This window comes from Thermobia domestica, chromosome 10 (assembly GCF_964235325.1).
Source record: "Thermobia domestica chromosome 10, izTheDome1.hap1.1, whole genome shotgun sequence".
Classification (NCBI taxonomy): Eukaryota; Metazoa; Arthropoda; class Insecta; order Zygentoma; family Lepismatidae; genus Thermobia; species Thermobia domestica.
The window spans coordinates 112907567-112979655 of NC_137463.1; the positions used below are offsets into that span (position 1 = coordinate 112907567).

The window sequence follows — 72089 nt, forward strand, 5'->3', positions numbered from 1 at the left end:
GTGATTTAAAAAAAATACACTTACACGTTTCGATAGATGGTCCAGCTTTTCCGCACTATTAGAATTCGATTTGAAAGAAATCTTTTTTTCGACCCACCCTACTATAAACTGGCACTTATTCATTCTCTGTAGTATCAGTGGCTTGTAAACAAATCCTCTTATACACTTCAGGTAAGTGCCTCCATCCGATCACATCTATAACGGTCAAAGCAGAGAACAAATTCACACTATGAGTGCAGAAGCCGCCATTTCAACCACCAATCAGAAGAATCCAATCATACATACATAAGTATATGTATTCCATACACTCCATTCCACCATCATATTCACCTGAAGATAACGACGTCAGTTCTCGAAACGTCTCAAGATATAACAGTATTTACCTGGCTGCTAGCCCGAGAAGACCTGTTCACAATACGTCGCCAGGAAAGCTTCAATAGATACTTTAAATTCACACTAGTTTACCTATAAGTTTTTCCCATTTTACAAGCAGGTAGTTCATGATCTTACCGCCACGCTATGGTACATAGCAGAAACACATGTATTTGGGGTACGGTTTTGGTAAAACTGTGATGAATTAAATAAACTTTGATTATGATACAGCATTGCCAAGAAAATCTGTACGAGGTTGATATCATATTATACTAAACATTACTAAAAGGTAACGTACTTGGTTTAAAATACGTCAATATAAACCCGGGTACAGGCATTTAGTGATAATATAGAGAGCGGCAAATTAATATATAAAAATAATAGGAAGATTGAAAAAGTAGGTTTCTTAGGAATTACACCCTGTAAACTTGAGAACTATCTAGAATAACTGGAGACTGAAAAACATCAAAGGAAACTACCAAATATACAACATTAATAAAGAAGAAAGCAAAGTGGTTGTGTAATTAAGTAGGAAGTAGATATATATAAGATGAAAGAATAGAATACTTAATCCTAGACTGTTAATATATAATTAACCTAAGGAAGATATGGGTGTAGAAAGAATTTATGAAAGAAGATGAGAAAAAACGAAACGAAGCGTATCTTTCCGAACCGAAGTTAATTGGAAAGATATAAACATAAGGTAACTAATGAAAAGAAGATAACTGATTTGATTTTAGTGAAGATTTAAAGCGGATAATGACTGTTACATCTATACAATTCAATAATGTCAACATACATTGATAATATTTTCCGAGAGAGATATGTGAAATATTTTGATCCGTAATTCTTGGATTTAATTATATACACAAAGAATTGTGTGCTTTTCATTAAAAAATGTAAAGAGAAATACCACTAACATTGTGTGAATAAAAGTCTGCTAAATAAACTAGACCAAAACTATCCATTGTTACCTGTTCTAATTATTTTTTACATTGTTGCTTATATTGACTGTGGAGAGTAACAAATCATCCAAAACTGTTTCAATTGTGTTAACATATACGCATTCATTTTTCTTAACTACGTTTCGTATCAATAGCGTTTACAACATTTTAGTCTTGAGATAATCCATTATAGTCCTACTTCTTGAACCAACAATAAAATGACATAATTCCATTACTCTTTAACGTCAAACCTTATTTACGATTTAGATACTCTACGCAATTGTCTTCACTCATGTTAAATCTGCCAGTCAACAAGATACGTATTAGACATGGGTTTAATGGTATTCGAAAGCAAGATAAAAATTGACATCAGTATGTGATTTTATTCATTCAGACATTCTATCGAAGATAATATCCTTGCACCATAAAATGCGAAATACACTCAACGGAGGATTAAGTGAGATATAAAATCAATATTAGATGCACAAAAACAATACATATTAATAAATTAAAATACTACTCGGAAGTTGAGTGACTGAAGAAAACGTGTCTCTATGTTAATAACACTGTTCATTGGCCTTTGTCCTGCAGCGCGTATCACTACAGCATTAAAGCATTTACATTGTAGTAAGTACATTGTGTGACGTTAGGTTTTAAACCTCGAAGACACGTATTTGTTTGTAATTCTGTGAGTAGTAAAAATATCGTTCGTGCCTTCAACATAACAATTAAATGTCATCTTCTTATGATTTTGTTTTAATTATGTTACGAGTAAACTAACGATGATTCCGTAAAATTTGCAGGAAGAGTTACGAGTTCGACGAAACAAAATAGAAATACGAGCAATATAAGCATTTCTATTGTATGTTCTCTACTGGGAAGAAAGAGGTGAGAAAATTTATTTTTTTTAAGTGGAACTTTCATTTCTAAATGTATTACACATTTCTATTAGAATTTGATACAGCATTTTATTACCAATAGACACGAAAAATTACTTACACATGTAATGTGCTTTATACTTTACAGGATTTCGTGAAGGGGGGAGGAGGTCCGTGACATGAAATACTGTGGTCATCACACCAGGGGCTCGATAATTCTAACTAATTTTACTGAAATATATGTTGTTTCGTTTAGCCAGGATTTAGTAACGCGGGGGGGGGGGGGGGGAGTGGAGAGCGTGAGATGAAATTCTGAAGGCCGAGGAGCTCTATCAATCTAAACTACTTTGCTGTCAACATATATTGGTTTGTGAGGATATGTTGGTAAATATTTTAATAAACTATGAAGAAATCTCGACTAAAATTTAAAAAAAAAAAGTATTGAAAAAGATTATACATTATTTACATCCTTCCTCTGTTTATTCAAATATAACAATTTTCTTTTGATTATGACCTCAACTATTATAAAAAGTACATATTCACTAATAGAAAAAGTACATACTCAATAATGTCTTGTAAAATATTTTGCAATATGTGCGTTCCTTTTTCTGTTGAATCAAATGTTAACAGAACTTTCTTTTTTATATATTTTATATATTTATATATATTTATTTATATATTTATGTATTTTTATATATACAGCCTATATTTTTGTTTTTATTATTCCGTCGACTACTGTCTGTTTCAAATGACAGGTTAAAGGAGCAGTAGAAAATTGTTTTTGAAATAACATGTTTGATATTGTAAGGATGCGATGACGAAAAATTATGATAAAAAATGTCTACTGTTACTCAACGGCACTATGCTTTCGGAAGCTTGAAATCTCCCTGACTAGTAGCAGAAATTCTGAGAATTCCGCAACTTTTGTAGAAACTTCAAATTCCCTGACTCTTTCAGGATATATCGCTCACCTCGCTACCATGATTGCAAGTAATACAAATTTCCTCATGAGAAAGAGTAACCAAAAGCTTCCTGTAGCTTATTTTTAACGTTGACCCTTCTTTTTCTCATTTCATTTTGTTTCATCCTTCCCTAATTTTTTCATTTCTGGTCTCGAAAGGAGGGGTCCGGGGGGTTTCCCCCTTACCTACGAGCCTGCTCGTGGGCTCAAATCGCATTTTCAATTTTTACACTTCTATCCCGAATAACAGCTTTCCGGAACATTAAAAAAGAACACTTTAATTATTAACTGCCGACAAATTCTACTTCATTCAAACCACCATAAATATTGCACAATTCTACATATAACGAAGTCGTCTTTGGACAAAATGATATTATTTATTTCCTCTGAGAGTAAATATGTAAACATCATTTTCAGCTCACCACCATTTTTAAAGCATTTTACATAAAAATACTGCCTAAAATTTGCTAGTGTTAAATTAAATTGATTAACGTATGAATCATTACCTTCTCTCTATATATATTTTTTCCATATAACAAATGAATAATGTACTATTTGTGAAGGATTTTAGATTTTGAATATGCAATATCTAACATTCCTTACCTAAAAATGTTGTAAATAAGTTTGGGAGTTTATTATTATTTGTATAATTTTCTGTAACTAACAGTAAGGCTAAATGTTTTTTTTTTTTTTTTTTTTTTTTTTTTTAAGAAGCTCTTTTGGATATTTTAAATTTCTGTAACTAATATCAAAATCGTATTTTGTTTATATTTTCTTAATCAAATATTTCTCATTGTTGTTATTTATATACGGGGTGTTTGAAAATATTGATTTATTCATTTATCTTAGAGAGATGATCTTGGTGTCATTTTGTAGCAAAATACATCAAGTTGTTTTACCTTACACGTAAAGGGGCTCAATGTGGATTTCATTAATGATGCGGTACACATACCATCTGAAGTCGATTTCTTGCCAAACCCACAGCAGCATTTCAGGTGTGACTTGCTCAGTGTCTTTCAATTCTTACAACACTTGCAATTTGTATGGTTTGAAATGCAACCGTTTTTACAACACACAAACTGTAAGGTGCGGGATGCCCAGCTGTCGAGAAGCACGCCGCTTGATTTTGTAGGACTGTTCACAAAGCTTTGTCTCACTTGTTATACAACGTTTTCAGACGTACGGGGACGATCTGAAGATTTGTTGTGTCTTATCGAAAATCCAGTTTCAACAAAACACTTACGCCACTGATAGTAGGCCTGGTGGGAGGATCCTTTCTATACTTTGTACGAAAATTACGTTACACAGTTTTCGCAGACTTAGATTCTTCAAACCCAAGCACGCAGCTAGCACGCTCGGGACCGGAAATGGCAGCCATGTTTTCTGCAACTACCTCTAGTGCTAGTGGTGGCTTGTTTCTGAACTAGTGTACCACGTGAGTAAAAACGTGATGTAGTTTGCTACGAAATGACACCAAAACCATGTCTGTAAGAATAAATCAATATGAGTTTTCAAACTTGAAAAATCCTTTTTGATACATCTTATTTCCACTGAAGATTTCCATATGGCATATAATGATTCATTACCTATGTATTCAATAGTTAGTTTCTAGAAGAATTTGAAATACTGATAACGTAGTAAATAAAACGGTTTGTTTATGAACTTGATAAGCGTTAGAATAATATTTTTGTGGACCAGGCTTTGATGTATTTATTTGTTTTAATATTGATTCGAAATCTACAATTATTGTGATGGATTCTGTAAAACACGTCTTTGATTAACAAAATGCAAGTATTATCCATCATTCGTTTGGAAATATTGTTTTCCAGCAGAGTATAACCCAATATATTATTCATGTTCAATGACCTAACTAAGAGCCGGGCAAAAGGGGATTGTGCCCCAGGCGCCGGATTGAGGGGACACAAATATTAATTTTCACTATAAGGCAAGATACATGAGGTATAGGCGGGCTTTGACATCCCAAATGATAAAACGGGTGTCAGTGACCCCCAAAGTGTACTTAGATTGGAAAATAATATTACATTTAACCATAATGTCCAAATTCTAAGATAATAAAAGAGAATATTAAAAATGTTCATTATTCCATTTCTAAAAATCGTCGATTGTTACTGCTCGTTACTGGTATTCACGTGTTCTTGTCGGTTTCATGCACATTTCTTAGAGCATTTCTCTTGTCGACTTGTCGGTTTAGTTCTTACCATTAGGGTTGCGCTCGAGTCAAGACATGTCTCGAATCTCGACTCGACTCGACTATAATTCGAGTCAAGATTGGAGTGGATACACACTTTGTAAAATTCGAGACGATTCAAGACAAACGTATTTCTCGACACGAATTTTCGAGTCGAAACAGCTCGTAAAAACCTCGACTCGACTCGAATGTCTCCAAAATATTTCTATACTTTTTAATATTATTTTGAAGAAAGTACTCATTCAGAAACACTCGGCACGAGAATTTCGGAAACTGCAGTACTTGTCAGATGTTCGAGGAGTGCTGTGGTGAGTGTCTTCAACAAGTAGTGAAATCAAGGGGAAACGACGTCCAAACGTCGAGGTATTGGGCGCCCCCCACCTCATTACATATGTCGGACGTTGTAGGCTGAGCTAGTGATGGATAAGTTCCCAGGAAGAGAATTTTGGGAATGTTGCCGGGAAGATTCCCAAAAATGGGAATTTTCCGGGAATTTATGTACAATCACGAAGAAAATTGAATTCCATTACTATTTTATGATTTCAAAGTTAAATTCGTATTTTTATCACAGTATATTATTACTGTTGTCTCCAAAGGATTCTTTAAAATGTATATTTTGTTATGCATCCACAAGAATTTTTAGTTTGAACCCGGATTTGAACCCGTTTTTCTTGCATTTAAGTTAAACATGTTACCAACTGAGCTACAGCAGCCCCAACGTATCCTTATAGTTCCGGTATATTTTATTCTATCACAGCACAGCCCTTTAAGACAGTGTTCATTAAAACATTTTAACCAAAAACAAATCAATCAAACATTGAAACTTCCCTGAAAACATATAAGCTAACACGTTCCGAAATTCATATGTACCCTACAGGCCGCTAGCCAGCCCAAAAATGTAGGAGGGGTCCGGTAGAAGTTAGGCCAACCATATTATAGTTCATTTGCAAGCATATCGTGAAAATTTCTGGGGGGCAGTAAAAATTTAAGGACCGGCCCCCATAGACTCCTATGGATACGGGCATGTGCACCCACGTAAATTTTGGAAAGTTGATTAATAGTACTTCATCTCTATTTCTGCATAATTTCTACATTACTTTGCAAACAGGTTCCATTTAATCAATTGTAAATTAGTACTTTGCTACTTTTAGTGCAAATGGAAATCGAACTTTAAATATCATATTATTAATTATATAAAGTACAGTCAACGAATTTTAATTTTGTCAACCTCCAAATTATTTAAAACCTAGAAGTAAATCATAATAAATGAAAATAAAGTAATTAGTCATATGGTTCGTATAATTTGGAAGATAAAATAAATAAATAAATGGAAATAAATTCCTTCCCGGGAATTTATATGCCAAGGAAAAACCCGGGAATATTCCCATTTTTTAAAATTTTCCTTCCCACCGGGAATATTCCCACTTCCCATCACTAGACTGAGCAGACTGGTAAAACAGGACAGGCAGCGAACTGCGGCGGAACTAACATCAGAGTTTAATGCTGGGTCAAGTACAAGTGAGTCTGAACTAGTGTTGTAAAATTTCCGGAAATTTTAAACCTATTGGTAAAAAAGCGTATTTTTTCGATTTCTTTCCGGAAAAGTGGAAACATTGAAAAAAATTTAAATGTTTGTGTTAGGTTAATTTTACTAGTAAAGATATCCTTTTTTTCAAATGTGTGAAAAATTTAAGTTCAAAAATTTCAATATTGCGAACATTAAAAAATAGCACTCAAAAATAAAACTATTCCAATTATTATCTGTATTAAAATACTATTTTTACGTGCATATGTTTGACCCCACAGAAAATTTTATATGTTTGTCTCCAGTCCTTTCGACAATGAGATATTGAACCCACAAGTGCTACAAACGTGCCGTTTTCATTAGTCGATTCCAAATTTTGTGTAAATTGTCCAATTCTAAAGAATATTTTATTTTTAAAAAAAACATGGCCATTAGTTCTTTATTAAATTTTAGAGGTACACTGGAAGTACTGCAATTTTTGAAAAAGTAAAGTTTCATACTCTACGAGTTATATATTCCAACATCACATAGTTGTATATACGGGTTGTATATCTCCCAGGTGTTTGTTTCATGGCCAAATGATAAGAAAATGAAGGATAACCATTTCTCCAATCTAAGATGAATCTTCATTGTTTGGAGAGTTTTTTTAAATGAACTCCGTATATAACTGACATAATTAATTGTGTGTGTAATTTATTTACTTATTACATAATGCATGCATGCAGAAAGAAAGCACTAGTCATATATGAATTAGAAATTCCAACCACAAGTAGGCTCAAATCTTGCAAACTGTGAAAAAAATAGTCAAAAAAATTTCCCCTTTATGATACCCCTTGCCGAATTTTATGAAGGCGTTCTTCACTTGTATCTGTAAAGGAACATGTACAGGTATGAGGAATGACAAGGAGATTCATGCTCATATGTGAATGATACGCTGTGTAGAGACGCAGGTTCAGCTAGTTGAAAATTAATAGTCTGCACTTATTTCTGTTATGTCCTTTATTCGTGGATGTGCATTAATTACGGAAGTTACAGTTACAGTTACATACAGTTACATGCATTAATAACAATTACATACAAGTCTACCAACATGAAGTGTTCTGTTGGAACAAATAGGTCTCTTGAATAAAACTGAGTTCTCAATATACTCTTTGGTCGGGTGAAGTTTTGTTAATTTTAACAAAATTACTTCTTAAGAGAAAGAGCAGTAGGTGAATGTCACTAATACTCATGCACTAAAACATATAATTACTATTATTTAATATCGTAATATCCTATGTGCTGTTGTAAACAAACAATTACACGCATTAGCGTTTACAAACACCACCACGTGGTTCGGCAAGAGGATCTCCCACCAGATGGATCTACAGTCACATGCAGACGACGGCTTCTGCCCCCTCCCACGGAGCAGAAAAAAACATCGGAGCAGCAGCACCACCGCGACCCAAAGGACCATATACATTTGATGGACGAAGACAGCTTGATACCAGTTTTCTGGTGACCCTCCTCTAGTCTGCTTCGGGACTTTAGGAGTAACCTAAACCCAGGGCCTCTAGTCTGCTACGGGGCTACGCTTATCCTTTCTCCTGACTTAGTCTGCTTCGGGGCTCTGTTGGGAATCCTAACCTCAGCCGCTTAGCCTGCTTCGGTGCTCTATTGGCCTTCTAACCTACCCACTGCTTGCTTCAGAGCTTTGGGCACCTAATTCCACTCCTCTTAGCCTGCTTCGGGGCTCTGTTGGTTATCCTGTCTGCGACCTTACGGTCAAAGACCACCTATAGCTAACCTTTGATATTAGAGAGATTCATTTGTACAGTATTTTGTGGAAATAATTTTATAGTGGAAGCTTTTATAATAAAATTGATAGTGGGAGATCGATTCCGGACGCTCTTTTTATTAAATGCTCTACCCACAAATCCTATATGAGACAAAGTTTTACATGGTAGAGGCTTTGACCGGCTCAGTATCGATCTGAATACTCCCCTACCGGAAAGTATTTTTATTAACTTGAAAGTGAACTATTTTTTTAAGGTATGTGATTTTCTTAAGTGTACAATTAGTGAATCAAACTTGGAAGGGAGAAGATATATATAGCAGTAATCCGTTCACCTGTGAGTGTCGTGGTGTGAAAGTGATGCGGTAAAATGGGGGACCTGACAGACTTCCAAAGAAACATGATCCCGTCTGACTGGATCTTCAGTGGCAACAGTGGCGTACACTGTGTCCAATGTCACGAGGGCATATACAATTCATGGGCAAACGACGTCTGCAAACCACAACAGTGGTCGAAAAACAATCCTGCCAGATAGGGACTGGACGGCATTAAAATGGATTGTAGCCGCTAAAAAGAAGACCACTGCAATGTAAATCACGTCTGAACTCAATTCCGGCCTACAGAACCCGGTTTCATTGAAAACAGTGCGACGGGAACTTCATAAAATGAAAATCCATGGCAGGGCCGCAGGACCCCTGGTCACAGCAGTAAATGCGAAGAGGCGTATCTATTGCTGCACGCACCACAAGGCATGGACTCATGAGCAGTGAAAACGCGTAACGTGGTCCGAAGAATCGACCTTCACCTTGTTTCCAACAACAAGTCCTGTTTACGTATGGAGAACACCGTCGCAGGCCTATGATACAGACTGTCTGCTCCCAATTGTAAAGCATGGGGGTAGTTCTGTTACAGTATGAGCAGTGATATCGTGGTTTTCCGCAAGTTCCATCATAGCCCTGCATGGAATGATGAATGCTAAGGCGTATGAGACATTTTGGGGGATCAGGTTCTACCCACGGCCCAAATATTGTTCCCTGATGGCATCTACTAAGATGATTTGGCACCTTGTCACGTTGCAAAAACGATGAAAACATGGTTTGAGGAGCCTGACCAGGAGCTATCACACCTCCCCTGGGTCCCGCAATCACCAGATCTGAACATAATTGAGCCAGTCCGGTCTGAGTTAGAAAGGCGTGTTCGTTCTCATTATCCTGCACCAGCATTCCGTAAGGAACTGGAGCATGTTTTGGAGCAACAATGGTACAAAATTCCACACACCACGATTCAGGAACTTTATACGTCCATTCCAAGTCGGATCCAAGCTATTTTGGACTCAAAAGGAGGTCCCACACCATACTAGGTATGATTTTCACACTTTTCCAAACGTTTTAGATTTTTTGTTCATTCCATATATATTATTCTATTGGCACAACATGAATATTGCTCTGACTGAAATCTGGGTAACTATCCTTTAGCTAGAAGATCTACTTAGACATTTAACATATCTTCTCTAAATTTCAATTCATTAGTTAATCTAGATCAAGTTTAATGGTTGTTAAATATGTACACCAACTTATGTTTTTTAAACTCAGGTATTCTGTGAGATATACTTCTTTACTTGCTCATTTTCTTGTTTTTTATTTTCTGAGTTGTTATAACCAATTGAAATGGAGATTGATCAGTTAGTGAAGTTTTCTGACGATGCTTGTTCAAGTAGGTTCCATATACTCTTTTGAAATTGTTGTCCAGTTTCGATTCGTTCTTCTTCTTTACCTTCTTCGCCTTCGAACTTTTGTCCCGAACTCCAAAATTTTCAATCCAGCGACGCCGTTCGAAAGTTCAATCAGCACGTGAGAAATTCAATACGTTATGATACATACGTGCTCGTGTTATATTACAGTTCAAGCTCATGGAATTAAATCGCCCAGCAATCATCATATCGTAACATGATGAAAAAAATATTGAAGGAGATGTGGTAGGTACCTACTCTTCATTTGGTACCGTATTACGAATATGTCTCGGCGCAGCCAGCTCCCCTGCATTTTGCTGAAGTGGTATAACTTACGATTGAACTAGAAAACTCATAGTCTTCCATATTGTATATTTGGATCTTTCATATTAACTTTATTTTTTATTACTGAAATAATATTTGATTGGTATACAGTACGGAACGATAAAACAGAGCTTAAGTCTGCTTACGTCCTTTCTCCCTCCAAATTGTTAACAGCTTGTTTCCCTTTTCAAATGATGTGCGCACACATTAGTTACTTTCCGTCTAATTTTAACATTTATTTGTAGCAATAACACCTTTGAATGAACACAAATAACGATCAAAATTCGTATTTGGTGAAAGAAGCTTTGGATATTCTGTTACACTCCATCTTGTTAAAAACTAGTGTGTAGATACATTTACTATCTACAATAGAAGAATGCTTTTATTATTGAACAAATGAGAAACAATCTTGTGGCTTTAAAAGAACACCAGGGTTTTAAATGGAACTGTTAGAACAAGATGCAAGGCCCTAGCTATACTGAAATACTATTTGACATGGGTCAGAGAAGTCAAACAATGTTAGGTCTGTTCAAACGAAAGATGAATGACTCCCTAGATAGTATTGGCATTGCGAAGTACACCCACCATTATAAGGAAAATCAGGAACTTACTTGGAAGAAAGAAATAGCAAATTTCGATCTAGAAAGCCAGCATTAACCTCAAGGTGTGACGAATTCATGCATTAATGTCTAAAAACTTTCCTTTGCCTATGTTCGTTGAGAACAATATATCGTCCATTTAAAATAACGTATCATTATTCATCGTGTAAAAGGGATGTGCAGGTGTTAACATCAACAGTAGAAATTAATAAAATATAATACTTGTGTATCGCATTTTATAGAAATAATTCTCACGTAAAAAAGTGAATGGTTTTTCAATGCTAAATTATAGTGTCGTTACTTTAACAATATTATAATAATTTTAATTATATGACTAATATTACGTCAATATGTGTACAGGATTTATTCCCAAAAAAAAAACTTTGTACTGGGCCAAAGCAAAATCACGATATAAGGGAGCTAGCTGCACTAAGGCTCTGTTTGCGAAATGAAATGCTGAGGATAAGAATAATATTTAATCATACTTTAATTTATCTTAGCAACGGGAAAAGTGGACAGTTACCTAACTCCAAAGGAGAGACAAATTTCTCCGGGACCTATGTCTAGCGAAAATGCTGTACATCGATATGTTAGTTTGATCGGCAGTCCATTCTATTACACATTTTATAATTAGAAATGTATTTTCCTATTTGCTTTACTATATTCATAATTTATCATACGAAATGTAATAATTATTATATCATTATAATTTAAGCTTTTTCTATACGCCGCAATATCGTAAAAGTGTGTAGTATTTTTGTTAAATAAAATGATAATGCAATGACAATGTTTAGGATTTTAACGTATGCCATTATAACTTCCTTCTTGAAATTTATCTCAGGCAATCAAGCTTACACAGATATACTATCAATTCCATAATAGTAGATCACAACAGTTATTCATGTAAGAATATTAAACACAAAAATTAATTGGAATTGAAATTACTAAAAACATTTAAAAGTTTGGAAACTTGATAAAATTTCGCGGGACAATGTTATTCATAACATATATCAAATGTCTGAACTGAGTCGTTGGTTGTGAAGCAATTTGAAGACATATCTGAGTATGCGGAAAGTGATAGGGTATATTTTCTTGGTTATATTGTTCGATTTATGAATAAAGTGCATTCCACAGTAAACTGCATCATCAATGGGTTTCCACAGAAATGGGTCAACCAAGAAGTGTCCTCGAACAGCCAACAGGCGTGAAAAAAGACGATAAAATACAGTACTTATAGACCCAGATAGGATAGATCTGGTAGAATCTGCAAAGAATACTTCGCATCTTAGTCATATAGACTGTATAATCTCATATGCACAGGTATTTAACATTTTAAGCGTAAATAAAGAACAAAAGAGAAGAAAGGCTTTGAAATACATAAAATATGCAACTTCTCTTAGCTACATTTGTATATGTGATTCCCAGTAGCACGTTTGATAACCTGACTTCATAAGGTACGTATTATTATCGTGCTGTCTACTGGTATAGGGTGCTTCATATCTCTAAACGTAATTATTATTATTATTATTATTATTATTATTATTATTATTATTATTATTAGTAGTAGTAGTAGTAGTAGTAGTAGTAGTAGTAGTAGTAGTAGTAGTAGTAGTAGTAGTAGTAGTAGTATAGTATTAAGTGACTGTGGGTTTTCTCGGGGTTTATCCGATTCCCCAAACTTTTGTCATTTCACAATTTCATCATACCCCTTATCATCAGTGCATAATCGTGGGATGTAAAAGTAGAAATTTAAACTCGTTTCATTAATTCAAGGTGGAGTCGAACCCAGGACTTCTTGATACCTCATAATGCAACGAGTAATACCTCTCGTCCAGTGAACACTATGTAAATGCATCCAAAAACAACGTGTATTTAATTTATTTTGTTACCTCGTAATGAAGGAAACTCCACTTTGAAGTACTGCATGTGACTATGGTATCTGTACAAGCTATATTCCCGGCGGGAGCTCATGTTGTTCGGATTCCACGTTAATCAGTAGGTCCACGTCTAATATAACCTCGCTGCTGAAAAGGGACGTTAAACTCAAAATCAACTCAACTTGACTGTACAAGTTATAGGATAATTATTGGTCGAATTTTGTATCTTTGTTACAGCACTCATTACGTTATGGTTTTACGTCCTTTCACAGTACTGTGACTACTATATGTAAAACAGCACCTAGAGTTTACCACTGGCTCCTATCAACTTGCTGACCTAGGAATCGAATCAGGGACCTCTTGATGAAGTGACGACAAGTGATTTGATTCATTCGTTACGTACTTTCTGAATATACGTGTGAATGCTCCAGGAGAATCATGTTGATTACCGAAATGATTAGGTGTAGATCTCTCTGGTGTAAGTAAGAATCACCACGGAAATCTAAACTGAAAGCATTAAATTGCCACCCTCCTGTTCTACTGCAATCAGGCTGAATTATCTCCAACTTGCCTCTAGTCACGATATGGACTTCCCGAACAGCGTTTTCTGTGAAGGATTCGTTCTTGACTAATTTGAACCCACTTTCACGTTCCAGTATGTCTGCAGAATCCCTTGTGCACGTATTGCACATTACTGAAATATAAGTTTTTGGCCAGCTAACCTGTAACTTCCCGAAAGCAGTTGTGAACTGCCAGCTCCACGATTCTCGTGTTCGAAATATTACGTTTTGGAACTTTTTCTACATGTCCTTGTGAACTTTCTGTGTTATTTTAAAGTGCGGAACTACGTTTATAGTTTACAGATTCAGTTCATAACACGTTTTGTTTATTTTTATATCCATCTGTTTATCTCTCTCTTTACCCTAACCTGCAAATACAATATGAGTTCTTGAAATGACTGTATAATGGGAATGGAGGGACATAAATGAATTCCTGCGGTATGCTAGATTTCCGAAATTATTGGTCGCGGAACATTAAACTTTTAGATTAAAATATTTTTCTTCCATCCCAGACAGTAAGACAAAGTTTTGCGAATGCATATCGCAAGGCTAGTTTGAATGATTTTCTCCAAGTATGCATTCACGAAATTTCATATATCCCAACTTATGTAGACCACGATCCGGTGAATGTGAAAAAGTTGTTGTTCATATTCTTATAATTTATTCTGAAAGTATCCTCTGTAGCGGGCTAGAATTAACGACATATATATTATTGCGTAGGCTGGCAGTGATTAACAATAACAAACACCTCAGGATACTTGGATGGATACTTGGATGCATCCACTGCCATGCTGAATGAAAACTGTAGGATACGATAGCATGGAGCTCGTCGGAGAGCACTGCGCTTTTCCCACTCAGCACATCTGTGAATGCATTTATGTCCCAATTACAATCCTGAGGCGTATTTGGTTGGTAGTCACTGGTATTCAACAGAATGGCACTCGTAGTGCCAGTCTAGTCCATAGAAGACGACATCGACCAGCACAGAATTCCACACCTGTTTCAGGATTCCAGCGCCAAGCTAACACTGTGAACGAAGCTGAAAGGTCTGTTACGTCGGCCATTCCAATAAGTGGTGACCATCGCGTGCTGCGGTTGCATTGTGTGGTTCAGTATACACTCGTCGTAGCTTACAACACTCTTATATCTACTGTTTCCATATGTGTATCAAAGTTGCAGTAGCATGCCGAGTACATACTTCTATCAATTTCGAACATCAGGTGAAAAACAAACGAACATTTAGTGAAACTCTCTTTTTTATTTATGATTCATATAACAAAAATCCTTTACTCATCTTTCGCCTAGGGTCGAAAGGGAATATTTATGGAAAATTTCAAGTGGTTACGTTTAACACTTCAAAAAATCTGGTGAACGATGGGAAAGGATTGTACGCCGCTTACTATTCGACTTTCACAACACGACGTCTTCCCCCCCCAAAAAAACTACTTCTTGGGACGCTGAAGTCATATCTAAAAGTCATTTTTAGATCTCTCTATCTGCTGTCCCTATGAAATTTAATATTGAAAAAGTAAGTGTTAGATTTCTATCGCTTCTGATTTTAATGCAAAGGCTATGGTGTAAATTAAAACTATTCTTAGAGCAGTTACAGAAACACTTTATTTTTACAACTTCCGGTGTGTGTGTGTGTGTGTGTGTGTGTGTGTGTGTGTGTAGAAGGTTTGATGGGAAGATAAGATTGAAATTATTTTTGAAACCCTTAATAAATTTTAAAATAAACTCTCTATTTCTTACAATTTCTGCTCTGATACCTGTCCACGGACAGACAGACGGACATAGATGTTCAATAATAATTCCGATACTTATACACAACATACTTCGGATATTTAAAAATATAATACAGTAAAATGATTTCTTACATTTAGTTGATTATTAAAGATTAGCCATGATGCTATTGGTTATCTTGGGAATTAGGGAAAATATTGTCGTACTATATTTAGTAATGTAAAGCATCATATAATCTTCATTGTTATGGAAAAATTACCTTCACATGCTAATTACTTGCTTAAATCTGCGTGTGTTACGTTCCTTAATAACAAAACATCCTTACTTATAATCAAGAAATGTTTTGTTTCATGCTTTTTTAATTTGCTACAGTATAAGAACAGAGACAGCTCTTAACAGAAGTAATATCGATAGAGAAATAACTACAATAATAGGGAAGGAAGCTTACTAAATGTTTAATTCTTTTATATAAATTTATGAAGCTTTCTTTTCTAAGTTTGTCTACCTAAAACTTCCAGATACCTGCGTAGTCTAGTTTGACTAGATACTTATGTAGCTTATCTCAAGATCCGAGACTAAAAGAGAATAAGGAAACTTTTTAATTTATCCACGTTGTTTTCTGCTTATCATTGTATTCAAAGTTGCTGGTTTAGATTTAGATTAAAGATGAACTTCAATTACTTTGATTGTTGCTTGAAGTTAACAAATTAAAAATTTCTGAATATCTTCAGTTCACTGTAATTTTTTATAGTTTGACCATAAGAATTTATTTTTATTTTTACTCGTAATTGTATCTAAAATTGCTGCTTATGCAGAAAGGTAAACATACAATATTTAAGGTTATACAGTATATTAATATCAAAATCTGTACATAACCTATCAATTAATGTTACTAACTGGATATAATGTTAATAAGTTGTTATTCTTGAACAATAATGAAGTACTAATTAATATGACATGAAATACGCACTTACCAATATATTTTCAGGTGCGCATAGTATAAATTGGAATATGTATGACCTTCACATAATCTCTGTATTCATATTGGCGTTTTTGGAAGGTATTTTCGCTGAAGCATGTAAGTAACTGAAACATTTAATATATTATATAGATAAATCGATAAACTACTATTCCAGATATAAAACGGAATTTTTAACGTATAAACGTTTAATGCATCTAAGATATATAAAATCTAAAATACAGATCTAACAGTAACATGAAAGCAAAAAAAAATCTATACCCTATTATCACAATAAACCTTGTTGAAAGTGTTTTTAAAAAATTCAACTATCTTTTATTAATAAAAAGAAGTAGTTAAATTAACAGCTTGATTAACGTTTGTACGGATCCTGTGGTATCAAGACACAAAAATGTGAGTACGTGAGATATTCGGGTAACCTAAAAGTAGTTTCCGCAATTCAGGTTAGTCTACATACTAAAGATAACCCTCGGGTAGGATGACTAGTTGCCATGAAGAGTGGTGTCGTAGTTCAGAATTTAACGATCAATTTGTTAACTGTTAGGCGTCAGTTAACCACACAGACTCAGTTCAAACCGTCTCTTCTACCGAATTAGAATAAATCAATTTGAAAATACAAATTATTGTTAAAAGTAGGGAAAACCATTTAGAAAATATTGTCCCGATGTAGTAACCTCCTCATATTCTAATTTTGCCTTCCCAGACAAAACTTTCTGGAAGAAAGCCTTCACAGATAGAATTATTCTAAGGCACATGCTCCTCTCATTATCGTCAACCGGAGGTTGCCTGGGGTTACATACCCCTGCAATAGATACGAAGCCTTTCAAGATTACAGTTTGATCATATATAACCAGGTCTGTTCAGGTGTGGTTTGAGGAGTATCAAGATGAATTTCAATACATTGTCTGAACTGTTCAATCCTCGGAGTTGAGACTAGCATTGGAGCTAATTATCAATATGATTTAAAGAAGATTATTACTCTATCTTCTTTGAGTCTTCCATCACTTATGTAACAACAGATGTTGAGTCACTTATATTGGGTCGAATTTGGGTGCGTCATTTACCTAGGAAATGCCGTGTTTCTACCACCGGTAGTGTCTGATCTTCAGTCCATATCTACTGGCAATTGCTCCGAATCGGAATTTCCATTACTGGAGACTGCCTGCAGCCGGATCATAGGTATTGAATCTAACTTATCGTTACAGGGCTTCCACAGACTCGAAACAGTGTAAACACGGACTCAATGATAAGACAGGAACCACTTCAGTAGTCCAAAAGAACGATAGTTCATTGGGTTGATATCTGAAGTCTTGACAGGGATGTTAGAAATTGTTGAAATTGCAGTTTCCTGTTCCATACGGCAATTCCAGCAGTTTTTGTCATATCTAGATGCCTTGTCTTGGTGCAGTTTAACCAGGTTCACATATTGTCCGTACAAGCTGAGATTTAATGCTGGCTCATTTCAGTCGAGACATGAGTTTGATAGTTCGCAGCATTGATTTCGGCATTTCGCCCATGTTTCGGAGATGCAGTTTGTTCCTGTAGGAGAAATCGGCATCAATCATTAACACTTTTGGGAAACACTGTGTAAACTGGCGCCTTGGTGTCAACACGTTGGTATGTAATGGTAAGAGCATTACCACAGTCTATAAGTAAATCCACATGTCATCAAGGGTAACAACAAACATCCATGATGATCGTGAGGTGATGTTCATACAGCATCCTTCAGTTCCTCAGCTACATTACAAGGTTTCAGGGCGTGCACACTACTCTTGCAATAATCGTAAGGCATAAATAAGTGGGAGTGAAACGGTAGATTGTCGTATGGCCATCACGGACTATTTTCAGAGGTTACTGTACGCCGAACCATACGAAATAGCGGCGAAGTGCTATTTACGGGACGCTGCGTGCGTTGGTGGGATGGGCACAGGACTCTGTGTCAAATATTTCCATATAATATGATTCACGTTGACACAACATATATAAAAAATTACACACTTGAGGCACTTCTGGAGTCTTGAGGCCACTGACTTCGTGAACGTGCGGCGGAAAGGATCCCTTCTCAGAATCTGTTCAGTTTCGGTGGCATCAGACTATGCTCGACCACATTGCTGTCCTGTGTAACTCACGAGAGATTATTGCTTGCCTCGTGACATCTCACAATGATAGGTTCCACATGCGTGGTAGAGTTGCACACTGACTTCGGCTCAATATAAAGGAATCAACCTTACGAATTGCTGCACTTCGTGAAAAAATTATTTACATTTATCTATGAAAGATACGCAAGATATGCATCTTAATTTCGAGACGAGTATAAACTGTCAAACAATCTAAAGGAAGATGAATATCGTATTAATCAAGGTCTAGCATTTTATCAAGATGTTTTTATTAGTTTGTTAACTATTTTTATACTAATGTTTATTATTTTACCATTTTAGGATCTTATCTCTTTTTAGCTACATTGAACAAGGCTTTTATTTCCTAATCTTTCTATTACTATTTACGCTTACACAGCTCTGTTTTAGATTTGGTAGCTATTTAATAAATGTCAAAATTTGATAATTAGTATGTATTGTGGCAGAAACAAAGTGCCTTACTGGTAATGTTCCTATAGTACTAGTGTGGGCGTACTAGCATTCAAGGTAGAAGTAATTGGTATAAAGCTGACTTTACTCTCATTTGATGCAGAATCCATTCAAGAGTGACACATTAAAAGCCTAACGCTATCCAAGTTGAGATAATGTATACAGAGTGGTCCAAAATTGCTGAAATTACTTCTAAAGTGCATAAAATGATATGTAGAATATTTTTATGTAGACAAAAAGTGACTCATATAAGGACTTTAAATTCCTTCCAAGTGAAAGACTGCACAGTTTTACACAAGTACATGTTCTCTTCGTTCCTGTAAAGTCGCGTTCATGCGCATATACTGGGGAACACCAAAAAACGACATTGTTCTTAGAATGAAAGGAAGCAACGAGGAGTCAAAATTCTATTCAAACGGGCAACGCGGAAAGCTTTTAACTTCACTATCTCAAAGTGGAAATTAACGATATTGCCTAATAACAGTCATTAATGACTCGAATGCTGCTATTTCCTCATTATCATATCTAATTTATTGAAGCTAATGGCGTGCTTTCAAAGAGGGTTTTGCAAGTTGAACCTTCACAGAAGTTACAAATGTATTTATGTCTTTTTAAGCTATGGCATGAATTGACGTCTGTCATATGAAATACCTACCTGCCGAAAATATTCTGAAGTTAGCTCACAAGTAGACATATGCCTCATATGTTACAGTCCGGATACCAACAAAAGTGGTGGGTTTCGGGAGGTGAGACTTAAGAAACTTTTAATATTTAGTGAAAGTCGGAATGATCATGGTACTCGGGATAGAATTATTGCTATCCAGGAACTTAATGGTGTTGCAAAATTACACAAATACTGTCGCCGTGACTACACCAACAGTCGAAAAATTAAAGAATGTGATGAAGTTGTACAAACACCGTTCCCTAGAAAGAAACCCACCGATCTGTATCTGAGTTCAGCTGAAAGATCAATTGTTTATTACAGGGATGTAAATGAGCAACAAAATTTTATTAGACCAAGAAAAAAAGCTACTATCCTATATCACACAATAGAAAGCATTTATGTACCTTTAAAATAAATAATAGTGATATTAAAAACTCGCCCGTACCGATGAACCACTCGCTCCGGGCGAGTGCGCGAGTAGTTATTTGCATCGCTAGTTTATTATGTTGTTGAAGATTGACTTTCATTACCTAGAGCGTCAAACATTTCACATAACTGAAGCTACAAGTTAAAGGCAGTATCCTTTCCACCTGCAGCAACCGAAATGACACGTGGAGGGTGGAAGTTGCGGAGAGGCTTCATATTTGTGTTGATCTTGTTGGAGCTAAAGCTGTTTATCACAAGGATTGTCATGATCGATTTCATCTGTCAAACAACGTCCTGTGTAAACGTCTACAGAAAGTAGGAAAACAAGCAATCCAATGGAGCATACACCTGGACGGAAAGTGAATAAAGAAAGACTAAGTATCTATTTTGGTACAGCAACTAATTTTTCTTCAATGAAAGAGGCGTCCCTTGGTCGTCATGCGATCATCTATGCCTGCAGACCGTGCTCTACCATTTCCCCAACAGTGCTTGGTTTCGGAGAGCAAATGAATCATGCATGTGGAACTCGCTGACTGATAGAGGCTCGGATAGTCAGTGTCTTACATCGAAGTTATGCATAACAAACAGTCGGTAGTAGTTTTTGTTAGTGGCGACAACATCTTGAAAGTGTTCTATCGTGAAGATTTCCTTCACTGGGCCGCAAACAACATTGATAATTACATCAACACCATCGTCTGTGAGCTTACCCCTACGCCCATATCATTGTTCAGAGAAGGGTTCATGCAGTAACCAGACAAAGAAACCCTACCACAGTGATTACAAAGAATGTTACACGGTGTCCTCATCCAAAAGGTAGGGCTAAGTTCGTTCTGGACGGTGGAGTGGTACTTCATCAAGTTCGTTGAACGAAGAAAAATTCAGGGATACGAGCGGATGATATTGTCAATCAATGCCGCTTATTTGTATTGTCGATGTCAGAAAGAAGAGTTTCTAATGTATTTGATGGATATTATGCTCCAAGTACAAAGTATTGAACATGAAAGACGTAAATGCTATAGCGATGTAACGGATGTGATTTCTAACTCCTCCACAAACATACGCATCAACCAGGAAATACTTTATCCAATACCACAAACAAACACAAATTTATCACTCTTCTTTCTCAGGCACATACATGAGACGGTCATGATATTGCCAGTCTACTGAAGATGCCGACTACCTAATTGTCCAAACGGCTCTGAAACATACTACCTCGGGTAATTTTGGTATTGTTATTGTAGTTGTTGATGACACAAATATAATTATTCTGCTAGTATACCACTTCAGACCTAAAATGTGTGTTATCTTTGTTTTAAAAAAGTGAAACCAATAGAAGTGTGCGCACACATGTGATTGTCCATAAAAATATGTAGTAATATAACATTGGCTATGTCTTCACATCTACTGACGATTCATGGCATTATTGGATATGGTACCGTATCTGCGCCTTTTGGTATTGGAAAACCTAATACATTACACAAATTCCGATGTTCACAGAATGCAAGAGAGTCAAGTAGCTCACTCCTGACTTGTCCCAAATCCTTGTAGATGTCTCAGGAATCGGCATACCATTACTGTCGATTCTTTGTGGTGGAGATCCTGAAACATCTTTAAACAAAATTGAGTACTTGAGTTTCATGAGAGCTATCGCTGAATGAAATACCTTAATTATGTCGTAAAGACTGCCTCCTGCGGAGAATGCTGCGTATTTATATATTTTACGAACATATCTGCAAATAGTACGTTCGAAAACACTTACCTGCAACGCTCTTGATCCAGCTAAGTGGGACTGGATGCTTGACAATAACACTTATATCCCAATTCAAACTGATGTGGCACCAGCGAAAGAGGCTGTCCTGATGGTAATCCGCTTCAAACCCAAATCTTAAGCCACTAAATCATGCAGCACAAATATCTGCTCATGTCGGAAACATAGACTGAAATGCGTATCATCATGCGTTCACTGTCAGAGTGGATCATGTTACAATAGTGATATTATCGATTTGTCTAACAATGACAATGAAGATCTTGACAGCGAAATGTATATTACGTTCAGTAAGTAATAAGATTTATTTGAAATGAACGTTTTACTCAATTTCAGTTGCGATTCAGACACCCTACTTATTTATAAAGGGTCTAATATTACTTTATTGTTACTTACTTTCACTGTATCTGTTTTAATTCGTACGGTAGTAGCTGTCAGGCATACTTATACACAGAGAACCGAGCATTTGTTCATACTACACAGTATTTCAAAAACGATAGAATACTTTACCGGAATTATAATATTTAGAATCGTTCTATATCTTCAGCAGAATATGTTTTGCAATATCCTTGCTTGTATTATGAGAAGGAGGAACAATATTTTGTACCAGCCTGTATATGTCCATAGGCCTGTGCCCTCATTTCGACATTTCAGAATATGGTAATTCTAGACTGACCTATATGTAGTTGTTCCGATTGATAGAAATAAATTTATGGAGTACATGAAATAATTTAATTTGTGTAATTACACCTTTTAGTGTTTCAAAAAGAGTTAATACACAACTTAAGTTGCCTAAATCAAAGAGATCACTTCTTGTGATACCCTGTGTATGAGAAATATTTTATTTGAAAGTTTTTGAATAGATCCTTAAGAATATGCTAATCATTAAGAATAGCTAAAGGAAGTCAATTTTTACCTGTGCAAAGGATAGTATACTGAGCCGGTAAACAATACGCTAGTCGATTGTAATAGGAGGTAATATGATTGTAATAGGATTGTAATGGAAGGGATTGTAAGAGGTGATTCTTCTCATCAAAATAAGTGAAAAAGTTCCTATGAACCTGTGGGGAGAAGTGCATAGTTTCAGAGCTAGGGCTGTACAAAATCGCGTGAAAGTCAAATTTCAAGAGACCCTATTTCGAATTCGAGAAACCCTGGGGTCCTTATCAATGTAAAGAAAGTCACTCATACAAATCCAAAAATGCACGTTTCATTAAGGTTCAATGGGTATGTAGAGTATCCCCTGTAGGGTGAAATTCCTACACATGCCATCAAGCGAATTTTGAGATATGCTCTGAATTAATGATTGGTCCAAAGTGGGCAGCAGTTAAGCCTTAACAACAATCTACATCCAGTGCTTCGGAGGGAAGTCGGAAGTGTTACGAACCGGCAGCTCCATTTTTGTGTGTGTGTGTGCGGAATAACGTATGATCCGATGTATTTCACCACGATATATTTCAGGGTTTCTTTACTTATAACTGTGAATAAAAAAACATCGCAGCATGCTTTTCTCCTAGTACGAGTGAGCATGCTCTTGACGATCTTTAACACTTGTGACATCGCGCCATAGGATTCCTTCTTCAGTGCTGTCAAGGCTTATCGTTTGCCTACTTATGAACCAATCATAATGTCAGAGCATATCTCAAAATTCGGTTGATTTCATGACTGGGAATTTTACCCTGCAGGGAATACTCTGCACACCAATTCAACCTTAATGAAATATGCATTTGTGGTTTGTGTATGGTTAGCTTCCTTTACGCTGATAAGGAGGATCACTCCACGATTTCTCGAATTCGAAATAGGTCTCTTGAACTTTGGCTTTTTTGCGATTTTGGATAGTCTTAGCTCTCAAACTATGCCCTTTCTCCACAGGTCCATAAGAAAGCTTTTTGACTTATTTTGATGGGAGGAATAACGTCTTACAGTTTGTCGGCATAGTTCATTAACACCCATATATATATATATATATATATATATATATATATATATATATATGGTGTAACAAAAAGGTACGGCAAATTTTCAGAGGTGGATTCCTCATGGGTAGGAAAACAAACAAAAAAGTTCATATGACCATATGTCATGACATGAAATGTATCATTACAGTGTTACAGCCATTGAGTCGTCTGATGGTGTAAAATAGTCACATTCTGGTCGCTCCTTAATGTGACTCAATTTATACCTCAATTGCGCCATGGCATTCTCCATGAATTGTGGTAAGAATTGGTGGTTGATTGTTTTCAACAATGATCATTTACTTAGTTACAAACAAAGATACATTTTTCTTTTAGATTAACGTTACACGATGAAGCACGAGGCTAAGGGAGTCGGTGTTGATGAGATTAAAGATAAAGGTGGAATAAAGATAATGGAGATAAACGGTAGAACTCCGAGAAAAACAATGCACACGATGTTTGCCTACTACAAAGCCCATTTAACATGATCTGTGATTGAACCAAGACCCTATGCATCTGAGATGAGTGTTCTACAACTGACTCACCTCAGATTATGTTTCACTGAAAAACATTTATATTGGTTCTACCAAACATTTGATTATTGAATATGTGAATAGATGATTTCTTCAACATACGATATATTTCATGGTATATTCACCTTCTTAATGTATAGTGCAATATCAGTAATTTACAATGGCAGCAATTTGCTTGCATATTTTATTTCATTTCAGGGTATTCCGTAAATATTGACCAGATAATCCTTTATTATTATTTTACTTTTCAGCCGAAAGAGTGAAGAGGCAAATAGATCCTATGTGCGACTTTACCAACATAAACGTACTGTGGAAAGAAGACTGCAATTTGTGCAAGTGCGTTTTTGCGGGAATTAAGATGTGCATTGCAATAGAATGCCCAGTACCACAGGTGGAAGAAGGTGACAACTATTTTCTGTGCTTACAATAATTTAGGTCTGAACAAATTAAAGTTCTCGTTATACCGTACAGATTATCAAAATTAATTATCGTGACAAATTAGAAACGTGAACAACACTCATATAAAGAAGATAAATTTCTGTCTTCTGTCTAATATATAAAATTCCAAAGTTTCCTGCAATATGTCTGGAAGTTGTAAAATAACACATTGAATTATGTAATATTAATACGTGGAAAAAGTGTCAATTGAATATTTAGGCTGAACAATTCGTCACGATCAATCTTTTATTGATTATAAATATAACGTATGATTACTTCGAATCAGACATTCAAAGCAAGTTTACCTTGATTTTGCTATTCCAACCCATGGCACTTTTGTGGTAGGGATATCTTTAAATCAGAACCCCTTTATAAGAGATTTGCTTCACTCCTTCCATCTGTATTAACTAGAGATGATTCCATACCGGGACCAAGCACCCGGGGAAAACCTATATATCGTCTGAAAGCTCTTGCTATGAGAAATACGAAACCGTTTTCAAATCACGGGCAAACTCGCTACCTGACCCCATAAAGGGTCAGTTTGTTAGTGTTAGTGACCCTATGTATGGAATATTCGACAAAGTAAAAATGCATGTTACGATACGTCACGCGGAATCGTCTGAGTCCATCGTGTTCCTTTTTGGCTCATTGCCGAAACGTGATTCAAGAAAGAGTTTGATAATATCACTTTTCATCCCGACGTACCCATTTGGGCAGTGTTGCCAAAGAATTGTACATATAACGTGACAGATGGTTTGTGTAAGAGCAGATGTATATCCATGAAACGTGGCAGAAACATCATTCGTTACTAGAGAAAATATATTGTGGATGTATTTCTCTCCCAAGAACCCCAGTTTGTCAGTGTTGCCAACCAAGTGTAAAAATAAGTGGTAAAACAGGTTCAGTATGCTGAAATGTTTGTTCACCATACTTGGCAGAAACATTACATGGCACTATAGCAAAAGGACTTTGAGTGTGACCGCCCCGCAACCATTGTCAGTGTTGCGAATAAGTGTTAACATCACAATGTTGAAAGTTGCGTGCTTACCATTGAACGAATGTATAACAAATGTGATGGAGCAGCAGTGGACAATGGAAAACAATGTGAATGTACCAGTCTCCCAAGCACCCCAGTGTGGGAGTGTTGCCAACCAAATCGGACATTCAAGATTTTTGCATGAAGTCTATCTCATTGGCGGACGTAACTGAAAACATGTGCTTGTGGGTTCTCAATAACATACTACAAACATAGTATGGGCCACAGTTTAATTATTTCCGACAATGCCGTAGACTTCATACGAAAATCTTGAATGTTCGCATTGGTTGGGAATACTGGAACATTGGGGTGATTGGGAGACGGGAGCACTCACACTGTTTTCCACTGTACATTGCTGCATCTGTCACCTTTGTTATATATTCGTTCAATGGCACGCAAGCCATTTTCAACATTCTGACGCTTGTTGGCAACACTGTCAATCTAGAGTGGTTGGGAGACGGTCACGCTCAACAACTTTTTGCTATAGTGTCGTGTGATGTTTCTGCCAAGCATGGTGAACAAACGTTTCATCTCTCGAAACCTGTTTAACAACTACTCATTTTACACTTAGTTGGCAACACTGACAAACCGATGTCGTTGGGAGAGGAATACGTCCATAATATATTTTTCTAGTGACGAATTATGCTTATGAAGCGTTCCATGTATATACGTCCAGTGGTACTGAAACCATCACCCACATTGTATTTACAATTCGTTGGCAACACTGACCAAATGGGTACGTCGGGGTTTCAAAGTGATATTATCAAACTCTTTCCCGAATCACCTTCTAGCAATGAGTCAAAAATTAACATGACGGGCTCAGGTGCTTACGCATGATGCATCGTAACATTCATTTTTACTTTTGTCGAATATACATAGAGTCAGAAACACCAACAAACTGACCCCTTATAGGGTCAAGTTGGGGGTTTGCCCGTGATTTGATAACGGTTTCGTACTTATCATGGCAAGAGCTTTCAGACGATATATAGGTTTTCCCCAGGCACTTGGTCCCGGAATGGAATCGTCCCTAGTAAGTTCCTAAGAACCACAGGAGCCAGATCTATGCCATTTCTGTTGGATATATTCTTAATGAGTAATTAGAGAGTAATATGCACCTTAAGTTGAACGATTATGTGGTCCATTCAGAGCACAAGGAATTGAAGGACAAATAACAAATTTGTGAGAACAAGAGACATAAAGTTTCTATGCTTATTTAAATGCAAGCAAAAGGGAAAACTGCCTTTTAATAATACGAACTATTTATATCTGGGTGTGAATCTTTTAAGCACTAAAAGTAGCTCCAGCTAGAAAACTTAATTTACACACACACACACACACACACATATATATATATATATATATATATATATATATATATATATATATATATATATATATATATATATATATATATTCAATACATCCAAAATTGTCAAAAATGCATTTAAATCTTTTTCGCACTGATCGCTTCGAATGTGCATGAACAGTGTACCGTGATGTATCACACTCTTCCAATACTCGACCATGTCATACCTTGGTTAATTAAAATTACATATGTACTGTAAGATGTTTATGTGAAAGTGTTTAATATGAAAAATAATATTTACTATACTACAATAACAATAGAAACTCACAAGTGGGTGAAACTATTTTCGCGATTGAAAACCGAGGCAGAAATTAGTATCGGCAAGACACCGAGAGAAGAATCTTCAAACTGGGATTATTCCGGCAACAACGGAACTTATGGATACTGATACACCAAATAGTTAATAATCATGCATGATATTTCATTCAATTCATGCTGTGCTTATATATTTTGTTATTTGTAAGATAAGAAAAAAATACACAGGGACAGTCGTATTGCTGCTTTTGTGCAAACGTTATGCAACTATTCCATTGATACAGGTAACTAAAAGGAGGAAAGAAAAAAATGTGATGGATGTTGCAGACATTTTAAGTATTATATTATTGTCAATAAACATAGCATAAATATGTACAGTATTTAACCGAAATACTTTTATTACTTGAGATTTAAGTGAATAATTTTATCTTCAAATAACAGATAACATTAGATAAAATACTTTAGTATTTAACTGAATGCCTAATAAGATCCCACAACTGGTCCTTAATCAAAAATTAGTGATTGCAAAGGTGGACATAACATGTATTATAAACAGCTCGATATAATGCACGGGTTGTAGAAGCCCTGTTCCAGGATGGCAAATATTCAGGGACAGCAGATTTACAGGAATATTTTCAATTGCATAGATTAGAATGATGAAGATGAGGTTGATGCCTTCGGCAAAAATAAAGCGGAAGATACACTCATCAGCAGTTGCCTCAAATGGGCGAGCAATCAAACCAATCATATATTATCTAACTAAAACTGAAAGTTGGGGCCGGGGTGGCTCATTGGTAGAGGGTTCACCTCTAGTGTTTGGGGTCCTGGGTTCAAACCCTCGTCCCGCCAAGTGAACTTTGTGGTGAACGAACACAGTGTGCGTGGGGTTTCTCGGGGTTCTCCCGTTTCCTCCCACTTTCCTCATTCCACCATTTCATTCATCTCTCATCATCAATGTCTCCTTTAGCCTAACCGGCATAACCATGGGACGTAAAACTCAAAATTTCATTTCATTTTAAAACTGAAAGTTACATCGGTGATACCGTTCCAAAACGGACGAACTACGTTTCTGGTGAAACTGAAATAGAGTTAAGTTGAGTTTCAGTTTAACATATCTTTCAGCAGCGAAGCTATATGAGACGTGAAGCTACTGATTAACGTGAAATCCAAACCATATAAGCTTCCGCCGGGAATCGAACCCGGATCTCTCACGAAATTGAGACAGAATGGCATTTGTGTTGACAATTGAAACTTTTGTTATAGAAGAATGCACTCTTCATAATCTTCCCCACCTCTTGGCTATAGACTTCATTCATTCTGTCGTGATAAAACTCCCAGTACATAACAGAAATATCACTATTTCAATTTCGTAAAACTGTAGTTAGGTTGTTTTCCCATAGGATACTATTTTGTTCATTGTTTATATTTGATATTTTTTACTGTCACTTAAATATTGATAATTCACTTAACTATACCAAATTTAATTTACAAACATTTATTGATAATGAAGAGGGGGCAACTTTTAACGGCCCAGGCTACAGAGAAACTTTTGAATACAACCCTGGCAACATTTGTTACAATAATTTTATGCATGCTGTTATTATAATAGTAAGTATTTTATAAATAATATTAGTCTATGAAATCCTAATAAGATGGCTGAATACTTTTCTCCTTCATTTATTTAATATTAACTTCTATATACGGATGCTTGATTAAGTCTTCGAACACCTTTGGGAAAGAAGATGAAGTTGCCGACCGAAATTTGTCATTTTTCGCTGTCATATCTACCAAACCAAAGATTACCATAACAGATTTCTGAGGGGAAATCTGGAACATATTAATTGTATGGATTTTGGATATGTTCGACAAAATATTTAAGACCATGATGTTCTCCAATGTTATCAGACCGATAAATTATATTTGTATTTCTCAAAACATGTACGAAAGAATAATTACTAGGGTGGAGCGTTTTGCACTTTTGTTGGAAATCCGATGACGGAAAAGGTGCCTTTAGTGGCACCGACCTTACTGATTTTTAAAACCTTTTTGGAGAACCCCTTACCCTGCCCCAACGGACTTAAAGCTTTTTAAGTGTTTGGTTAGACAACACGCACAACACCAATGACAGAGAAGCTACTTGTGGTCACTTTTAGAGGTCCCTGATGTCTATAATACAATCATTTTATTAAACGAAACTTGTAGCAATGCTAGTAAATAATTTTAAAATGTTTATGAGTCCAAGTACAGCCATATAAGCACAGTTGTCGGATTTAATCTCCAGTTTTTGTTTGGAATCCCACGTTAACGATGATTATAGGTATAACGCTACACAACTTCGTGGTTGCTTACTTTGGACACGCTCTTCGAAAGTCATCGCAACGTCCGCCTCCGTCCAGAAGATTCGCGCATCTCCCGCTCGCCTCGTTAACTCCAGAACCTACGCCGACGTTTCTAGAATATTCTCGCTCGAAGTTCGGTGGTGGTATAAATATTGCGTACTACGGCCAACCAATCCAACAGGCCAGTTTATTATAGCTTGAGCTTTAACGGTTTTACTTCGCTACTGTTTCTGTTAAGACAGAGAGTTTGTACATTGAACCTAAAGTTACAGTCTTCTTAGTGCGATATGATTTAGAGACATTTTGTATACTTTGGTTTCCAAGTTCGGAAGCAATGGAAAACAAGACGAAGAAAAAGCCTCATAGGAGAGCAACGCGGGAAAGTAAGACACGAAGCTTATTTGGAAGAGTGAAGTGCAGTTATCCACGTACGCCGACGTTACGCGACATTATCATCGGTTTCGAAGTGGTTTAAGTGGTGACGAAGGTGTAACTAAATTACCAGTGACTGACATTTGTAAACTAGTTGGACAAAGAGTTGTACATATTTGGTGTAAAGCAAGCATTCCTGAGGTTTCAGAAAAGAGAGTCTTTGACATGCTGAAAGCATTTTATAATAAGTGTCGCACCAAGGAAAACCATTTCAGTTGACAAGGACAAGAAGCAACACTTCGTGCAGGTTTTGTTGCACACGCAGAAAAGTCTCTTTTTGATATTGCGTCTTGCAAATGTAAAACGGCCAAAGATTGCAACTGTGAGAGGACACGCAAGATTTCAAAACGAGAATTCAAGTTTCTTTTGCACCAGAGAACATCACGAAAAAATAGCTTTGGTAGCATTGACGTCCGAACTTCCAAATCTCTGGCAAAGATGCTTTCCCGTAAAGTGAGCTAATTTAAGGGACAGACAACCAAGAAAGACACTGAAAGTGTTGAAGCAAGCCAATCAACTGGAGGGATTAGCCATAGGCACAGGTCAAAGATGCTGGTGTCGTCAGGGGAATCCACCGAAGCTGTTCAATCGGAAAGCACGTCGGGATCTTACTTCGAAGCGCGACCAAGAAGGAAACATAGCCTAAAGCGCATCTGTCTCCAAAATACAGCGGAGGCAGCGTTTAGAACTGGAGCTTTAGACAGACAGGTTGCTTTGATCGCTTCTGCCGTACTTCAGGACGGGAGACACATAATGCCAAAGGACAAAAGTCTTGTTGTTGACATATCTAAGGTACGAAGAGGAAAAGATAAACTGGGTGAGAAGATCCATAAAGAAAAGGCAAAATCTAGGCCGGGCGATTACAAGTATCTACTTCGACGGAATAAATGATGCAACTCTTGTGCAAGAAAAAATTAACGGCAAATTACGAAGACGAGAAGTTACAGAAAAGCATATCACAGTTCTATCGGAGCCCTGTTCAGAATACTTGGGTCATGCCACACCTAACTCAGGCACTGGCAAGGATATTGCTGACTCTATATTGGAGCTTTTAGAGAAGAACCAGTACGACGTGTCAAGTCTTGAGGCAGTCGGCAGCGATGGTGAAGCCACGAACACAGGATGGGATACCGGCGTGATAAGTCAGATACAAAGATCCCTAGGAAAGGAACTGCAGCATCTCATTTCCCTTCCTCAAACCTACGAGTTGCCATTTCGACAGCTGGTTACCGAATTGGATGGTTTACTAACCGGACCGAACGCTTTTACCGGCCCCATTGGAAAGAAATTAAAGGATTATGAACGTTCACCGATCGTCGCCTTACACCCATTCCCATTGAATGGGTTTGTGAAATGGAAAAACCAGAGGGTTTAAGTAGCGACCAGAATTATCTCTTTGAGATTTGTAAGGCTGTTACTACAGGAATGTGTACTACCGATCTAGCAAACAGAAAACAAGGACCATTATCACATTCACGATGGCCTGTAGGATTCTTCGCCACTACATCAGTACTTATAAATCTAGTTCAAGTTTCTGTCTACTTTGGCAGGACATTGTTAAAGTATACGCTCCCGTCTGGTTTTCAATACGGCGAAATCCTTCGTGCGAAATGGGCGCCATGGATCTGCTTAGCATACTTAAGCTATCACGTTTTCTGCCAGAAAATCTACAACACATAGTTCATTCTGTTCTACAAACAAACGGATACAACGCTCATCATGAAAACCTGCTGATAGCGATGACAGCAGATGAAAATCCTTATATTCGAGCGTTAGGCTGGAGAAGGATAAAAAAGTTCCATAGCCAGAAGAATCCTAGATCAAGCCACCCACGTGACTTCATTGTTCCGAAATTAAACTTTACAGCTGAAAATTACTACGACATGATTAATTGGCCTTAATGTCTAACAGAGACGCCAATCACACGAAGCTTAACGGATCAACAGCTTGAAGGAAGCATCCGAACTTCAGCTAATCTAACAACAAAATTCCCTTGCCACAGTCAAGCTGTGAAACGCACAGTGAAGCTGGTGTCAGAGGCAGCGTCGAAAAAGTGCGGCCAGAACGCCAGAAATATCTACGTTAGAGCCAAACTGAAATCTAGAACAAGAATGCCCCGCTTCGAGACCAAGAAGAACTACGTGACCTAAGGTCAAATTTCAACGCATGCCTACTCGGTGGGTGGAACTCGATATGCAACCACATCCCGTGGTGAGTTGTGTATCATTTTGCGTGCAGAGCAAAATAAGCGAAGAGTTGCACAAAGAAAATCGTGATATATCAAGGGCTATGTCTATAATCATCGTTAACGTGGCATTCCAAACAAAAACTGGACATTAATTAATACAACTGAGCTAATATGGTTGTACTTTGACTCATAAACATTTTAAAATTATTTACTGTCATTGCTACAAGTTTCTTTTAATAAAGTAATTGTATTATAGCCATCAGGTAACTCTAAAAGCGACCAGAAGTAGCTTTTCTGTCACTGGTGTTGTGGATGTTGCCTAACCAAACACTTAAAAAACTTTAATTCCGTTGGGGCAGGGAAAGGGGTTGTCCAAAAAAAAATAAAAAGAATTCAGTAAGGACGGTGCCACTAATGGCACCTTTTCCGCATTAGCCGTCATCGAATTTCCAACAAAAGTGCAAAACACTCTACCCTAATTATTACCAATCGAAACGACAATTATACTAAGCTAAACAAATATATTTGGATGGCATGATCAATTATTATATAATTTTTCTAACTCTAATAGTTGTGGCGTTCTCGTTCATCGGCAGTACTCTCCTATTGTATCTAAAAGTTTCGTCACATTCTTTTTTTTTTTTTTTTTTTTCGTGAGTTCATACGACTGAACATGGGTTTAATGACAATGGAAAAAGGTCAAACAATCTTTTGTTAAAGTTGAATATAGCTAAAATCACTTCAAACTAAGTATTTTAAAATGATTAATCAACAAACACTTTTTTTTTCAAATATTGACATGAAACAAGTACAAAGAATGATTCAATAAACTAATCTTAGAAAGAATGAAGAAAAAGATTACCTTGAAGAAATTGCCAACTTATCTAACTTACAGAAATATGTTGAGGTGTGAATTTAAAAAAAATTCTTTCAGCTTTGTCCTTTAACCAAATGCAACCTCAATAGCCAAATAAATGACAATGGACGCAGTTAAATAGTACCAGAACTTCAACAAGAAGAGAATAATAAAAATTCTACGAAATGACGTAGAGTGAATAGAAATCCGTCCCAATACACAAATCTAGGTTAGAAACATAACTTGATATCTCTGTGATTCTAATTTGTTCACTGTGTCAAAACACATGTTTCAAGTACAGATAATAATAATAATAATAATAATAATAATAATAATAATAATAATAATAATAATAATAATAATAATAATAATAATAATAATAATAATAATAATAATAATAAATGGAATGCGTGGTGAGTTATTAATGTCTTTACAATCTTAAACTTTTCTGTTCACTTGCAATATGTAATAATTCAGCGCTCATCCAATGGCACAAATCCCGGGGGTGAGGTGACATGTCCCGTCCAATCTTGGAACTGGAGAAACTGTTCCCCCTAATAATTAAATAATTTTTAGGATAAAAAAAAATTCGTTGACTGTACTTTATGTAACAAATCATATGATTTATTAGTTCCATTTCCATTTGCACTAAAAAGTTGCAAAGTACTAATTTAGAAATGATGGAAAGGAACTAGTTTGTAAAGTAATGTAGGAATTACGTAGAAATAGAGATGAAGTACTATTAATACACCCCAAAGCACCGTTAGTAATAGACGTCGGTCAGTCTCCTGTGTCTGACTCGAATTTCTGAATAGGTACTCGGACTTGTCTTACATGTGAATTAACGCATGAAATTTCGAGAAATAGGTGGGAAGAAAGGTCGTGAGTGGCAATGTTACTTGCTAAATTATGAAGATAAATCAGTATCTTGCAAATTTTGTGAACATAAATATGTATGCGCAAATGTTGATAAATTGGTGTGACATGTATCTTAAGGCAGTTACCCAGTCTAATTTGTTTATTACATTTAAAAATTAAAATGTTTATACTATCAGTGGTAGAGTTAAGTTTAGAAAATACACTTACATATATATTTAAACTGTTTAGTGGTGTAAAAATATGTGGACTTACTATACCATTTTTCCACTACTTACTTTTTAAGAACATATTGTAAGTAAATATACATTTATGCGTACTATTTAAATATAATAAAATATTAAATAAGTAAGATAGTACCGTTCAGAATATACATTTTAAACAATCCTCTAGAGACTACTGTAATAATACAATATAAAAAAAACTAATTTAACTTCGAAATCATTATATAGTAATAGAATGTAATTTTCTTTGTGATTGTACATAAATTCCCTGAAAAATTCCAATTTTGGGAATCTTCCCAGGAATATTCCCTGGGAATATTCCCGAAAAATATCTTCATGGGGATTTATATATCTCTAGTCAATGGGTTTTCTCTGGGTGCTCCCGTTTCCTCCCACAATATAATTCTATCGATTCTTCCATCGTCAGTCAGTTGACTAAATCATCCGTCTCTCTTAGTCTAAAGGGTATAATTCTGGGATTTTTCACTGAGAAATTTCATTTTTCCTAGTTTTAAAGTACTTTGTTTTCAGTACTAACCGCCATGATAAAATAACCAAAAAGCTTTAAAAGGAAGCGAGAAGCAGTTTTCTGATATGAACTCAGTATTTCATAGTCAACGGGATTCTCAATGGAAGGAGGCAATTTAACCACTCACAAACAAACTTAAACACCATCGAATGTTTCCGTAATGGTGTCTGTGGCTTGCCAACATTTGTAGGACCTACAAAGCTCGTATGCACAAGATGGCGACCGCAGCACTAGAGGCTGAATTGCAAAACGATATCTATTTAAAACACTCCTCGTATATATGATACCCCAGTTCAAAGAGGAAGTACTACATCTGAAATGTTCGGTTCCAATAGATGAATAAACCTGGAGATGAATCTTGCTCTTCAAGTGCAAGAACGTTTCCAAAAGCATTTTTAAAGGATATTTCACGATTATTATTACAATAGACACCTTGTTAACCGACGACAATGGAATAAGACCCTGGCCGGATAACGAAAAGTCAGTTACAATAAAAATAATTATTTCTGAGCTCCTACATTATATAACATCCGTAAAATGGTTAAAAGGCTTGCAAAATTATAGTTCAATATATTTGTTATGAAAATCATAAGTATTGATCACACGCTACTTCAGTCAACATCAATTGAACTAAATACTCTAAGTTATCTAATATAAATAAAATAAAGAGTTTTTTTGTCTGTCTGTGTGTCTATGTGCAGCCTAGGGACCAGACGAGTGGACCGAGAGTTACCAAATTCAGGTCACGGTACGTTGGTCCAGGCTCCAGACGGAAACGAAGTTTCTTTTTTTAATTTCGAACCAGGGGTTTCGGGGGGGAGCGTTTACCGGGACATGTAAAAGTAGTAGAAAATGATCGATATTAGTGTCCAATTCATAGTTTTCACGGTCGGTGATATCAAGGGTGAAACTCCCATCGCTTTAACTTCCAAATTTACCCCATTCGGCTGGGGGCCGGGGGTCACTGGGGGGATACTGAGACATGCAAAAATAATCCAAAATTACCGATAGTGTCAAATCCACAGTATTCGTTGTCGCTGAGATCGATGGTGACACTTCCATTCGATGACTTTCAAATTCAAGTACCATTGTATGCGGGCCAGGATTCACCTGCAAGGGAGGGGTAAGAATTTGCCGAGACATGTAAGAATAATCTAAAATGATTGATACTAATGTCAAATCCGTATTTTTCGCGGTCGCTGAGTTGAAAGGTGGTACTCCTACTGGTGCTGAATTCCAAATACCGCCCCCATACGGAGAATGGGTGTTTCAGCTATTATTGAATAAAGTGCAGTAGACTATCGCATAAACCATAAACTTATTTACTGTGTATGTGTATTGATTAAAGGGAAATATATACACACACACACACACATACAAACAAACACGATTAAGCCTCCAATACTGAATGAAGTGTATATATTATATTTTATGAACAGACTTACTAAATAAAGGAAATCACATTTAGGCTTAAAATTACAAACAATCTACTTACAAAAGTGGTGTTTTATGGAGCTGTATATTGTTGTGAAGCACCAACATAACTGATAACAAATATTACCTATTTCTCGGAAAATGGGCGGTTAAGCTAACGGACCGTTAAAGAGAAGCCAGTTAAGAGTAAGTCTATTGTATGTAGAAATCAACATTGAAAATAGGTTTACAGTCACGAAAGCAAGTATTTTTCAGCTGACAAAATTTCTTTTTCTAATAAAGCATGAATAAATAAACCTATTAGAGTACCGTACCGAGTTTGGTAAGTTATCAAATGATAACTTTTCTAAGGAGAACAACAAAAAGATCCGAATTCATTCATTTGTTCCCGAGTTATTGGCAAAAGAAAATTTGTCAACTGTCAATTACTTTCTTTTAATTGTGTATAAGTTTTTACTCGTTCCGATTTCACTATACGAATAAAAGAGCAGATGAAACGTATTATTGGAATCCTGGATCTGTATCAGAAAAATATGTTTGTCATTTGGCTCTATGAAAAACAACTTTGAAATTAGTTGAATAGACGAATAAAATATTATTAAAGATATAAACATATTGAACATCAATGCCTTTTCACTATAATGTAACGAAAACATCAAATTTTCGAGTATCGAATTCTAATATTGCTCAAAAGTTGCGTACTCGCGTGCTAATGAATGAAAAAATAACGAAAAAATCACATTTTGGATATTTAGTACACGCAAACTGTCTTAGCAAAAAAATATTTAACTTTAAGGAAGGAATATAAACATTACTTTTTTCATTTCTACGGTATGGCTTCTAAGTATCTTATTTTAGTTGTGTGAGGTCATGTTTGTTATTAATTCGTTGATGTGAGTAAGTTTAAATAGTTTATTTTCATAATAATTCGCAGCTCTTCGCCTATTTCTCAACGTTTTGTTTCTCATGAAATGGCGTAGAACTGACCACCAATTCGAGTTCCGCCCACACCCTACCCAATTGCCCTACCAATTAGTGACAAGTTTGACACATCTTTCAACTTCCTGAGTATGGCATGGAAAATTTAGGAAGGCAAATTCTGAGCAGATTTTTCATGCATAGGTGATAACATAGTTTCTGTTGTCAAGCTTTCCAGCACTGGAGGGAAGACACGTTGCATTTTCTCCAATATATCAGCTTACAGTAATCCGTGGCATCAAAACTTATTCAGCGTGCCATAAAAGTTCTAACCGATTTCCCGTTCGAATCTGATTTCTTGCCTCTAGCACTCTCTTGTAACCCCACTCTCGTACGTGTTGTCCCTCATCCACAGTCATAGCTAACAATATGTTCTTTGGATCACTGAAGAACGCATTTCTCACAGGATCGATGGTTCTTTTAATATTGTTTCGCAAATGTCTAATTGTTTGAACTACCTTCAAAATATGTTTAGGTCCATATTTCACTAACTGATATATCTTTATGTCGTACCAGACAGGAGCATATGTCTTTATAATGTCGTTTACAAACACTTTAAGTTTGTTTGTAGCATTTGTTCGAGAGACGTACAAACAAAAGACCCGGTATATGCATGTCAGTATCGGAAGTGACCGAGAAATCCAGGATCTCTTATAGCCACATCTGGAGCATATTGTCCTGTCTGAATTGCTCTGTTAGAACTTTTATGGTACCTTCAATAAATGTTGATGCCATGGACTACAGTGAGCTGATAGATTAGAGAAAATGTAAGTTATCGTCATCTCCAGTGCTCGAAAGCTTGGCAACAGATACTATGTTATCACTTATGCATGACTAATCTGCCTACTTACGCACGACTTCTTAAATTTTCCATGCCATATTCTGGAAGTTGAAAGATGTTTCAAACTTGCCAAGGAATTTGCAGGAAAAGTGTGCGGACAAGAAAACTGAGATGGCTATATTAGAACAACTTTGCTCTCAAGATTCACAATGTCAACATTTGATAATAATAAAAAAGAAATCTGAATTCAAGACGTCTTTTTCTAAATCAACATAATTTAGCATATCCTAATTGATAGAATGGTTTGATAGGGTGTGGATGGAACTCGAATTGTAGCCACATCCTCGTGATGAGTGCTGGACCATTTTAAGGGAAAAATGGTGAAAAATAGGCGAAGTGCTGCATAATCATTATGAAAATAAAATGTATAAACTGACTCATATTAACGAATTATTAACAAACATGACCTCACACAACTAAAAGAAAATACTTAGACGCTACAGAAATGAATAAAAAATAGCTGTATCTTTCTTGCGAAAAAGTAAATTTTGGTGTTTTTTTTTTTTTTTTGTCATTTTTTCAAACGTTAGACAGTTTGCGCGAACTAAAGATCCACCGTATGGTTATTTTCGTTATGTTTCAATTTATTTCCACATAAATATGCAACTTTTGAGCCCTATTAGAATTCGATCCTCGGACATCTGATATTTTCGCACAAAGCTAAATTTTGGTGTTTTTGTCACTTATTTCAAACTACACTGTTCATCCGTGATGCCTTCTGGAAAGCTTGCAGGAAATAGTTGGAATGGATTCACTTGCTTTGTTTTGAAGGAGTTGACACTAGCAAAAGCTTTAAGCACTGTGGGTCAAACAGAATAACGTCGGTATTCTACGATATAAATTTAAAGTCTTTGTGTAAGTTTTTACTGTATTAATTAGCAAGTGCTACTTTGATTGAAGAATGTAGACTGAACGTATTTTAGAACAGGATCCTAAGACTAATATTCGGATCCAAGAGGCACGGGAATGGGGAATAGCGGAAACTTCATAACAAGGAAGTGCATAATTTATACAATTTACCAAACATGTTAGAACCATCAAGTTCAGGAGGCTCAAGTGGGCAGATCATTTAGCCAGAATGGAACAGACTAGGAACGCTTTAGAAATCCAATCGGAAGACAACCATTAGAAAGACTTAGGTCCAGACAGGAGGACAATATTAAGAAAGATCTACCAGAAATAGGAATAAAAAGTAGAGGCTGGATCTAGTTGGCTAAGGACAGAATTCAGTAGAGAGCTTTTGTGAATGCAGCAATGAAAAATTTCCGGGTTTCATAGGTCATAGAGTTAGTTAGCTTTTAGCAAGTGAACATAAGTAAGCGCAGAATGACCTATTATTATAGGTAAAATATCTTTTTTTTTCTTAAAATATTATCCCTTTATAACGCATTTCTTGTTCTTTTATCTTCATTGTAGAACGATACCCATCAGCAGCAGAAGAATTTGTAATGGCACACTGTCAACGAGGTGTAACCTGGACCAAGGATTGCCTTTCTTGTACTTGTATGCACAATGGAAAATTAGCTTGTAATGACAAAAGAATTTGTGCACCTGCTAAAAAATGTGTTCCTGGAATTACCTGGTTACAAGAGTGCGGCCAATGTTTCTGCAACGACTTTGGTAGCCGATTATGCTACCAAACCAATTGCAAAATAAAGTAATATAAAATCATGCTATGTTTGTAACTTACTTCCGTTAATACTTTTAGACTAGTTGAAACTTTTACATATATAAGTCATTTATGAAACGTCTTTGCGCTTGGAGCACATTGGTACCAGAACTAGACACATTGAACTATATTAAATTAAACAACAGAATTGAAAAAAGTACTACTATAATATCACTCTTTCCGAGAAATTTAATTCAGAACGCGTGGACACTTAACAATTTAATGCAAACACATAACTGAAGATCAGTTTATGAGATTAATACATACAGAAACACGTTTCGCCCTCAGAAAAGCTTTGATATTACGTGGATTGAAGTAATAGACATCGTAAATGGTAGCAAATAGAATATTACACTATTTTGCAAGTAATACTTAAATCATTCATTTTTGTGAGGGAGGATGAAGGCGAAAACTTTTATCGTATCTATGTTTCCAAAATTGACCACGGATGTTCAATTATTTTCAAGTACGGGGAGCAGAACAGAGGATTTATCAATTTCATCAAAACATTCCTCAAACAACGCTCTAGTAGATCAAAGTGTGCAAAATAGCCTTTCTCAACCTAGTATGTGATGCCATTGCCCGCAAAGGACACCTACAAGGTAGGATGTGCATGGATCCCTAAAACTCACACATAATCACGGCAAGTGACGCATCCAGCAAGCAAAGCACAGAACTCGCTGAAAATCAGAATATTTTTGACGATCGGCGAGTTTCACGGTTCGGTGGAGTCGAAATGAATCGTACGTTTCTCCGGTTGTCCACCACTCATAAACACGATCCATGGTTTGAAATAAGATGACCAATGTTTTATCCGACCATCTTATACATTTCTCATGACTGAAGGAACCAATCATCAGAAATGCTCGTGGCACCATTGGCGTCATACTAAAGTTTCAGTTTTTTAAGTGATTTTGGTCGTCCAGCTTCACATAGCATGTCAATTGATTCCTTGCTTGATTGTTGGACAACGACATGAATGAACGTACATTGAATATGGCAGCCAATAAGCAAAAAGCACTGAGCGTGGTTTCATAACCTTATATACAAGTTTCCATTCGCAAAGGTTATTCAACCATGCTTAGTGAAGTTTGCTTTGATTGTCATTTTAAATGTGGGTTTCGTCCATAGATTACAAGTTGATTTTCACTGAACCGTTTCATTCTCTCTGCTGTACATTCGTTTAGATACTGAGAATCTCTTGCGTGTTTATGGTACAAATTTGAACATGCATTTAACAGTTTGTTAGTAATTTCGTATGATATACCTTTCTAGCTCCTATCGCCATAATAGTATGCAAGTGTGAATTCCTTTTTCCTCTCTTTCAAAGCCATGTAGCAAAACTTCTGTTTTCTTGACTTTTTGCCAGATAGAATTTTGTCTTGGTTTCGTGCTAGGAATTCAGTTTTTACCAATATTTTTGGGATACCCTGTATTCTTGTAGAAAACACCAAAATATTGTTCTGCGGATATCACATGTGGAGCCCTGACTATTTCTATTTCTGAGCTATATTTTCCTTGTTCACTTCGCATGGTTATTCTAATACTCCTATTACCTACCATAAACTTGAACAAAATATTTTTAAAGCGAAAGAACATAATGGAACTTTGTTTACATATTTATTTTTCACACAGGAAAAGCTCTATTATTGAGCGGCATATCAACCGGGGCTCCTGCTAGATTGCTTTTACAAAATCTGCCCTCGTAAACAATAAGTAGAGAAGACTGTAGAGCACTAAACCAGGTTATGGAGTGGAATCCCCCACATACTCCGAACAATGAAGGTTACACATTCTCTGATAATACAAAATTGTGATCCATGAGCTCGTAAAGATAAATTATTACTGCGCACTATTGCATTCGATACAAATTAATGTAAACAAAGTGACTCATTTAAATAACATGTTTACATGAAAATATATATAAATACAGATATTTTTTTACAACTTTCAAAAGAAAAGTGAAAATTACATTACCTTTACAAAGACAAATTCGCAATTTCAATTTACTACGAAAACTTTCTAAATGAAACTTATTCTCTCTATTCAGTGAATTAACTTTAGTATTTATGAAAACCTATTGAACATAGGTTTTTATGTTCTTGTTATTTAATAGTATACTATTAGCACACATAATCGAAACCACTAGATATACGTTTACCATATAATTTTTTTAATGTGTTTTCATCGAATATTTACTATACAAACACGAAATTAGGAATCAAACTTTATTTTACAGTTACGTGTATTGAACAATATTGATTAAAGTCTACTAGAACATTTTCCATTTTTTTAAACACTATATAAGTTCAGGATAATTTATAGATTTCGTTTGGTCACGAATACATTCTTGGGAAGCAGTGTATTTTACCAGATGCTCAAAACGAATAATACATTTATATTTACAATATATACATTTGCATTAAAATAACTTCTTACTTAGTATTTAATATACAAACATGGACGTGTTAATTATATAATGTTGATTACAACCAACTGCCAGTCATTAAAGAATATAGTACTAACAGATCTCATATACAATTTGATATGTTTCATCAAGAACACATCTATTGTGTAAACATGTTTCACCATTTAGTATTATCCAAAGTACGAAATATCTTGACAATATCTTTTAGGTGCGTAAAATCTCTACCGTTATGGTCATCCACTAGAATTCCACACCATTTTGATAATGTACCTTCTGTCATAGAACTTTCAAATATCAACTAAACATTTAATTGAGACCAGCCAATTTTATATGTAACTGTACGAATATTGGGCAGCTTTTAAATTTGATTCCAAGTAAGAAACAGTAGGAGACAGGGAAAAGATTCAACATTTGAGCGGGGATGTTTATAAACATCCTGAGCTTCAGAAACTTCAAGAGAAGCCCATCTTCTCCCCACGATTTACTATTTACATTACTCTGAGGCAACCTTTGTTCGTCTTTTACTTAAAAGAATGATCATGTACGCCTTAGCGCTAAAAGCATCTTCCTTAACACTTTCAATACGGCTGTCAATAATGTATTGACAGGGGGTAATAACACTGGCGTAACGATTGTCATGAACGCCTTGACACAAGTTGTCCTTTAAAATTTAAATGTCCTGGCAAGAGCCATCTGTCAACCGTATGTACCAGTTGATCGACGAAGGTCCAAGGATCGATAAAAAAAAAATGGTGGTTGGAAATACAAAACGGTAGCTGCGTAATAACATAATGAAAACAACCAACTGAATTGAGTTGTATGTACGTGTTATATTATCGTCTTGTATTTTTGTTTCTCCTCCTCACTCTTATCACGTATAGAACTTATCACAAACCACATAATATTTTATCGCAAAATCATTTTCCATTCTAAGTACTATTAAGTTTTGCAAATATTTCTACGAGGTGTGTTCAAAAATTACTTATACAAATAAAGCAAAAGTATTGTTATTATACTTTGATAGCCAGAATTCTTTGATTGTATAACTAAAAAATGCGATTAGTCAAACACAATACCCTATTCACATGTAAAAGTACTTCCTGTATTTATTTTCTAAAAGAAAAGTCTGTACTACGGAATTCTAAATTTTGTTTTACGTGGTAGTTTTTTTCTAATATTTTTTTAAAAAATTTCACGTATGATATTCCTAGCTTCTGTTTATGTTTATACCTGCCTTTTCAATTCTTCTTCAGCAGAATAAAGCTACTCAGACAACATAGGAACGTTTCTTTTGTTCTATTTATTGCGTATAAGTATTTGTTGGACTTTTCCGAAACACAAAATTGTATAAATTTTAGTATTATTTTTCTGTCATTTAATGAAAGGCGAAGAGACCGAGTTATGCATAGTAAACTCTATAGAAACAAAATATTGCATTAAAAGAAGAATTATGCTTCTATCGTTGATACTTGATTTTTAACTAAAATCAGAAATAGCTTAAAAACGCCCGTTTTCTGGGGAACTCTCCAGATTAAAAGTAACGTAGGGAAAGTGTTAAGCAGTCTAAACCTAACTCACCGCCGCAAAATTACTTCTGAGGGAGGGACAGAAGATATCTTGGCAAAACGAGACGTGCAACGTGAATATAAATTACTTAATTATTTCCACAAGAATTTTATGATAGACGAGACCGCAATAGAAACTTGAATGGCCTGACATTAAGATTATCCTTTTAATTTATTACCAATTGTTTATTAAATTACGATGTTGTAACTTCTATGCAATCAACTTTTTTATATAAAATCGTAATTGTAAGCCACTAAAATCTATTTACAAACGTTGCAAAATTACACTTTTTCCAGAACTTTATTGCACTTGATTGGATATTACTCAATGTTTAAACAGCAACGTGGTAAAGGTTATATTTATTAGGCATGAAATCCAGAGAGTCTTACTTAGTGATTACGCTACAGAATGGGAAACGATTTGAGTTTATTTTGAGTTTAACGTCCCTTTCAGCAGCGAGGCTATATGAGACAGAACCTACGGATTAACATGGAATCCGAACCACATGAGCTCCCTCCGGGAATAGAACCGGATCACCAGCACCGATAATGCAAAAAGACATGGATACATTGCTACATTCTAAGAAGTATATCTGCAGGGTTCTAATTATTTCACGATGGTGAATTCCCTGATTTTACCAGATTTACAATTACAAATTTCCAGGTTGGTATATAATAAAGAAAGCAACTATAATTTTAGCAACTAGAGTTTCTTAATCTGCACATGTAGACACGGTTCCAAAAGAGCTTATACACCTCCAATCAAATGTGCACAATTTTACTGTTTGTTTCTTTTTAATTAATAGAAAAAATAATAATAAAAAAAACGTAAAATCGCCCACGTCTGATTTGTTGTCTAAGTTTGGAGAATGTGCCGAATAAAGGTGAGTTTACTCTTTCCAAGCCCTCTGTATATGTTTTGTGTGTGTGTGTGTGTGATTTGCAAACCAAACTACTTTCTTCTGAAATATATCACCTACCAAATAACCAGCTAGGTGAGGCAAAATAAACTCAGCAGACCTTTAAAATCCTCATATATTTAAAAAAGAAAGAAAAAAGGAATTGCGTCACATTTCCAGTTTTTTCAGTTTCGTGAAATTCCCTGACTTTTGTACAACCATGATTAATTCCCTGACTTTCCAAGGATTTCCACTTTTGCAAGTCGGTCGAAACCTTAGTGTGGCTTTAAACGAACACGTTGTTGTAACCATGTTTACGTCCTTGCGCTCCGTTTACTGTAATATTCATTTACGCCTCTCTATATTTCAGACTTCTTCACTTCTTTAAGTTTCACGAGCAACACATAATATTTTGCGTTCCAATATTGTTTTCTAAACAATAACTAATATCATTTGAAGCCCAATATGAGATGTTATTGTCACAATTTTAGGAGTCAAAATCTTCCAAGTTGTTGAATAATAAAAACATCACAAAGGAACAGAAGTGTATAAGGCACCATTACTCATCTCTTTAAAATAAGTTAGAGCTGCTGCAGAAAATCATTAATGTAGGTATATTTTCACTGGTTGGTGAATTTTATCTCATAAGCACAATAATGTTCATTGCAACCCACTATTTTTAAGCATTACGTAAGCATTAAGTATACAGAAGGAAAATGTTGGAATAGTCAACCCACAAAATTTACAGTAAAATCTGGACCGTCTTCTTCAACTTCGAAGATAACTATTTGTATCTGAAATTTATACCACCCTCGCCAACTTATCACCATCTACACCAACTTACACTAAGTCATACTTTACGCAAAGAAGATGGCAGGGACATCGCAAATTTTAAAAAAATTATTACTTCTCATTAGAAACACTCTTGATGCACGTCCTAATTTGAGATCTGAATGTAATCTGCTGTTTTGACGAAATCGATAACAGAGTTGTAACTGATGTTTTAGGCTGTATTAAGAATATTGTTCAGGAGCAGGAAACTCGGGCCACCATTTTAGATTGATGATGTTTGGATTCATAATACTCACACACCTTTTCCCAAGATTTCACGGAATTTTTTAACCAAAGAATGCATTCCACAAGGTCTTCTTCGTCATTTTCTAAAAAATCAGAATTTATAATGTTAGTAGTGTGAATTATGTACAGGAATCAATATTTATCCATTATCCATATCTGTTTAGTGAAGAAAACATTATATAATATAATCAGCAATTGGAGACCACATTCCTAAGGACAGCAGATTTTTCGAAGTGTAATCTACAAGTCAAGAGTTTTCGATTGTACAACACAATCTTCTTCGGTCGTAAAGGTAAAAGGGAACTAAAAGGTAAACATGGTAAAAGATAACTGATAGTTTAAAACCTAAAACTCACAAAAGTGAAACTAAAGCACTGAAGCACTGCTTGCTTTACTTACATGATTTTTAGGTTTTGAACTTCGGTCATATTTTACCATGTATATAATTTTTAATATTCTTTTACCTTTACGACCAAAGAAGATTGTGTTGTGCAATCGAAATCTCTTGACTTGTATTTTAAACTTCGAGGAATCTGCTGTCCATTGGATTCAATGTTCAATACGGTTAGAAGACTTAATAATAAATGAATAAGCATATCAAGCAACTAATTGTATAGCATTGTGTTATTTTTCGTATTTCCAAGATTGTTTGAATTCTAGTCATTACCGGTAAATTTCAAAGTTACCATACGTAAATAATGGGATGGTATGTTCAAAATCGCTCCTCTCTGTCTCATTCCAATCTCTGAGGTCATTAAAAATTGAGTACCTAATGAAAATAATAATTATCAAAGATTTTTTGCTAAGTTTTCTCATGCAATTATGTTTAGGTAATAATTGTGGCTCTTTGTTATAACACTTATCCACACTTTAAATATAACGAAGTTTATCTAAACTTCGGAGAATGAACTTTCCTAATTTAAAGCTTCTCTAATATTTATCGATAACTTCATACAGTGAAAAAAAAAACGGAAAATAAATAGAAGACTTTTTTAAGCTACATCAGTGAATTCTCCTCTCGTGAATGTTTTTCATTACGTCCCACGTAGTTCTAACTACTGTATTCAGATATCTTGTTTCTACCACCGTGCATTTAAGAAATAACTGTACTTTAATATTTACTTGAACGAAGTGAAGTGATACTCCTGTATAGAGAACTTATTTAAACCATCAGTTAGGTTTTGATTTTCTTAGGTATCCACTTACATGTAAATATTATAATTCCAAAATTTATCATAATACTTCGGATAACGCACGAAAGTAAGAACTGGATCCTGAAACTCTATAACTGAGCACTTCTGCATATACTAACAGATATTAAAATCTGCGGATGCATGAAACCGTGACATCGCGAGGCAATTTTTCCTTAATCTGCAAGTCTCTGAAAATGGCAGACGACACGATGGAAGAAATGTAGAAAAGGTTGAATAACCGGTTTATAAGCATCTATATTCCATTATAGAATTCAACGTTCTCCTGCCACACGTTTCTTATATTTGTGGAATCTATTAGTAATTATACACAATGTAATTTAAAATTTATATTAAACTCTATTTACTTTCGGAAGTGATTTGACTGTTTGGAGAAGTATCTTTTTCCCTTTAATCGGGAGAACTCCACTGTGTGTAAGATGTCGCTGGAGATTATTGTAATAATCTTATAATTTGCCTCTTGTTAACACCTTCTCTCTGTAAACTCCACTATATGGTACATAGTAGGTATGCTGTTTGAGAGAAAATAAAAATTAGCGGTGACTCAAACAACAAAACCAAACAAAAAATAAATAAATTAAAATCTTATTTAACTTAAAGTTCACAGTTTGTTTAACTATTCATTACCTATACACAGCAAGCAAAATGTAGTAAAACGTATTCACCATGGGGTGCCAAATTCCAAATTCCTCGAATCTAAAAACACAAGATGAGAGCTTTCTACTCAGCAAGACAATCTTTGCATCACTGATAAACGGAAATAGATGACGGATAAACTGATAAACACTGATCATCACTGATAATCACTGATAAACTGATAAACGGAAAAGTTATAGATGGCGAGAGAAACATTTGAGTACTAAAACCCTAAGGGGGCTCCTATGCTTAATGTATGTATGGTGTTCCCCTTACGTCCGCGTGGTCCCAGGTTAAATTACCGCTGGAGAATCCCACTTTTAGCGTCCACTCAGCGCCGGACGGCAAACTTGGAAGTCATATATATATATATATATATATATATATATATATATATATATATATATATATAAACTTGATGATAACTTTGTCTTAATTAGCACCATTTGTTTTGTGTTCCCTTGTTATCGATACCACTATATTTAAGAGCACCCAACGAATTATAGTACTTAAGCGGGGATGTCCGTGTTTTGTCTGTTTAGGAGAAATTTGCCAACGGACACTTTTTTATTGCTCACAGACGTTTAATTTTTGGTCGGTAGATGTGTATAGCAGTTCAGCGTCTCTGTGTTAGCTTTTTTCCTTGAATTTTGCCTTTTACGCATATGGCATGGGCTCAAATTTTTGGGCACAGCCCTAAAACTGATTGTACCTTTTTCTTGAAAACTACTGAAGGGATTCGTTTAATTTTTATACACGTACCCTAGACTAGCTGTTAATGCTACCGAACTACGATTATTTTTCTATTTTACATACAAAGCTTATAATTAATTTTTTAAACTTCTAAGAATTTTATTAATGTGATTTTTTTATATTCAGCAAACAGTGATTGATAGAAATAAAGGAACTATGCTATAATTTTAGTTCAGTAGATAGGTACATATGAGTAAGATTTGTGCAAAATTTGGCTACTTTAGCATTAATAGATTGTGAGAAAATGGTACATGAATGTCCAGAAGTGCAATTTTGAGAAATTAAAAGTTTAAAATTTACAATGGATTTACAATGGATTATTCATTTCGACCGAGTCTCCTTCAACCTTCCTACACCTTCTATTCCTCATTCTTGATTCCTGGGTAAGCTTCAAAACTGCTATAGGTTTCGTTATACGCTTTCTGTCCATGTCTCACAGTAGTTTGGAGGTGTACTTACCGCTTGAAATTAGCATATTTTCCAGAACACCAGTTCTTGCTTCACGGCCTCTACTAAAACACAGAACAGCATCATACACAGCAATTTTTACTATTTTTGAACCCGCAAATGTTTTTGAGCATCGTTGCCACATCAGTACATTGAAACTTTCATTGGGGTTCTGTGCTTTCATATGCAAACTTTTTTCAAAAGAGTGGGATCCGCAAGAGCTTCGTAGATAGGTTTGATACCATCCATCACTGCAGCACGCAATGAATGCTTATGTTCATAACATTCTTCAGTTGCTTGAGATCTGTTATACTCACACCAAAATGTTCTCCTTTGGGACAAAGAATGCGCATTGATTTCTCGTCAGTTGAATATTCATGAAAGTAAGTTGGCGACACTGTTTTCTTCATCCCTGCAGATTACGAACGTCTTCCCTGAGTGCTTTGACAGAATATACCTCTAAGTTATGAATTTCTTTGGCACTAAGTTTACTAACAAAGACTAATAAGGGAAACAAAGAACTGTGAACTCAGAACAGTAAACAACAGTAAACAAAATTATCTGCGTATTCTTTCCGGAATGACAAAGAAAAATATATTTACTACATCATTACTGAAGATTGGGATAATCAAACAACATGGAATGAACGTCAAAACGGAAAATAGATATATTTAAGCCTGAAAATACAACGAAAGCACACAATAATTTGCATTTCTCGAAGGGAATCTGATGCCGTATGAACAGGAAACTTCCCGCATTAAAACTTCAAAGCCTGTATATTCTGAAAATGATAGTTTTCAAAAATTGAAAATTTCTACCGCAAACACGGACATCCCCTCTTAAAGGGATGGGAAAGATGATCGCATGAGTTCTGACTCCCTAGTGAACGTGCACTAGCCTGCAACACACATTTTTAGCATTATTTGTTTTATGTTCTCTGGTATTGATACAATTATATTTAACAACATGAAGCTTAGTATAAGTATGATAACAATTACGATCACATGTGTCCCGACTCTCTTGCGAACGTGCATGAGCCTGGACACAGAAATTTGTGTTAATTTGAACTTTAAGTTCTATGTTCTGGTCGTTTTAGGTATTTTTAGTTCATGATTACCACCCCTCCTTCCCCGGCGGGTGAAAGGTATCCAAGTTAAGCCAGGGGCAATCGGTTCAAGGATCGGGTGCTACAAAATAACTGATATAGTGGGGTTTTGTTTGCCACGACGCGAATATTGTGTTGTTTGCCAAGGTTTTGTCACAGTCTTTGCATTTCGATCTTATCAGATTTGATTATCGTGATGATACATACTCACTTGAAGTGAAAGGAAGGGTTGCCAGGCACTTTTGTTTTTGATTCCCTAAGGCAAGTGGTAAGTGTTCTCACCTTTGGAACCAGAGAGATCTCATCAGACTCGATGCTGAAAGAGAACATGAAGCTCCAAACAAATTAACACGAAACATTATTAATATCACAATAGATTAGTAAATTGGTAGCTCTATAATTTCATTTTCTCTTTTAACGGTTTTCTTAATATTATCTCCTGTTACATAATGTTCTGCTTTTTGTTATGCTATGCGACCAAAGAACTGGATTTTATATACTTAAGAAAAATGAAACGAAATATTTCCGTTTTATGTCCCACGATTAAGCCGTGTAAGCTAAAGGATATGATTATGATGATGAGAATGCAAAAAGTGGCAGGAAACAGAAGAACCTCGAATAAAACTCACGCACACGGTGTTTGCCCACCAAAAAGACCACTTCGTGCGAGCTGACCCCAATCACCAGAGAAGAATGTTTTATCATTGAGCAACCTTTGTCAATCAGCCATATACATGCTTAAGAAATGTATATATTAGTTCAAGTGTTCTAAAGAATAGGAAAAGTTACAAAATGTCAACTGTAAAACAAATATGCAAACTTACGAAGCTCAGAGTTGATGTCATATAGTCCCTCTGCTAGTTCTTGCTGATTTCTGATATCGCGCAGCAGGATTTCTATAGAGATAGCATACTATAGAGTACAATTTATGCACCCAGAAGCATGAAATAAAGTAATTACTATAACACCATATCACATTTGGCTCTTACTCCTAGGCCACTCCTATTAGAACCTTATCCTCTGCAATATATATAAACTGTACGTCGTCCATGAAGAAAACTATAAATCCGAAATAAAATGCTGCTATTAATTACTGAAATTTATGCACAAAACTCAAGTTTCTGAGATATTTCCTCAGGTCACCATATTCTCTCAGATGATGAAGTATTGACAGTATTCTATCATGAAGTCTTATATTGATTACTTTTCTTTTCTTCTGATGAATGTTCTGCGTTTCCATTCTTCTGCACACATTAAAATTAAACATTGCACCTTAATGCAGCACCTTCACAAGGCTAAAAATATACGGAAAGGTTCTGGATATCATTCTTTTAAGCCCATCATCTATGGTATTATTTGTTTGAAGCCTCTGACTGCTACTATTCCAATTTTCCGGAGAATTTGGATTTTTCAGCCATTGCTTTGTAAAGTAACCGTTGAATTCCTCGATTTCACTACTGAATTTATATCTTGTTGAAGTTGATTACAATCATTATGGAATTTATATATCTAAAAAGTTTGATATGATCGGAATACAACAATTTGTGTGAATACGTTATACATATAGAAAGATCATTTATAAATATAACCAATAGTAGAGGATCCAAATTTCACCCTTGTGGAACACCAGATAGTTGGAAGTATTTTGCTGACTTGTATCCCTTATATACAACGAACTTCCTTTGGTCCCTCAAATACGACTCGAACAGCCCAATTAACTCTGCGGAGGAGTTAAATTGACGAAGTTACTCTATTAGTACCTTGTGATTTACTCTGTCAAATGCTTTCGCAAAATCGGTGTAGATAATATCTGCTTGACCACCTTGATCTAGGGTGCTTGCTATAAAATTGTTAAGAATACAGAGATTTGTGACTGTCGATCTACCCTGGACGAAACCATGCTGGTATTCTGAAATTGATAATTTTGTGTGGTTTTCAATCCGTTTATAAAGAAAAGATTCGTATTTATCTTTCCGATTTCTTTCCGTAAGGGGTGAAGCGGGAATGAATGGTAAAATTCCAAATAAGAACCCCCACATTTACTTGTAATAGGTATGGTTTGTCTGAAACAATTGGTTGAGTTGAATTGATTTTGGGTTTAACGTCTCGCTCAGCAGCGAGGCTATATGAGACGTGGACCTACTGATTAACGTGCAATCCGAACTACACGTGCTCCCGCCGGAAATCGAACCTGAGTCTCCCACGCCAAAGGCGCGTACGCTAACCGCTTAGCCACAGAGGAGCTCCTGAAACACTTGGGGTGTACAAGTGACAGGTACTGTAATGAACCAATATTCTGCAGATGACTTTTGAGAAAACCAACGTCGTTTCTTGTTGTTCTAAAATTGCATTGTTCGACAAAATGGTTTCGCATTTCAGTTGATTCATTTTGCACAAATTATTTCCTGCAATCAAAATGGAAGGTACCGTTCAACAAGAATTTTACCTACTTTTCCATTACAGACATATATCTAATAAAAACATGTATGAGATAATTTTGTTGTGGAGATACAATTTGCAAAAACTAAGGTTCTCGATTGGAATTTCACCGTTCCTTCCCGTCCCCTTCACCCACTTATCGTTGGACCGATTTCTAGCAATTAGATTTCCTCCTTTGCATTATGGCACCTTTACTCGAATCATCTTCTCCTCCGTTGCAACATTTTCGAGCCGTGGAATGATAAATACCCTCTGTGATTTCCTATAGTACTTTTATTCTGTTCATCCGTTATTACCTTCAATAGTTTTCATATTAGTGGTACTGGTCGTTTTATCTGATACAGGCAAGATGTCATGGCGACAATTTTGAAAACGGTGGCCCACATGAACAATCTTTTGCCACAACGCTGTTTAGTGTATGAAGATCTATCGAACTAGGTATCACATGACCCATATTTTCATATAAAATTTCTAAGTTGGGCCTGGGCTCAGATGAAAGGCGGCCCTGGGAGCACCCCGATAACATTATTCGATTTGCCCCATGACTTTTCTATTTGAGGTTTTGTTTGGTTCATTTATGTTCAACCGTTTCCATATTAGTGCTACTTGACATTTATGTGATACAGGTAACAATTTGGCGGCCATTTTGTACACGGTGACCTATATGAAAAATCTTTTGCCACATCGCTTTTTAGTTTTTAAAGATCTATCGAATGAAGTGTCACTCGCCCCATGTTTCCATTTAATATTTTTAATAATTGAGGTGTCATAAAGATCTTATCTTATAACTACATCTGTACTCTTTCTTATAATGACAATTTAATTCAATCATTTTCTAACTGAGAATATAGATGGAAGTCAGGGGTGGAAGACGGGTTTTAAAGCGCAGGTTGTCTCCATACTTTTTTTTTTCGGAGACGGGGTTTGATTGAAAATGTCAGAATCGAACTTTAATTCACCATTATGATGCTTTTGAAATTGAATGAAAATTCAATCTACAAGATAAGTTATCTTAGTTTTGTCACAGCAAATTTCGGTCTCCTTTACAACTCTTTTTCTTTTTAATGGGGGAATGGAAAAATGAAATGAAATGAAATCTTTGAGTTTTAGGTCCCACGCTTATGCCGACTAGGCTAAAGGTGATGATGAGAATGAATGAAATGATGGAATGAAGAAAGTGCGAGGAAACGGGAGAATCACGAGGATACCCACGCACAGGGTGTTTGTCCACCACAAAGTTCACCGGGCGCGAGCTGGGATCGAACCAGGGACCCCAAGCACCAGAGGTGAAAACTCTACCACTGGTCCACCGCGGCCCTTGACTGGGGGAATAACTCCAATTCAATATTACATAGATATAGTGTTTGTATTATTGGATCCACTTCCAACAAAAATTTCTGGAAACGCCTCTACATCAAGTTAATAATCTCTTACCCATCTTGAATCTTTGATTTCTAATAGATAGACCCTATATGTAAACAAACTCCCTATGCATTAATTACAAATTTGGAGCGAAGTGATCCACTTTTATAGATTATTCTTTATATATATATATATATATATATATATATATATATATATATATATATATATATATATATATATATATATATATGTGTGTGGGGGGGGGGGGGGTGGATGTGTGTAATGAATAATCTATAAAAGTGGATATATATTTAGTTCATCAATTGTTTGTGTTAACGAACATAGCATGCGAATAGTTGAATTTGGCATATCAGCAAAAAGCTTAATTGCTTTGAAAAATTTGTATTCGAAACGAAAAGGGCAGAACTAAACGTACGCCGAAGTCGAGTAAATTGGAGCTTTGTTCCAATAATGATGCTAAAAACAGAGAGAGAACAAATGAAGGGTAAGGGGAAAAAACAAGGAATGTCCATGTATGTGCTTTTTCGGGTGCTTTGTCCTATCTGTTGGCGACTCTTGGTACTATTTGACTGTATATGCCATGTATGCCTAGATGTAAAAATGTCCATGTAAAAAGGGGCGAAAGATTTAATAATCCTATTCTTTTTACACGGTTTTCAATATTGAAACGCCGTTTTCTCGAAAATGTAGTTTTGTGACATTCCTTCTTTTTTCCTCTTACCCTTCAAATTAACTTGTTAATAATAAAACAAAATCGTGAGGAGTAGTTCATAATGTGTACACAGAAAATTAAAACAATAATACTTCCATTCTTTGCTGGAACTGTTGTTATAGGTGTTGCTAATTGCAGAAATTAAATTAGTTCTGCGTAGTATGGATGCAGCAATTAAGAAGAAAGAGATGGGAGCAGAGTGGTAATGTAGAGTCTGCGTCTAATTCTGGCTTGAGATTCTGAAAAGTGTGACTTTACCCATTTATATGTGTCATAAACTAAAGTGTTTTGGGAAAGAAACCTTTGTGTTATTAATGTGTTTTAAGTATAACACCTGTTAAGTTGATTCTAAATGGTGATTTAGATGAGTATAAAATATGCACGAAATAACCTATTCCGTTGTAAACGTTAATATTTTCTTGTAACTATCTCAGAAATATAAAGTGGAAAAACTTTTTCTTATTAAAAACAGCCAATGAATACTGAAAAAGAAGAAAATTATTGCAAGTACACATACACCAGTTGTCGTTGGAAAAGTGACACCATAAACGCAAATATGAAATGAAATCTAGATATAAAACACTCGGAAAGTGCGAGTCACAATGTTTATGCTGGAATGATATAGAACAGTTTCCCTTGCTTGCAAGGAAGGATTTTTGCACTAAACAATATAAAACTAGAATCTACGCCAGAATAAAAATATATTCTTCTTCTTTTTTCTTTTTTCTTTTTCTTTCTTTTTTTTCTTATACCGAGAAGTACGGAAACGAAATACTTTCGCTTGATTGCCGTATCATGCCGTACGCTTGTCATTAAAAATCAAGAACAAGCAATAAAAAAAGGCGAAGAAAAGCAAGACATAAGCTTCGTTTTTTCGTTTTCTCCTTCTTAACAGTTAGATGAACACCACGCGATGAACTGGAAAACACTTTTATTTTGATTGTAGAGTAAAAAAAAAAGCTACGCTACATATCCGTTCAAACCTTTGCTTATTATGGCTCAATTGTGATATAAACATCGAATAGAAGAATAGGGAAAAAATAATAATAACTCCATACGCTTGTAAAAAGAAGTCCAAACTAACACGGAAATACAAAACAATGATAATACAATATTAACTTTATATGACTACTTACACCAATAATAAAAAAATGATCACGAGCAAATGTATAATAAAGGAAGAATAAGAAGTGTTGGTACTAGTTAGAGGATTTCATCTATTCAGTCTCTCAGTTGATTCAACTAAATAGGTATGTATGTCTATCACACTATGTCACAATTGTTTTTTTTTTCTCATCCTAGACCTATTTTCTTTTGTTTCTAATTTTACATTATACGTGGTTGAGGAACGGAGACTCAGTGGTAGTGCACTAACTTCTGATTTAAGGTGTCTCTGGTTCGCTTTCCACACTACAGAAAATTTATTAGTACTTCAGTGCCGTGCCGTGGAAAATCAGCACCTGGGGGGTGAGCGTATACGGCGGCGCCACCGTATATAATTTTCCCTCTCTTTTCTTTAATTCTTTGATTTTTTCCTCCAGAATTTTGCACCCCCTTACTGGGGCGCACGGGGGCGTTGGCCCGCTCATTCCCCTCACGGCACGGTATTGCAGTACTTGAAGATAATTTGGACAATTTCATTTTTCTTCTTCTTCTTCCTTTTCTTCTTCTTCTTCTTCTTCTTCTTCTTCTTCTTCTTATTATTATTATTATTATTATTATTATTATTATTATTATTATTATTATTATTATTATTATTATTATTATTTACAAACTACTTTTAGTCATTGTTTAACATATCCAAAAATGCCTTGAAGTGTTCTAGAAGTGAAAAGAAATGTGCGGCTCTGGGCGATTTTGTCAGTTTAATGTCCCAAGATTAGCCCTTTAGGCTAAGGGAGACCATGATCAAAGCAAGTGAATCATGATGGGAAAATTGGTGGAATGAGAAAGTGACCCCACGAACCAGAAACCCCACGCACCAGAGGTAAGAGCTCTAGTCCAGAGCTACCGTGCCCACCAAAGGCATTATCGAACATAATGGTAACAATCACTTCCGGTGGAATGGGTTGCTATCAAACCACAGAAGAGTGTGTATTTCGGGAATGTATCCTCGTCGCCAGAAGTGCCTTTACATCGCTGTGACGGGTATGTGACCGGGTAGTACTCTAAGGAATGGTTGCATAAGAAATTATGATTAATTTTGAAGAGTTTTTATTTTGACTACGAAAATAACGTAGGTATAGGGGGTAAAGGCATAGATTTGAAACATCAGTGCACTGTCATCTCTGAAAAGATTCCTATTCTCAGTTTTTCAATTTATTGTCTTATATATTAAGTTAATAACTGCTAACAACTGTTACTAGCGCTTTTCACTCTTCAGGAATTTACTACGAATGTTCGCAGGACACTTTTCTAAATTCTAAAGCTGTTCGTGAATTATTTCATTCGTCTCACTGTAATTATTTGAGAAAAAAATGAAATGAAATTGAAGTTTTACGTCCCACGCTTATAACGGTTACGCTAAAGGAGACGGTGATGATGAGAAATGAATGAAAATGGGGGAATGAAGAGTGGGAGGAAACTGGAGAACCCCGAGAAAACCCACGAACACCGTGTTTGTCCACTACAAAGTCCACACAGCGCGAGCTGGGATCGAACCAGGGACCCCAAGCACCGGAGATGAACGCTCTACCACTTAGCCACCGCACCCCAATTATTTGAGAAAGGAAACTGATTACGCTGAAAGTGAATATGTTTCGTTGTAAAGCAAGGACCGTAATAAATGTAGATAAGGATCTTATTGTTATATAAAACAGAGAAGTAAATATTCCGTGTATAGAACAATATATTACAGTAAGTAAACAACATCATAATTACTAACGCCCGCAGGATTTTTTCCAAAGGGGGGAGGGCAAAAGACCGATATAAAGTCCCTATATACGTTAAGTTAAAAGTCATAACATTTATCATTGATAGTGTATATTATCTTTCGCTGCTCTAGCCTATTAATCCGAATATCTCCGGACATGATGTCGGGAGAATAGAAAGAAAGGGATATGAACAATGGCGTAGCTAATTTTAGTGAGCCCTGGATCGATCAATAATCGATTTACTAATACCCGCCCCTGCCCCAGGCATTCCATCTGCTGCGTTATATATATGGTTCCATGTCAGAAGGGCCAGAAAAAAGGGCAAAGACAGAAAGGCCCGAGTCAAAAGGAGCCGCGACAAAAAGTGCCTCAGTCAAAAGGGCCTTACGTCAAACGGACCCAGGTTGAAAGGGGCCCTGCTACAAAACGGTTCGAGTCAAAACGGCCCCCTTCAAAAGGGCCTGGGTCAAAAGGTAAGCGTAAAAAGAGGACCCGAGTCAAAAGGGACCCCGCTACAAAAGAGCCGGAGTCAAACGTCCCCCGTCTAAAGGACCCGTTTCAAAAGATCTCCAGAACAAAACGGCTCGAGTCAAAAGGAACCCCGCTACAAAAGGGCGAGACTAAAACGGCACCGCGACAAAAGTGCTCTGCTCAAAAGGTTTTCGCAAGAAAAAGGCAGGAGTCAAAAGAGCCCGAATCAAAACAACCCTCATCAAAAGCGACGGGTAAAAAGAGTCCCATGAAAAACGGACCCGAGTGGAAAGGGATTTGCCTCAAACGAGCCCGGTTCAAAAGCGGCACCGCTACAAAAGGGCTCGACTCAAAACACCCCCGCGTGAAAACGGCTCTAGTCAAAATGACACCGCAACAAAAGGGCAGGAGTCTAAAGAGCCCGAATCATAACATCCCTCATAAAAAGGGCCCGACTAAAAGGGTCCCACGGTGAAAGAACAAGATTCAAGATGCCCTTCGTCAAAAGGGGCCCCGGTCGAAAAAGGACCCTCCTACAAAAGAGCCCGAATCAAACGGTCTTGCGTCAAAAGGGACCGGGTTAAAAGATCTCCGCAACAAAAAGGCCCGAGTAGAAAGGGGTCAAATCCAAACGACTCTCATAATAAGCCCGGGTTAAAAGGGTTCCACGACAAAAAGACCTTAGTCAAAAGGCCCTGCGTCAAATTGGCCCTGGTCAAAAAGGGACTCGTTGCAAAATAGCCCGAGTCAAACGGATCCGAGTCAAAATACAAGGTTCAAATGGTGTCCGTAATAAAAGTTCAGAAGTCAAAAGTGGCCACGCTAGAAAGGGCACGAGTCAAAACGGACCAGCGACAAAAAGGCTGGGGTCAAATATCTCCGCAACAAATGAACAGGAGTCGAAAGGGCCGAAATGAAAACAACCCTCATCAAAAGGGCCAGGTCAAAAGGGACCCAAGACAAAAGAGCCAGAGTTAAAAGGGACCTGCCTCAAACGATCCTGGGTCAAAAGAGGCCCCGGTAGAAAAGGATCCGTGTCAAAAGGGTCCTACGACAAAAAGGCTCGAGTCGTAAGTTCTCTGCGTCGAACTGGCCAGGGCGAAAAGGGGCCCCACTACAAAAGGGCCCGAAAGAAAATGCTCCTCATCAAAAGGCTTGGGTCAAGAAGTCCCACAACAAAAGGGTCCGAGTGAAAAGAGCCCTGCGTTAAATGGACCCGGGTCAAAACGGGGCACGCTACAAAATGCCCCAGTCAAAACAGGTCGCGTCGAAAGGGCCCACGTAAAAAATCTCCGCGACAAAAGGCCTGAGTTAGAAGGGGCTGGGTCAAAAAGGTTCCGCATAAAAGGACCCGAGTCATAAGAGCACTGCGTCAAAAGGGGCCGAATCAGAAGGGTTCTGTGACTTAAATGGCCGAGTCAACAGGGAACTGTGTCAAACGGGCCCTGGTCAAAATATGCACCGGTACAAAAGGTCAGGTGTGAAAACTGCCAGGCGTCAACTGGGCCCGAGTCAAAGAGTGCCGCGTCAAGAAGGCACAAGTTAGAAAGGCCTGCGTCAAAAGGGCCTTGTTAATACGGTCCCACGGGTAAAAAACTTGAGATCAAAGCAAGAATGGAGGTCAGCCGTGCACAAGGGGATTATATACCCATAGTAAATTTTAGGGTTTGTGCAAATGAAGGAAATATACCTGTGGTTATTATTAACAAATAGGAAATTGGATTGGTAATATTAATATTGTTTACTTGTTGATTGTTTTGCAACAATCGCTATCGCTTAAGTCGTTCTCCATGAAAGTTTGCTTGCTCTACCGTCAAAGGCAGACTGGGTGCATTAGGGCCTAGGCCGCGCTGACCATGGAGGGCCCTCACACTGTAACACCAATTTCTAAAATAACGTACAATCAGTGGCGCAACCAGCTGTGATCTCAGGGGCCCATGCCCTCCCCGAAACAAACCTGGTCTATCTTATACAGCCCCACAGCAGACAAATTTTGGTGAAATTTTAAAATAGATTAATGCACAAATGAATATTGAATTAAGTCAAAGCACTGTACGAAAGGAGAAATACCCCGTGAAAACCCCTACATTAATTTCATAGAGTAATAAATGTTAGTAAAGAGTGCGTCATTTTATGCAAAAATAAAGATGTAGAAAATAATAATTATAGTTCAAATTTTAAAACTTGTAACCGTTAATAATAGGGAATTTGTGAATTGGAATTTTCATTTTAAGTTTTTTTTTTTTTTAGCATGTTAATAATAAGGATAACTAAATTGCTTGTAATGAGGAGAATTCAAACTTTCAATTTTACCCATATCAAATGGTGTAGCGCGTCGTTTTCAGACTACTCTTCTGGATATTCTTGGTCCCTCCCGAAATAAAATCATGGTTGCGCCACTGCGTACAATGAACATCTGCGATTAGCCATCGCGTTATGCAGTTGTAAATTCGTTGTTACTTGATAGTTTTTGCTAGCTATGATTTATCATTGGTCATTGGAAATTTGATGTCACAGCAAGCACAGGATTTCCAGGAACATAAACTTTCAAGAGAATATTTTATAATTATTATTGTATTGCCACACGTAGTGTCTAAACAGTCCCTTGACATAGGATAACTCTGTTATTATCAGAGTTACAACAAAATGTAAGAGGAGAAAACGTCTCCAAATATAATGTTTTTTATTGGCAGTAACTTCATTCATTTATGTTGTGGGTCCAGGTAAATGGTAACGTTTTATTTTCCTGTAACATTGGGCGCATATAGAGTGTACAGCCCAAACGACTTATCCGATTTGAAAAATTCCTTTACTTTAGACTGAAAACATCGAATTTGGAGACCATTTCCCCCCTACATTTTGATGCAACTCTGATAATAAGAGAGTTACCGTATGTCATGACTTTTGAGACACTCTGTATAGTAGCTGAAACACTAAACAAATAATAGTCAATAACTTTTTACTATGGAATGAACATGACAACTTACTGAAAATTGTAACACTAAACAACTAATAATAACTTTCGACTGTGGAATGAACATGACATTTTTACTGAAAATGAAAAACACTGCTGAACCACTAAACAACTAATAATTTTAAAAAGTTAAGATTCGTTTTAGTTCAGATTAAGAATTTCACAGTTCCTGAATAACTTCGTTCACAGACACTAAATTTAACATATCTCTTTCCATTTTCATTAGTAAAAATGTGTCCAAAACGTCTTAACACATATTAGCTCTGAGATTTGTTTATTCGCTTTAACTTGGAGAAGGGCCTTTCACATGTCACTTGTGGGCATGGTGGAGATATATACCATGCACACAAGGTATATATTATTAAATTATTAAAACAATTAAACTGACAGAAATTGATATAAAATTTTCCCTGGACATGAGAAACAATTTTTACACAAGGTGTTTGCAGCATCATTATCACTCTTGCCGTGAATCCCGTCCAAAGTTGTTCCATTTCCCACAGCATGCTCAGATGCATAATCGTTATCATCTTCTTCTACGGATTCAGGGGCATCATTCTCTTTAGGATCATCAAACACCAGAACGTTTAGTCACAGAGTGTAATACACGACAGAGTACTGCTGGAGCTCTTTGTATATTTCTTTCTTTTTTATATTTAGTTTTTCACAAGAACTCTGAAAGCTCCTGCAGACACACCATTCTTCTTGATTTCCGAAAACTGCTTGGGATTCAACATTTGAAGTTCTTTTGGCTGCTGAAATCTATACCTGACTCATGTAACAGCTGTATTCAGAAATTTCGTTGAAGTTTTTTTTTTATTCTGAATAAATCATTTTCACTTATATTTAAGTTCTTTACCAGCTCATCTGCTACAAGCTCTCCTGACATTTTCTTCTTCTTTAAGATTCTTCTGGGCGGAAAGTCTTTTTCCATTGCTATCTCTACCAGATTGCGCAAGCTGTTGATTTATTTTCACACAAAATATTTTTGTATTTTCGTAAAACATCAAACAGACATCTTTTGCCTCTATTTTCTTCTGAAGCTGTGCTGCAAATTGTCTACAAGTCACCAGGTTGTAAGATAGTCCAGTCCGCTAAGACTGCAGATATTTTGAAACAGGCTCCGTTTCTGTAAACAATTCCTGAAACACAGATCACTCATTACAGTGTTAAATTCTGTCCATTTATTCAGAAAAGTTTAGCTTGAAATGTTGGTTTCGCATTAAAGCTACTATCCTGTACATCATCATTGCGGAACAATAAAAATGAAAGAAATGTTGATGATAGATAGTCGTCCTCGTCTTGGCTTCATGTTTCGTAGCGAAACTCAGTGTCGACTACCGTATTCAGTGCATTGTTTTCGCTCCACCATCCTGTTGCACCAACATGTTGAACTTTTCGTAGACTGTCATGTCTCTCGTGGCTTCCATCAATCATTTTTTTTTTAAAACATCCTTTCTTTTGTAGTATTCAGACAGAATACTGGTTTCAACCACCATAAGTTTGCAGCTTCAGGGATCTTTTCAGTCGAATTTGTCATAACCAAATTAAGAGCATGAGCTATGCATTGGGTGTAAATGATTTCAGGATTATTCTTCTCCAGTTTGCTTTAACTCCTTTATAGCATCCACTCAAGTTAGCAGCTCCATTAAAAGAGCAGCTTACAATATCAGACATCAAAACATTGTTGGCACAAAGTACTCTTTTGATTTCATTATAAGTTACTTGTCTTGTAGTGTCACTCTGTACGAGAACTGTTAACAACTACTCAAATATTTGACCGTTTGTGACGTAGAGAATTACTATAGCCAGCTGATTAAGCACTAAAATATCTTGGATAGGATCAACCACTATGCTGGAAATGTCCGCTTTCTTGGTGTCTTCCACTTTTTTCTCCTGCAATTTTGTAAACGTTTTTGATAGAAAATAAATTTTTAAAAATGCGTTGTTTTTCCATTTTTGAGTTATCAAATATAAACCTACAAGATGTATTAATATTTACATTCATAAAGGACCAATCAGCCTGTGGTTAAATATGGACCCGGCTATAAGCCAGGCCCCAGTCTTCAACGATGAAAGGGCCCCAACTGCCCAACATAATGAAAAAGATTCCAGCTTCCAACAACTCAACATGATGAAAAAGTGCCTAGGACACCAACTGTTCAATGAAATGAAAGAAGGGCCCCAACTGCCCAGTATAATGAATAAAGAGCCCAGGGCCCCAACTGCTCAATGTAATGAAAGAAGGTCCCAACTCTGCAGTATATTGGAAAAAGGGCCCAAGGCCCCAGGTGCAAACTAAATCACAGTTTCTGATAATAAAAGACCATAGTGAAAGATGGACCTATTCACAAATCCAGTAACAAAATTACCCAATTGAAAAATATAACTAACTGATTGATGGAAAGATGGAAGAGGAGTGTGTGTTGGCAGCATAATAACAGTGATCTACCGAATTATTTAGTTTTCTTCTGTTTTAGTTTTTCTCTCTTTCTCTTTCTTTCTTTATTGTTTCATTATTTTTTCTGAGAGTGCCTAGGCCACGATTGCTGCCTGACGGCCCTGGCCAGTCCGCACCTCACTCACGTCTTTCTGAGTTTGTATTTTCGTGACATAGTGCAATCAAACTTTATCTATTGTTCACTTTCCCCTTACTTCTAAAATTTCATTTGTACCTCTGGATCAAAGTGTAGTATGAAAATTGTTATGTGTAAAAGATTAGTTTAATTTTGCTGTGAGAAGACATGTGGATCTGTATATAGGGTTAGTGAAAAGTGTTGGGACAGAACAATAATAGCGACATGCGTAGATGGAGGCAAAATTGCAAATGGTATTATTACAAAAACTGCACTGATTTGGAGTGTGGTCACCATTGAAGGCATTTTGAATTGCGCCATATTGCATAACACACAATATTGTTTTAAATGTAAAAGGTTATGATTTTAGACTTAAACTTAGGCTTGAATATTCCCACAAATGAGAATGTGAATTCATTTTTGACATATCATTTCTTTAAGACAGGGTGTGCTATGTTTGACATATGTATCTAATAGAAGAAATGTGTCATCATAGGGCAGTAACAAGGAGATGCATAGACGGAGGAAAAGCAAATGTTACAATTTGGCATTGGTGTAGAAACTGCGTTAAATGATTTAGTGTACATCATGGCAGCCATCTTGAATTCTGCATATTGTATACCACACAATATTTTAAATAGAAAGAGGCAGGGAAGTGTAGTGCTTATTACCGCTGTTACCGGCGGTAACGGTAAAAATATGGGTTTTTCGTTGTTTTCATATGTCTCTAAATTTCATCATCAACATGGGAAGATGTTTACTTATTTTCTTTTTTTAAAGTTCGGTCGATATATGCCGCATTTACAATGCCAGCACCAAATGGGAACATACTGATGTTGATACCGTAGATATCAGAGGTAACGCGAACCCCGATACAGCCCATTCACTCCAGAAGCACCTTTCAGCATGCCAGCCAGAAGGATCCTGCGCGCTCGTACTTGGGCTTTAGGAATGGCCTTATATTACCGCTCGGCTGAGTAGAACAGGAAAAAAATAGAAACGTTCTCTGTTTAAACAAGGAGAATCTAGAATATCAACATGTTTATTGTACCCGCTCTCCTCTTGCTGTAGAGGATCGAGCTGGCAGTATGATTCAACTATACTGTTTCGTTTTCTTGTAAAGTTATTTCTTTGTCTTAACAGTATACAATACAGTAATTAAATTAGAGACCAGTAAAGATGTTTCCCGGCGCTCCTTCCATTTCGATTATTTATTATTAGTTAGGATTTATGCTAATTAAGTTGAAAATATTTTGTTTTTAATTTAGTATAGAATACTTTCGATTCAGCAAATTTCCAGCTCTAGCCTCTAGCCTACCAGTTGAATTTGCACTTTGATGCAGTTTGATGTGTTCAAAAAGAACTGTGTAATCGTCCTCATCATACCCTAGTTTGACTGTATAACCGCTACCAGGTTATAGAAGTATTTTTTGTGGACGCTGTGTATATTTCGTAAGGACGGTGATTATTTTCTCGATTTATACTTTATTCTGCGACGCAAATGAGTTCTTTCTTCGGAGGGAATTGCTTCTTTCCCACACAACTGGACAAAGAAGTCTTTGATTATTTTTTCATATATGTATTTGAAACAGTTCTTTTTGGTGAGAATATTTGTCAGCAACGAACCTTCTCAGTGTTTCTCCCTGACTTACTATTATGCACGATATATATATTGTGCAGTTATTTGGAACTGAATTAAGGGCTTTCTTTAATTGCTTATGAAAATATTGCAGTAGTTCAGAGAAATACTGGCTGACCAGATGTTCAAGTGACCAAAGTGATGCCAGCAATATTGGTTTTGCAGTTTCTTATCTGTAATTTCTCACGCCCGAGTTATCACAGTGTCTCGTGCATCGTAGCCAGTGGACTAAAATTGACATAAATAGTTTTTTATATTCTGTTTGTATGTGCATACAGGTGAGTTAACTGAGTGATTTTTGGAATGAACTGCCAATACGTTTTAGTCAACCACTGCAGCTCGTAACTTGAGCTTTAGCGCTCAGGGAGTTTGACTCCGGTATTGTGTGCAGCCACTACGCACGTTGTGTCGGTAATTAGGTATGACTTTGTGTTAAGGGGCACAAGCTATTAGCCGGCGAAGGACGTTTTCTTACGGCTAGTCCCAACTAGTGAAGTCCCAGGTTCTCAAACCTTGTGCGCTAAAACGTTATACACGCGCCCTCCAATATCAGCATTCTACATTTTTCTTTAATTTGCTGAAGACTTATCTTTACGCTTCAGGATTGTTTGGCGCACCAACTGGATTTCTACGTGGGATTATCCCGGCAACATTTTCCCCAGTGCTAATTCCCCAAGTGCGTCAATGGTGTGAGAGAAGCATTCATAGTGAAATTTCAGATATATATATATATATATATATATATATATATATATATATATATATATATATATATATATATATATATATATATACTGGTATATAAAGGGCTACATTGCATTTAAAAAGGCAAAGTGTGATTTCAGTGATGAAAATTATCACACATATTCTATGTTAAGTGAAGTGTTCATTTCTCTTCGTTATTTTTTTATGTAATAGTATTCTAATAAATAAGTATAGTGTTATTTAATCAAGTGTGTTTTCGTTGTCTGTGTGAGTGATGTTTGTGTGCGTTATGGACTGAATGACCGTCTGATCGTCCCTGAGGTTTTCGGGACGAGACATCCGAACCTCTCGGCACCTAATGCTCATATCATCATTGAGACTGACGATTGATTTTGAAACAATTTGTAATCCTTTCTTGGAGAGGTCTTTCATCGTCCTATCCAGGTAAGTTCTGGTCTCAGGAGAATACTTATTGGCAGGACCACGTAGGACAGAACCACGAACAAAACCGGGATCTCAAATTGGTTACAACTGTCCCAAATTCCGTTTGACAGTCTTACTAGTTTTCAATACAGAAAACTTGTTTCTCAAACATACGATGTAACTTCGGTTATGGTTGGTGGGGTAGGAAGCAACAGTATCTTGTTGAACAAAGATATACAGAAGTGTATTTTTTCATTGTCATGCCCATAGGCAGAGCCGTAACTAGAGATTACAGCGCCCGGGGCAAAGTACAATTCAGAGCCCCCTACATCCCGTTTACCAAGTTTTTTCTTTCTTCTTTTTCTTTTACATATAAGAGAAGCAGCTTTTGTTGTTACGCTACGCTGAATTTTTATCAAGCTTCTTGGACAGACAGATCATTGCAACAGCCAAAAGCGAATATTTTGTATTCCTTTACAAATAAGAGCTGTTTTCAAGAGGATTTTCTGTTAAACTTAACAAAACTACCTTTGGTTGTATACAGATCCACTTGGAGAAAAGTTACGGAAACTTACAACTATTTACAATGTTTCTTACTATCGATAAGATAAAATTTCAATACGTTATAATCTGGTTCGTTTTTCCAATGTTCGAAATAGGTGATAGAATTAATGTCCAATAATAACTGTTAATTTTTGTAATAATTTTATTCTGTATGTGGCCATACAAATAGCTTTTAATTTCGATTCTTTTACGGTAAAAATATTTTGTGAAATGTAACGGAAATTCAGAAACAGTCTGCTATGCAAGTTTCTCAATATTGATCAATGAGGTGAAGAATATATTTAATGTTTGTATTTAAAATCCAAAATATAGTATGGCTATTGCGTATGTTTTAAATTATAGTAAATACCAGAGTTAGGATTTTTAAGTGAGCACTTTTTCTTTGTAGGACAAATTAGAGCTCTCTGAGAAAAACCAATGTGTGAGATGTTGCCTGAAATTGAGAATGGGGGTCATTTTCCAGCACCCTTTTTCCCTTTTTGTAGCCTTTATTCCTTTATTCTACTCCCTGTTCAAATTCCCTTTCCTGCTCCTTTTCTGGTCTTTCTCTTCTACTTCTTCATTTTTCTACAGCACATTTTAGCATTTTATCTATCTATCTGTAAATCAATCAATCAATCAATCAATCAATCTCTCTCTCTCTCTCTCTCTCTCTCTCTCTCTCTATATATATATATATATATATATATATATATATATATATATAATTAACTGCTCGTCACCGTGCCGTGAACGTGGAATTATCGCGCCTGTTTCCTTTGAGTGAACACCGGACTGTAAGAAATACAAATACAGCACCTGCAACAATGGGAAGCATTAGTTCATTGGGTGCTTTTAATTAATATTGAATCAGTAGCAGTGTATTTATACATTCTAATTGTTGACAACAGTCAGAGTTGAGTTTTAGCTAGCTTGAATTTTAAATCAAGTAACAGGGAATAAAAGTTAACTTAAACCTTTTCCCAGTTTTTTTCGAAAATACCTTTTGAATCGAAGTTGTTTGTTGGTTAACAAGTTCAGTAGAAGAATTCCCCATGCCGAAGGTGTCCAAATTCAGATATTTGGCCCTGTCTCAGGAGTTCAAGCAGGCTTTCATCGATACTGATGGAAGCATTATTCGATGCACTGTTTGTGATTCAGGAATCACATTAGATGAAAAACATCAACGAAACCGTATCCTGCAACACATTTCTAGTTCAAAGCATCAAAAGAATAAGTCTCTTCAAACTAACAAATTCCGACAGCCGCTATTAAAAAACGCCTTTGAGCAGTGCTCCTCAAAGGTCCAAAATCTGAAGGAATTTAGCATTGATTTGTAGCAGCTTTAACTCAAGCAGGAATTCCATTCAATAAGCTGAACCATCCGGCCTTGAAAGGATTTCGTGAAAAGTATACACGAACGACATTTCCCGATGAGAGTACTTTAAAAAAACATGTTGAACTTGTTTATTAAGAAACTATACGAAGAATCAAGGAGAAAGTGTCGGATTTCGATGTGGGAATCACGCTGGATAAAACTACAGATTCAATGGATCAATTTATTTTGAGCATTCTGGCCTTTCCCCTTGCAGGTGGAAAAATTAATCCCGTGTTGTTCAAGATGTATGAGTTGCAGAAAGCCAATGCCAGTACAGTAATACATTCATTCATGGACTTTTGTCAAAAGCTATGGCCCAATGGTACCCAGTTCGAGAAAGTTGTCCTGGTCATTACGGACCAAGCTCCATACATGCTTTCAGTAGTTAACCAGTTGAAGACATTGTTTCCCAAGCTAAAGGATGTAACCTGTTTGGTCCATGCCCTTCATAGGGTTTGTGAATGTATTAGGAATGAATACGACATATTGGGGGGCGGTGGCTCAGTGTTAGAGCGTTCAACTCCTGTGCTTGGGGTCCCTGGCTCGATCCCAGATCGCGCCGTGTGGACTTTTGGTGGACAAACACCGTGTTCGTGGGATTTCTCGGGGTTCTTCCGTTTCCTCCCACTTTCTTCATTCCACCATTTCACTAATCTCTCATCATCACCGTCTCCTTTAGCCTAACCAGCATAAACGTGGGACGTAAAACTTAAAACTTTCATTTAATTTCATGACTACGACATACTGAATCAATTCATCGCTGTCCTGAAGAAAATTCTCCTGAAAGCCCCGAGTTGCACCGTTGTCTACAGAGAAATCACAGACCTACCCCTCCCAAAATTCCCGGTCATTACTCTCTGGGGAACATGGATTGAGTGTGGTGTTTTCCAAGACGCTATCTCCAAGACACAACAACTTCTGCTACCGGAGAAGATACACGATTTACAGACAGAACTATTTTGTGTCCATGCTTACAAGTATATTTCAGTAGCCATTAAAAGTTTGGAAGAAGAAGGCCTCGAGACGGAAAAACAGTGGAAAATATTTACATCGGTGAGGGAACAGTTAGATGGTTTTACCAGAGACAAGCTTGAGGCTAGTGTTCACAAGAATCCGGATTTTATGGAGTTTGCTACATCTACACGACTTTTGTCCCCCTTGTGTCTGTTGATGTGGAAAGAAGTTTTAGCATCTATAAAGACGTCTTATCTCCCGAGGGGAACAAACTTACCCTTAAGAACATAGAGATGCTTAATGTATTCAGGTACAACAGCTTCATGTTCTTTCCTTCCTGTGATCAATAATTAACAATGGTTTGGAAAAACAAGTGAATTTATTTCAATTATCTTAAGTAGGAGAAAGATTACGTTTTCCCGTTCATTTTTAGAGCTATTTTACGTTTATTAGTTGTGATAAAGCAATATAATGAATAGAGTTGGAATGTAAACAGGTTTTTAATTTACATTATTGCTTTCATATACGAACATGTTTTTACTTTTTTAAACTTTCAATCTCTTAATAAATGAGTTATGGGCTATAAAGAGCACCTTTTTGTCCTTTTTTGGCTTATTTTTAGCACTTTTTCCCTCCCTTTTAGGTATGAAAATTGCACTTAAAAATCCTAACCCTGGTAATTACTTAATTTCTTAATAAATGGAAGTTCCTAATTTAAGATTATTTATTACTAATTAACATATTAAAATACACTAACACACATATGTAAACATTTAAATATGTGTACGTATAATGTATGTCTATGTTTTGTAGGTATGTAGATAGATAAAAATATCACACAACTAAGTCATATGAAAAAAGAATCCTGGTGATACAAGCAGTTGGTGCAAAAATGATCCCAATAAACTCCTTCAAATTGGAGGCATTTCATATGCGAATGTAATTTTTAAAAAATCACTGGTAGTGATCAGTCTTTGGAAAAGACGAAATTCGTTGGGTTAAGTTCTAAGCCCTTAAGCCCTATTCTAAAACTGCTTCAAGTTCGGAAAAGTTCTCACCATTGTGATTAATCCGTTTGGGTAGAAAAGCATGATTAATTAAGTAAAGTCATCACCATCAAAGCGCCGAACACGTATATCAGATTTTGACCGTTAATGATTTTCAAAACGCTGGTGAGTATACTGTAAGTTATTACTTAACAGTATGCATACCACATCATAATTAACAAATTACATATTATAACTTCCTTTAAGTAATATGTAAAAACTTGTTGTGACTCGTATTGAAACGATTGTGTTGCGAGTGAAGCGAGCAAGAAAATTTGCACCGAATCTCTTTCTTTCCAAACCGACAAAATTTTTATTTAGTAGAGTGCCAATATCTTTTCGAGGCGTCCCTCGTCACTCATTTCCAATACTTTTTCCTTTCTTCTTGCTCTTCGGCGCCCTCTTGCTATCAGCGCCCAGGGCCACCGCCCCGCCCGCCCTACTCTAGCTACGGCTCTGGCCCTAAGCTTAATTTAGTGTTATAAAAGTCCGTTGACTGTACAGAACGGTGGAAGTTTTTTTTTTCTAAAAATAATTCGTGACTTGCTTCGTTTTTCTCGAAGTCTTCAAAAAGAACAAATGCTTTAGACAGGCCCGTATCTAGGGGGATTTAGGGGGCAGTGTCCCTCTAAATTTTTGCTGCTCCCTTAAAATTTTCACGGTATGCTTGCAAGTGAACTATAATATGGTGATGAACTGTAATAAAGTTGGATCGGGGCCCCCTAATTTCATCCTACCCCCTAAATTTTTGGGCTTGCCTTTGTAGTCAATGAAAGTATCCCAACAGCCTCAAACAAAATGGAACTATAGAAATAGGATAAATGATGTGCTGTATAACTTTAAAAATGAACTGTTTGGACTCTTTAAATTCATCAGAATCGACTAATGAAATTCTCAAACCAGAGTTCGTGCAGGAAAATTCTACCAAACAATTCAAAGTTTTGACTTTAACTTTTTACTTGAACTGTTTTATGTTATAGGATAAAGATAAGAAATCTTGTTCAATATCTTAGAGAAGGAAATTCATTATGTAAGTTTTTGCAGAAAAAAATAACATTGAAGAATATCTACGATCATTGAGAGACGATTTCGATTATATTTAGTAAAAAATGGAAGAACCTGAAAAGCCACACTTTTAAAAAAGATCTGGGTACAGTAAATAAAGTGGGATTTGACTCTCCCTCTAAAAAGTCGTTGCCAATGCCTATAGTCTGAAATGATTGATACGCTAAATGAAAAAAGTACTAGATTTTCTGATATTGAAAAACCAGAAATAGTTATAATATCAATAACCGGCAGCAATCGTGAAAATGTCACCCATGCCACTGGAAAGAGGTATGTGTTGAGGTTTGATTTTGAGTTTAACGTCATGTTCAGCAGCGATGCTGTATGAGAAGAGGTATATGTGTCACACAAATTGATTCTAGAATCTTCCTACAAACTACATTCATCGTCTGTTTCAAAAGTATCGGAGTGTACATTATTTATTATTTCCGTAATTTCTCCGGGCGAAAATACGACAGTATTATAAGAACCACTACTTGTCGCGGTGGTATTCATAGCCAAAAGCTCAACTAAAAACAGGAAGTGGATCCTAAGGATGTTGAAAAAACTATACCCACTTCCACTGGCTAATAGAAAAAGAAAAAACAAAAATACCTACATGTTTTTGCCTTTTGAGTACTCATATGTTTTTGGGAATATATACTTGACACAGCATGTCATTTAAATCTACGCAATACGGGACCTGTACGCATGAAGGTTAAAAATATTCGTGAAAAGTAAACAGAAGGGTCTATTTGTATGCTGCTGTAGTTTTCTAACAGTCAACTCTGTGTTCAACTGCCGGAACTGGCCTTGATATGTAGGCCTTGTAACAAGAGGGCGACTGTAATTACCCTTGGGTCTCTTGCAGATATACAGCGAGCTGTGTGCGTTCTGTGTCTTCCCCTGGGTGTGTTTGCGAAAATATTGTTTGCCATTCAT

General features: G+C 36.2%; 1 protein-coding gene across 1 annotated transcript; it reads left to right on the forward strand.

Annotated features, from left to right (window-relative positions):
* The first annotated feature begins 12722 nt into the window (after positions 1-12722).
* Positions 12723-39855, forward strand: LOC145661584 (uncharacterized). Its single transcript, XM_081726903.1, has 4 exons — positions 12723-12769; positions 16484-16573; positions 24654-24803; positions 39611-39855. The coding sequence occupies exons 2-4, from the start codon at positions 16507-16509 to the stop codon at positions 39853-39855; spliced, it is 462 nt and encodes a 153-aa protein (XP_081583029.1). The 5' UTR covers positions 12723-12769; positions 16484-16506.
* The last annotated feature ends 32234 nt before the right edge of the window (positions 39856-72089 follow it).

Bases quoted from the DNA above. Each gene is read 5' to 3' on its own strand.
- LOC145661584 (XM_081726903.1), top strand. From the start codon at position 16,507: ATGTATGACCTTCACATAATCTCTGTATTCATATTGGCGTTTTTGGAA. The intron at 16,574-24,653 runs GTAAGTAACTGA...TTTACTTTTCAG, and splicing joins AGGTATTTTCGCTGAAGCAT to CCGAAAGAGTGAAGAGGCAA. The intron at 24,804-39,610 runs GTGACAACTATT...TCTTCATTGTAG, and splicing joins AGTACCACAGGTGGAAGAAG to AACGATACCCATCAGCAGCA.